The sequence below is a fragment of the Mustela putorius genome, unplaced genomic scaffold (genome assembly GCF_011764305.1).
Source record: "Mustela putorius furo isolate JIRA1106 unplaced genomic scaffold, ASM1176430v1.1 tig00003909_pilon_pilon_pilon, whole genome shotgun sequence".
Classification (NCBI taxonomy): domain Eukaryota; kingdom Metazoa; phylum Chordata; class Mammalia; order Carnivora; family Mustelidae; genus Mustela; species Mustela putorius.
The window spans coordinates 17,606,514-17,657,981 of record NW_025422057.1 but is presented as its reverse complement, the minus strand read 5'-3'; the positions used below and the strand labels follow the sequence as shown (position 1 = coordinate 17,657,981).

General features: G+C 43.8%; 2 protein-coding genes across 7 annotated transcripts in view; one reads left to right on the top strand and one right to left on the bottom strand.

The window, feature by feature from the left end:
- The first annotated feature begins 3,438 nt into the window (after positions 1 to 3,438).
- On the top strand, positions 3,439 to 48,666 carry ACSL5 (acyl-CoA synthetase long chain family member 5). Of its 4 annotated transcripts, none has more exons than XM_004763846.3 (22): positions 3,439 to 3,559; positions 21,745 to 21,929; positions 24,666 to 24,774; positions 28,998 to 29,062; positions 29,174 to 29,275; positions 31,131 to 31,230; positions 32,207 to 32,385; positions 33,169 to 33,201; positions 33,294 to 33,345; positions 34,133 to 34,206; positions 34,832 to 34,909; positions 36,218 to 36,352; positions 39,482 to 39,616; positions 40,051 to 40,146; positions 42,034 to 42,106; positions 43,551 to 43,639; positions 43,934 to 44,050; positions 45,083 to 45,226; positions 46,072 to 46,173; positions 46,677 to 46,748; positions 47,138 to 47,284; positions 48,403 to 48,666. In XM_004763846.3, the coding sequence occupies exons 2-21, from the start codon at positions 21,774 to 21,776 to the stop codon at positions 47,276 to 47,278; spliced, it is 2,052 nt and encodes a 683-aa protein (XP_004763903.1). In that variant the 5' UTR covers positions 3,439 to 3,559; positions 21,745 to 21,773; the 3' UTR covers positions 47,279 to 47,284; positions 48,403 to 48,666. The 4 variants fall into 4 exon arrangements, with proteins under 4 accessions (XP_004763903.1, XP_004763905.1, XP_004763902.1 ...); XM_004763845.3 differs by lacking the exon at positions 3,439 to 3,559 and adding an exon at positions 5,492 to 5,951; XM_004763844.2 differs by lacking the exon at positions 3,439 to 3,559 and adding an exon at positions 19,952 to 20,037.
- Positions 48,667 to 49,889: 1,223 nt separating this feature from the next.
- Positions 49,890 to 51,468, bottom strand: part of ZDHHC6 (zinc finger DHHC-type palmitoyltransferase 6) — a 16,521-nt gene continuing 14,942 nt past the window's right edge. For all 3 annotated transcript variants that reach the window (XM_004763837.3, XM_004763839.3, XM_045068907.1), the window contains one exon: positions 49,890 to 50,504. In XM_004763837.3, the coding sequence (XP_004763894.1) occupies positions 50,401 to 50,504 (104 nt within the window). In that variant the 3' untranslated portion in view covers positions 49,890 to 50,400. The remainder of the gene's footprint in view (positions 50,505 to 51,468) is intronic.

Genomic DNA, 51,468 nt, shown 5'->3' with positions numbered 1-51,468 from the left:
ACTAGGCAGTTGCTGTGTGTGTATGGGAGCGGGGGCACGAGGAAGCTGGCATATCAGGAGAGAAGGAAAACTTCGTATTGCAAATCTGTACAAACACTTTTATGGTTCCCCAAGTGCTCGTACTTGAGTAACACTTCCTTCCCACAAAGAATGACCAAGTGGCCTCAAGAGCCTGGGTGCCCCAAGCCGTGACTGTCCACGACCCAAGCTAAGGAAAAGTGAGCTGCTCTAGCCCGGAGCTGGGGGCCAGCTTCCTGCAGGCGTGTGGTGACGTCCTGTGGGGCAGGATGGACAGCGGGGCCCAGCATGGAGCCGTGGGCACTCGCAGCACAGCACACCACCGAGCAGACCCCCTGAGGGTCACACAGCTGGATCTAGGGTGCGGTGGCCCCTTCTAGATGAGTGAAGTGAGGCTCCGTGTGGGAAATGATCTCAGCGGCAGGAAGGATATCGAGGCAAATGGAAAGCCCTTCTGAGGAGGAAAAGTAGCTGTCATTCCACCCTTGGCATCAGACGCTTATGGCTGGCATTGGGTCCTGCTTCCTCTAAGACAACAATTCTTCATTTTCTTTGAGAGGCCAGTGAAAGATCCCAAGATAAATGCATATATACATGAATGTATATGTATGTGTGTGTATATATATGTATGTATACATGCGTATATGTATATATACATATATATACATACATATGCACGTATACATACACACGTATACATACATATATACGTATACATACATATATACATGTACATATACATATATGTATGTATACGTATATATGTATATATATGCATGCTGGCAAGGGGTTCGTAGAATGGATTGTACTCCCAGGTACACACGTAAGCACTGGGCTCAAAGGTCCTTCAACTCAAAATCTGACTCTGAGACTCCACCAGCTATAAGCCCCATGCCTTGGGCAAGTTAATTGGCCTCTCTTAGACTTTCTTCTGCGGAATAATAACTTCCACGTGGTGAGATTAAATGAGATACTGCAGACGAAGCTCTCAGAACAGCGCCGTCATGTGGGACATGCTCAGTAATGTTCCTGACCCCCTTGAAGGCCTTCAGAAAGGAGCTGCCATGAGAACCATAGCTTGCTACCTGAAAAGGTGTACTTTGAGTGCCATAAGGCTTTTGAAATGTCAGATAACCAAGGGAAGGGTGGGTTTGGAATCCTGATAATTGGAATGGCCAATTAAGGCACGCTTGTTAAGAGTTTAAGGAACTTTGCCCTTTCCTTTTCATATTTCAGTAGAAGGGTAAACTTCAAAGTCAGCTCTGCCATGTGGGAAGCTAAAGGTCAGTCCCCTGCAGACTTATTTGTGTCCACGTGCCATCACAATGTCTGTCCTGCCATACAGCCCTTCTAGGGTGGGGCGTCTCGCACCCATCCTCTCCGAGCCACCGTGAATATGTTAACCTGAGTAGGCTCCGCCTGTAGTCCTGTTAACCTGAGTAGACTCCGCCTATAGCCCCAGGGCTCTGCTCTTTCTCCTTCCGTCACATTGCCCTACTTCTAAAGACTTGAATTAGCAGTCAAAACTGGCTAAAATCCTGCCTAAGGAAGTGTTCCCCATACCACAAATCATAACCATCTGGCAGGTCTACTTCGAGGGCCAAAAGATGTTCTTGTCTCAGGCCCCAACAGATACCCAAGGTTTGGGTGCTGAAGGTGCTGTCCCCACATATACCTCACAGGTTTGTTAGATAATAGTGGAAACGTCTTCTAAACTGGGAGAAGCTGTAGAAATGCACTGTGGGGCTACCCACAGTCCCTTGTGGCGTTCCAATAGTGGGGCTCGTGAGAGGCCAGGGGTGGCTTGGTACAGCGTTGCTCCTAGTGGGTTTCCCAGACCAGCAGCGTGTCTGTCACCTGGAATTGTTAGAAATTCATATTCTCAGGCCCTCACCCAGGCCTAGGGAATCCTAAGCTCGGGCACCAGCCCATAAGTTGGTATTGTAATAAGCTCTCCAGGGGCCCGTGTTGTTCGCTAAAGTCTACAAACTCCTGGTTTGGAGCGTCTTCCTCTACCAGGTCTGGCATTAGTAGGTTGCTAATGAACACAGCTGGGCAGGGGTCCAGCCAGATGAGTCCAGCTGGCGTCCCCGGTTCTCATGGAACATGTTCTTCGGTTACCACTCACAAAGCCCTCTTTCTTCAGGTGCTGAGGCTGGACTAGGGCTGTGTGCCATGAAATGACTTTAAAGGGTTAATGCACCTCAGACCCGGATGAGAATCTGGCCGACTGACAACCCCTCCTTCACACAGGAGTCTGCAAGATGAGATATTGGCTTCTGACTTTGATGTCATTGGTTGACTGACTGAATACAGTTGAAGAAACCCAGTGCAGTATGACCACCTATTTCTGGCAGCCCAGGATCCAGAAAGCGGTCGAGTGTCTGAAGTCTGCTGGTGGTTAAATGAACACGGGTCAATGAAGCAGAATCCTAGCCAGGCAAAGGCACTGGGGTGACTGTGTGGGGCCAAGATCAGGTGTCGCTTTCATAACGAACTAGTTGTATAATTCTGGGTGATTTCCTTCACCTGAAGGGCCTTGGCCCTCACCTATAACACAGAAACTCAAAACTTTCTTTTGAGTAGTGGTGCCCTGCAGTCTTGAAGATTTTAGAACCAGAAATGTGACTAGTGACCTCAGCATGCAAAGAGTGAGGGACACCTGGATGGCTCAGTTGGCTAAGCGTCTCTCAGTTTTTGCTCAGGTCGTGATCTCGGGGTCATGAGCTGGAACCCCGCGTTCAGATCTGCGCTCAGCATGGAATCAGTTGGAGATTCTTTCCCCCTTCCTCAGCTCCTCCTCCCACTCACTTTCTCTCTCTAAAATAAAAATAATAATAATAATACCTTTTTAAAAAAATGGAAAGCGAGAGCAGAGGTGGAACCCTGATATACTAGCAATGTGCTTCTTCAAGCGCCTTGCTAAACTGTGGGAGGTGAATTCTTCCCGAGATTCTGCATTCTAAATACAGCCCAGGTAGGCTTGTCCCTCAGTCTAGATGTTAGAATGATTCACCTTATTTCGTTGTCTTGGAAATGTTCTAATTATGCAGGGGCCACTGGCCCCTTCTAGCCGGAGTCTGGTCTTGAAATGCAGACCTCTGCTTATCCAATTCTTAAAGTTATAGTTTGAATCAATCAAAGTGCCTTCCCATGTCCTTCTCAACCTCAACTCATGGGCTTTATAAAGGTTTTGCTTGTTAAACATCAGCTTTCGGGGCAGAGGACTGTCTTTCTTCTTCTTCCTCCTCAACCCTTGCATAACGATCTCGGTTTTAACCTTTTACCAAATTCTGTGCTTGTCGCTGTTGGAGGTTACTCCAATGTGTTTGAACAGGTAACTTCTACCTTTGAACTTCTATCGCAATAGGTTCAAAGGTTCCAGGGAAGCTTGTGGGTCACTCTTGGGACAGGACGCATTGGCTTCAGATGTGGCCTTGTTGCAGGAGCTGTGGAAGGGGCAGAGGTGTCTGAATGAACCGGTACAACCAGCCGTGAGGGGGCATTATCTGGACGCGGCAAGTGAGTGTATTCTTACAAGGTAAGCTGCAGTAATGCTCCCTACTCTAAAGTTTATACATTTATGGGACAGCTAAGGATGGGGAGTGGGAAGGTGAGACGCAGGTCTCTTCTCCGTCTAAGGGCTCTTTTCCAACGAGAGATTACCCTTGGTTAAGTAGTAACCTCCGCTGACCTGCGTGGAGGCAAAGGAGAAACCAGTTGTAAAGTGGTTGGAAATGTGAAAGCTGGCAGGGGGTAGGTCTGGGAGAGAAAGTTGTTAATTTCACTAAATGGAAACTAACACAGAGTTAAAAGCCTTAACTAAGGGTTAGAGACCGAACCAAGCTGCCTGTCTACATCTTTCATTCAAAACTTTATCTGTCAGAATGGTTACAAAGGCTATCTGCCAGCTGCTGATGGCAGCAAATCGCATTTGGAAGGGACTAGGGGAAGAGAACCCTTAGTGGACACTGTCTTGAGTGCTGGAGTCTATATTAGGTGTGTGACTGTGTGATCTGCGTTTCCTCATCTACCTGCCACCTTCTGTGAGGCAGGTGGTATTGTTCCCTTATCACAGGTGAATAAGGGGCTTTGGGGCTGTTCACAGCACGCCCAGGGCTACCTACCTAGGAGGCGATATGGCTGAGATTAGAGTCCCATCAGTCTGTCCCTCTAGGCTGCTGCCGCCTGATGCGGAATTCTCGTCTGTTTCCAAAATCTTCCATTATCTCCTGAAATCTTGGGAGTGTCACTTATGTGCACCTAGGATAGAAAAGGAATGCGACTCCAGCTGGACTTTTTAAATGACCGAGGTACTTCTGAACTTGGGCATCCAGTCCTGAAGGAAGACAGGAAAAAAAAAACAAACAAACAAACAGAAAAGTTCCTCTCACTCCAAGCTCTTCATTTAGCTGGTAAAAGAAGCCAGCACTCTGGGTGTTAGAATAGCTGAAACTTGACACCTAGTCCGCTCTGGCTGGAGGGAGCTGCTTCTTAAAGGAATGAGCTCCTGAAACTAAACAAAGCCAAGGTTCCTCCAGCTGTGAGATGACCCAGGAGATATAGATTGGCAAGGTGGGCTAACCACCTCTTCCCACACTTGGTCTCTCTTCCATGTCTAAAGTGGGCTCCTGTGAGGCCAAGGGATCAGCTGCCATCTCTGAGATTGCAACATAGCTCACCCTGGCTTTTTTTTTCCCCTCTAGTTTGGAGGTGTTTAGGACTTCCTACCTGTAGAGAGTACGAGTCCTAACCTAGCTCTGCTAAAGGGCCAGGACTTAACATAAGCCTTTTTGAAGTGACTAAGGCTGGAGAAAGTTGCTTCATTCTGGGGTGTTGGTTGTGGGGGCAGGTGGGAGCAAGAGAACTCATGATTTCGGCCTCCAAATTTAGGAAGCTCTCGTGCCCTTCTGTGGTCCCAGCCTTAGGCAAGTCCAGTGAGACTCCTGCAGGTCCTGATCTCCTGCAGACGAATCTCCAGGACACTTCCAGGGGGTCTACACATTCAGAACAATTTTCACAATAACACTAAGAAGCGATTTGCCTTTTTCTGTTACCGGCTCACGTGGGTACAGTGGGTTTTCCAGAAGCTGCAAGACACGGGACCAATCAGACAGGGCATGGTGTACATGCTTGTCGCCTTCCTTTCAGAAGGTCCCAGTTTTTAATTTGGGGAGGTGAGAGAGGCAGCAGACTAGATTTGTGGTTTATGTTTTAAGGTATGAGAGGGATGAGCTTATAGGTCAGAGGAAAAGAACACAGCCTCTGGGTCTGTGTCTGGTGTTTCCTGACTTGCTTGTTTTGTTGACTTTATTGGAAGTGCCTGGGGACAGAGGCAGGTGGGGGTGGGGAGGCACAGGGGTTGGAGGAGGGTGACCCCGTGCCAGGTGCCCCAGCATCGGGAGGGATGCGAGGGCTGAACTCCCTGCCCTGGGAGTCGAGAGGGGGGGTGGTGTCCCCTTCCTGGCACAGGCCCTCTGCTTGGGGCTCCTGCAGTTTGTTTGCTTGCTCTGTCTTGGTTTCACGGTAGTCAGACCCTGGAGGCAAAAGGTGATTGTGGGCTCCCGGCAGGCTCTTGTTTCAGCCCTAGGGCTAGGGGTTAAGGCTTTGAAAAGGAGCCAGGGCAGCCTGGGCGGCTGTTCTCCTCCTGGCCAGAACAGCTTCCACTTTCAGTTGTGAGAGAAAAACCAGGAAGTGAGGTCCCTGAGCACGTTAGAAAGCCCGGCCATGGCCTGACTCGGGACAGCTCAGGCAGGGCACTGTGGGGGACACTCGGAGCCGTGACCACCTGCCTGCCGGGATGCTCTGAAGCCAGCCGGTCCCTGGAGGAACCGGGGCTGAGGGAAGAGGGCCAGAGATTCTGTGCCAGGAAGAACCCGGAGCCAGGAAACTCCGTTCGGAGGAAGCTCTGAGAAATGCACCCTTCTCACAGGGTAAGGGGAATGTCGGGGGCGGGGGGTACTTAGCAAGGGGTCTGGTGAGCATGGGGCAGAGGCTGAAGGGGCACCCTCACCCCCAGCTTCAGCCCATCTAGAGCCTGCCGGGTCCCTGGCACGTGTCAGTGCTCCCTCTCTCTCTCTGTGTCTCTCTCCCTCTCTTTCTCTCAGATCTCTAAGGGACACCTTTAAACCTTCTTTACCAGAAGGCACAAAGGGAAGGAAGAAGTGTGTGGGGGGGGGTGGATTGGATTTTTTTCCTTCTCCTGCCTCTCTTGGGGGAGGAGGACTACACGAGAGACCTCTTCAATTTTCATTGTGAACATTGGCTCCTTCTATGGAGAGAGGTAATGAATGAGTGGAGGATAGACAGTTTCTGGATGAACTTAGCTCTGTTTCATGGGTAGAGCCACAAGTTGAATCTCAGACGGACTTCAAGGACCCTCAAAGAGTGAGCTGGAGGAAGGACCTCCCTGGTTGGGGCTTATTACCTTGGGTGGGTATTAATCTGCTGCGTGGTTTGAAAAGGCAGATTGAATCTGGAGCTCTAACATGTAGGTGACTCGTCCTTTCCATCAGCCACAGAGTCTTAAAAGTAGTGACATTTAATTTTGAAAAAGATTGATTTAGTAAAAAAAAAAAATTAATGGAATAATTGATTTCACTTGACCCCTCCCTTTCTATTCCAGCATGAGAGTAACTCTGTCGAGGTCCCCTCCAATGGATAAGTATTTGAGATGAACACAGAATAGTCTTGGAAGAGGCAGGGTAAAAATTCTTGTAGGCATCATTTGTGTGCTTGGCACCATGAAGAGAACAGAAAACAAAGGCCACAAATGCTTATAAAACAGGCAGATTAAAGAGTTAAATAGATGATATGCAATAAGGTGCAAGGTGGGGGTTCTAGCAAAATGCAAGGTAGGTGTACCCCCAGGTAAACACATTCCAAGTTAATTTAAACACACACACACACACACACACACACACACACACACACACACTCCAGTCCAAACAGAATGTTTCCGCCAGGTATTTCTCTAGGTCCTGACCTAAAGTAGTCTTCTCCCCCAGGCTATATTCTAACTCCTCGAGGGCAAAAGCACTGACTAGAGCATCAGAGTATCATCGAATGCTTAAGTGCTAAACACACAGTGGGGGCCACAGATTCTATAGGGGGGCTCGGGGTCCGAGAAGGAAAGAAAAGATGGAAGATGGAGCCATGGTCAGCACCAGCTCCTAAGAGCTGCTCTTAACATTTCCTTAAGACAAGCTTATGACGTGGATGGTTTCACCATGTTAACAGCTGAGGAGGCTCAGAGAAGCGAAGGACCTTTCCAAGGTCAGACAGAGATCCAAGGTGTAGTCCATGTGCTACTGGAAACCAGGCTGCATCCACTCCTGTGAGGAGTTAGTCTTTCTTCAGATTTCCTAGAAAATCGTATTTGGACAAAGATTTTCCTACGTGGGGACCTGGGAAGATACTGAGTTCACTTTCGTATTAGTACTTACAGATGGGGACATTTTTCTAGAGCTGCAAATATGACCCCTTACATTCATTCACTATTTTCTGTGGGGCAGTGCTAGGACTTTTTTGGAGGTGGGGGTTGGGGGGTTGAGTTTATCTTTGAATCTTCTAAACAGTCCTGCAAAGCGGGTTTGTTGTTTCACAGATGGGGAAACTGAGTCTTAGCCGTAAAGAAACTGGACATGCTCTGAAAAGGTTGAAACTGGGATTTGAACTTTGGCTTCTGTGGTGACGGAGGCAAATTTGTCTCCATTCCAGATGAGTCTAGAGATGCCTGGGTGGCTCGGTCACCTGAGGGTCCCGCTCTTGTTTCAGCTCAGGTCATGATCTCAAGGTTGTGGGCTGGAGCCCTGCGTCCAGTCTGCTCCCCCCCTTCCCCTCCCCCAGCTTGTGCTCTCTCTCTCTCACTGACACACATACAAATAAATAAATAAATCCTAAAAAAAGAAAAAAATATCCAGGTGAGTCTAGTTTCGTGCCTTGACGAAAGAACTAGAAACCGGAAGAAACCTCTTTTTTAAGAACCCTCCCATTTCAAATCCTTAGAGAAAGCAAGCAGACGGGTGGTGCCAGGGTCGGGAGAGGAATGCAGAGTGAGTGCTTAATGGGCACAGGCTTTCCTTTGGGGGTGAATGAAGTGTTTGGGGACTAGACAGAAGTGGTGGTTGCACAACAGTGTGAATATACTAAATGCCACAGAATTGTTCACTTTAAATGATGTTATATGAATCGCACCTGCGGGGGCAAAATCTTCCTACCTCCAGGCAGGTGATCTTGGGCCAGGACCCGGCAGCCAGTGAGAAACCAGGAATGAGGGTTGTGCTCCCGCCGGTCTCCTATTGTTGGCCAGCAGGTGCACTGACCCTCACTGGGTGTGCAACCCGAGGTGATTTTCAGGCATGATGACCTGTCCCCAGCAGCCCCGAGTCAGCCAGCATTGTTCTTGTCCCACTCTGCTGTAAATGCATGAAGGGCTTTCTCTCCCCAGGGCAACCAGGCATCTGAGTCAAAAGAGGACTCTCTCACTCACTCTTCCCCTGGAAACCTAGGGCCTGACATGTCTTAAGCTCTTAATTCATGTCTTTTGAATAAATCCATGAGTCTTGGAGTTTGGAAAGTCAAGCAGCCTTGTACAGCTGAGACCAGGTCATGGTTTTGTCCCTCTTCGAGGGAGCTGGTAGCTGATCTTGGGGTCTCCGTGGGTCAGTCTGCCCTATGAGGTGCAAGTTTGTGAGTCCCTGCAGGACAGGATACAGGGGTGGGCTAGGGTTGGAGGAGAGAGCTGGGTCAGAATTAAGGGCTACGCGGTGCCCTCTCCAACAAGACATCCTCTGTTTAAATAGAAATGAGAAGTTGTTAAGACCTTTGCTTGTAAGCTGGAGGGCAGTTACAGAATGAAGGTCATGATCATCACTTCTCTTTCAGGAAGCCTCAGGATGAAACATCTGATACTTAACAAGGAGTCAGATACTGGGGAAAGTGGGGGCGGAGGGAACCAGTCTTCCCGAGGACATCCCATGTACCCAGCAGTGCACTCGAGGGGAGAGTGTACAGCATTCCTTTTAAGTAGGAACTGTCACCTGTCTCTTCTTGTGTACAGTTGAGGGAAATGGGCGCTCAGTGATATTATGTAACTATTCCCTGCGCCACATGAATGGTGGAACATTGTTCCAGCGCCAGAACAGGCAATGGCCTTGAAAGTTGGCTGCTGGAAATGAGACCGTTGGCAATAAAGCTAATTGTTTGCACTTTGACTCCAGTGACCCCTGACCACTGGCAGACCAGGTGGCAGGAGGGCTGACTCTGCAGTAGCCGAAGCAGGAAGGCTTCTCTCACAACATTGCACATCAGGGCTTTTAGCCTGCGTGGGTGACAGGGGCCTAGCACTTTGTCCACACTATCTCTTTACAAGCTCTCTTATCAAGTCCAGTGGACTTCTGGGACTGATTCTCCTGACCCCACTTGTCCCATCATCTACTCCCTCAGCAACAAGCTTGGGAAACCTTTGGGGTGCTTCCTGAGTCAAAGTTTTCCTTAGAGTAGGGCTGCTGGGCTGTGGTTTTCTGGAAGCCCCATGGTAGATCCAGGGGGACTGTGTCGATCTGAGATCTGGTGGGATTTGTCACTGCCAGCCACCAGGCTATGGGTGGCTCAGCTGCCCTATGCTATCTTCACAAACTGAGTTAAGAGGCTTTCCATATTTGATGTAATAAGGGTTTTTTCTTAAATACCACTTAGCTCAACTGCAAGGCCTGGCACCACAAGCCTTGCTGGTTTTGGTGAGCTGAAATGACTTCCATCAAAGAGTGTCTCCACCAGCCCTGGGTACTGTCTCCCCCAGCCTTCTTGGAGGCTTTTCCTCCCCCACACCCTTTCAACCAGAGATGGATTCTCAACCTCCATCAGAAACAGCCTTTCACTGTTTCCCTTTCCCAAATAGGATGATTGTCTCATGTTAGTGACTCAAGCCACACTCTACCTCTCCCCCCATATCTCGTGGTTGCCCTCCCCCCCACCTTCCACTTAAGTTTATCTGGCCTACTGTGGTAACTTGTCTCTCCATTAAAAAAAAAAAAAAAGGATGGAGAGTTGCAGGCAACAGTTGAAAAAGAAGGTTTGGTGACAGAGACTCTGGTTAGAATCAGAGTTGGAGACTTAACAGCTATTGGTTTAATTGGTGGGGTCACCCTCAACTGACCTTGGAAATGAAACTGTTGGCAATAAAGTCAGGATCAAAACCCACACATCCTTGAGAGTCTAGTGTTCCATACAGCCCCCTTCATCTACTCCAGTCGACTCTAGGCTCTCCCTCCTTCAGATATATTAGCTAGCCCCACTTGCTGAATCCTTCTAGAATTGTTCTCAGTGTTCAACAGACCCATAAGTCCCCAGAGAACAAGAGGAATATCTTCTAAGTGTTTGTCCCTCTGTACATGGCAGAATGCTGGGCACACAGATGGTCTAAGACCTTTGTTTGCCTTATTAAAATATGTAAAATTATAAATAAAGTACAGAGAGTCAATATATCTCTTGTCACACATACTTCTCCGGTCCACCAGATGCTCCCAAGTCTGGGGTATATGACATGGTGCATTTGTTTACTAGCTGGGGAATTGGCTTTAGCTCTTTAGTAGACTATGAAGTCTGAGTGTGGTATATGAGCCTGGTACGTAGTATATTGCTAATGCTTGCAGAATCGGTGGCCCTTGAGCTCATTCAGGTCGAGCTATATAGTGTTGCCCATGCCAGGGCACGAAGCTTCTGGCAGTGGCATTTCTGTGGAGGGGTCAGCCACCTATGCCCCCCCTGTGGATAGGAGCACATCATGTCACCACTAGACTGAATTCCGCAGCCTGTTTCCTTCAACAGATACCTCTCTCCACTTCCCTTCTCTGAGCTTGTGCCACTGGTGAATGAACAGGGAAAGTGACTCACTGGCACCCAATGGATTTCCCACTGTACCTCAGGCACCATGTTGGGTGCAGTAGAATTTGAAGGCTAAGAGGCAGCCTCTGCCTGGGAACCCCCATGGCCAAGGTGTCCATGGAGTCACAGGAAGCTTCCCAAACCCAAGGATAGAACTGATCCTGCTCTGATTTATACAGCCCTCCTGAACTCCGGTTCCTGGAGATTTCCCCATGGGGTTCAGCAACAAAGATCTTACTGATGCGTATGCACCAAAGACCTCATGTTTTATGGTATGCTTGCCTGCGGGCCAGGAATCCTGTTTCAAGCCTAGCCCTTTCCCGTTTCCCTGCCAGCTGCCTTACAAATTGGAGTTTTGGGGTATGGCCTAGCAGTTGGGCTGGGAGAGCAAGATGTGTGATCTTGAGAATGCTTTCTTGTTTTATTAAGCACTCATGGAACCCTCTGGGTTTTAAGAGATCTCCTTCGGTAATGCCATCTTCCTGCCCTGTCCTGCATGATCCTGTGGAGATAAAGGGGTCCTTTCTGATCTGCCTGGGGACATTGCCTAGTGTGTATACCACAGAGTGTCCTGGGTGCCAGTCCCCAGATGGACAGAGATGGTGCTGTGCCCAGTAGCTTAACACTGCTTTGCTGGAGAAGGCTATTATAGGCAGTGGCCTGTCTGAGCACCTAGGGTGCCCTCTTATGACAGCCTCTCTTCTCGGTTCCTTGCAGTAAGTGTCGAAAGATGACCTTTGAGGCCCTGTTTGCACCGGTGAGCCAACATTTACCTTTGCTCTAGCTCTTTAACTGCTGAAGAAATGAATGAAAACCTACCGCCAGAGCTGCTGTCCAAACCAGCTTGCTCTGTGGCTGAAAGCATTGCACACAATGTGAGCACTTGAAAAGGCCACATGTGTTGAGTGTGGCTTTGGTGGTGGGAAGGCTGCACTTGCAGAAATGGAGCTGAGGCTGTGTTCTTGGGTGCATTCACACGAAATGCTGCCAACCAAGGTGACGAAACTTTCTAAGTCAGCTGCCTCGGTCAGAGGTAGGGTGATTTGGAGTTGGTTTTTATGTTCATTTTTTTTTGAAGCATGCATATTTCAGATTAAACCGTGTATACTCTTAAGTTATCTTCTCAATGAGACCTACTTGAAACCTTATCCCCCTGCTAGCCACAATCCTCTTTCCTGATTCTATTTTTTTAAACTTCCGTATACTATATAAGCTCATAATTGTTCAGACTTGTTATCAAACTCGCCAATAAAATACAAACACCCAAGGGGAGGTGGGTTTCATTGGGAGATCCCCAGCACCTGGAATGATGCCAATATACAGTCAAGCCCTTAAATATCTTTGGGTGAATTATTGAATATTCAAAACTTTCTAGAAAATCCATTAATGATTTCTCCTCTTCCATCTGTCTTTTCCTATGAAGAATATACTTCCAGAAATACAAAAACATACACATTTGTCCAAGTGGTTTTTTTGTTTTCTTTCTATTTGGCGATTTATCATAGAGCTCTTTCCACATCGGTACACACTGATAAGAATAAAGCAGGTCTGCTTTATTCTTACTGCCTGCCAAGAGTGCTACCATGTAGACATGCTATAATTTATGGCTAGTCTACCAAGGGAGGCTTTCCTGGTCTCCGGCATTATAAGCAATCCTATAGAGGTAATGACGATGAACGTAAGACCAATTGTCTGGGCCTATACACCAGGCACTCTTCTAAGTACTTTACAGGCACATTAGCTCATTTAGTCCTGAGGAAGATATTATTATTGTTAGTCTGCAAACAAGAAACCACATAGAGGTTATCTAACCCAGGTCACAAAGAAGCTGATCACACAGGGTATGAACCCAAGTACTCTGACTCAGAGCCCCACCCTGAACCAATATCTTACACAGCCATTTGGGATGTATTTTACTGAATACTAAAATATTCACTGATTTTTTTGTTTGTTTGTTTTGATTTTTGTTTTTTAAGATGTATTTATTTATTTTTTTATTTGACAGAGAGAGAGCACAAATAGGCAGGGCAGCAGGCAGAGGGAGAGAGAGACTCAGGCTCTCTCCACTGAGCAGGGAGCCCGATGCAGGGCTCGATCCCAGGACCCTGGGACCATGACCTAAGGTGAAGGCAGCTGCTTAACTGACTGAGCCACCCAGGCACCCCTGAACTGATGTTTTTCTACAGGAAAAGTTACTCAAAGGTCATTAGGCCAAAGGGCACACATTTTAAATTGTGGTAGAAGTCAACAGGCGCATGTCTAAGGGGCTGCACCAAATTTACGTTTCCCTGATTAAGAGTGCATTTTACACGATTTTCTCATTGCCAATCTCATGGGTGGGGAGAAGACCTTTTCTTTAAATTTGCAACTTTTAAAACTACTCGCAAAGATGAGAGAATGGGACTTTGACACAGGCTGAAATCCTGCTGTGGGGCTCCAAGGGCCACCTCCATATGCCAGAGCAGCCCTTGAAAGGCACTCAAGAAAGAAATGGGGGGAGGAGTGTAGCTTCCCTCTGCCTCCTCTTGTCCTTCCGGTCACCACCGAGAGCGTCTCCAGCCACAATCTGTTTTCGCTGTGAATGCTCTAGTCATGACCTTTGGTTTTTTTTTTTATTGTGTTGTGTTTTGGTTTTCATTGACTTCGGAGTTTTCCCTATTGAGGAAATGAGCTCTTTAGACAGGCAAAGGATTTGATACTTGCCCCAGTTTATCTTTGGTATTTTTCCTGCAGGGCAAATATTTTTTTAAAAATTTTATGGCTCAAACTTGCCAGGGTTTCCATTTATTGCTCCTAGGTTTTGTGCCTGTCTTGAATCTTCCTCACGTCAGGATTATAAAAAAAATTTCCCCAAATACTCTTAGGGTTGTCCTTGTTTTATATTTAAGTCTTTGATCCATCCCGAACTTATTTTTATTGTAGGAATAAGATGGTAGTAATCGGCTTTATGTCTTCTCTCTGAATGGCTAGCCAGTTGTCTTGACACTTTTATTTAAGTGAAAAAAAAAATCTGTCCTTATTGGAAATGCAATCTAGTATATGATAATATATCCACTGGGAGTTTCAGGTTTATTTTGTTACATAGTTTTGTCTATCACAACCAATGGAAAACTTCTCTAGCTCTATGGAAGCAAATTTGGTAATGTTTAACTCTGTCCTCCAATTCCTATTATTTTTCAAAAATTTTCTGACTCTTTATAATGAGCTTTGTTTTTCTGGGTGAACCTTAGAATTAACTTTTTAAATCCTAAATCATTCCCTTTGGTCTTATTAAAGTTGTATTAAATGTTTGGGTATATTTAGGAATATGGGGTCCCCTTGACTATTTGGAGCATGATTTGCAATTTTCAAAGCTTATTATGTCCCTTAGATCTGAACTTTTTAAAACAACTCTACACATTTATTAATATGCTACTGTGAATGGCATTTCCCCCATTATTTTTGAATTCGTTATTTGCATGAAATCAAGGAAAGCTATTGACTTTGTGGCTACTGATTTGTTAACTGGTCACCTTACTGGTTATTTCATGGCTTCTAATTGCCTCTTCTTTCCTTAGAGGGTTTTTAGAATTTCCCTCTCAGCTGTTTTTTTTAAATTGGAAATATGACAACATATTTTATTTTGGATAGAACTAACTGCTGACCCTTTTGAACTTTGGATAATTTTATTTTATTTTATTTTATTTATTTTTTATTAACACATAATGTATTTTTGCTTCAAGGGTACAAGTTTATGAATCATCAGTCTTACACAATTTACAGCACTCACCATAGCACATACTCTCCCCAGTGTCTATCACCCAACCACCCTATCCCTCCCCCTTGAACCCCACCAAACCTCAGTTTATTTCCTGAGATTAAGAGTCTCTTATGGTTTGTCTTCCTCCCCAGTCCCATCTTGTTTCATTTTTTCCTTCCCTTCCCCCCACCCCTGCCCCGCCTCTCAAATTCCTCATATCAGAGAGATCATCTTTCTCTGATTGGCTTATTTCACTCAGCATAATACCCTCTAGTTCCAACCACAGTCACTGCAAATAACAAGATTTTGGTTTTTTGATGGCTGCATAGTATTCCATTGCATATGTATACCACACCTTCCTTGTCCATGTTGATGGACATCTAGGTACTTTCCATAGTTTGGCTACTGTAGACATTGCTGCTATGAACATTTGGGTACACATGCCCCTTCAGATAACTACATTTGTATCTTTAGGGTAAATACCCAGTAGTTCAATTCCTGGGTCATAGGGTTGCTCTATCTTCAACTTTTTAAGAAACTTCTATACTGTTTTCCAGAGTGGCTGCATCATTTTAAATGGCACGAGGAGTTAAGACTTGCCTTTTTTTTTTTTTTTTTTTTTTTAGGAGTCAATGCTTTTCCATATCCAGGTTTTCTCTGTTAAAGCTTTGTGAAATGGATAATCATTTCAAATTATGTTATCTTTTATTTCTTAATAGAAGGAAACTATATTTGATGCAGAAGAGTAAACTGGTGCAAGAAAAAGTCAAAAGTCCTTAGTCCCAGGGTCTGAGGAAATTGGGTGAAGGGTCTTACAATGGAAGGTCTGTTTCATGTTTGTTGCACTCATTAAGGAAAAGGCTATTTTCATAAGGCTGCCAGTTTGTAATGTTCTTTGGATCTTTTCCCATTACTTTGGAATTTTTCTAGAGATATTGGTGATGTGGTTAAGATCTGAAATGGAGGCTTCCTAAGTTGAGGGCAGCAGGAATTTAGGGGGCTGGGTTGGTGACTTAGGACCCAATTAAGAAGGCCAGACTTTCATATACAGCCTTCTAAATCACACACAGGCCCCTTTGGAGTCATTATGAGTTATGAAGCCTTGAAAGCTAGTCTCTAAGAGAAAGCACATCATTCGGTACAGAAGAACGTGTTAGCCAGCTGAGTATAAGAACCTGGGGACTCTGATCTCTCTTTTAATGAGCTCTCTATCACCACAGACTGAGCCCATACATGCAAGGGAACAAAGAAACCAATTAAATCCAAATTAGGATAACTAGAAGGTAGATTTTTTTCCCTCCGAAAGCTCATAAACGAAATTTATATCTCATTTTTGCACAGAAAACAATGAATTCTTCAGGCCTAAAAATGAAGATAATTTGCCTTATGGTTCTTTGAATTCCAGAAGCCTAGGGTAACCATAATTATTTATTTCTAGGCTGGATTTCCCGCTCACTATTGTAAATGGCTTCATTCGATAAGATTGATCCTGTATTTTCTTTCAAGCTCAGAGGATTATCCTCCTCCTGAGTAGTCCTTGATCTGTGTTAGAAATACATCCTTTTCACCCTCTTCCTTCCCTAACCCAGTGCTGTGGTAAATATCGATTTGGGAGTGCCCATTTAAGACAGACAATTCTGAATCAGAAAACTGGTAATTTTTTTTCAACAATTGCTGATTGAAAGCAAACTATGTGCCTGGCATGGTGTAGGCATTGGAGACACAGGTGAACAAAACAAAATCCCTGTTCTGATTAGAACATCGGTTCAGTAGAGGCAACAGATGATAAGGGAGCTGGTGTATTTCAGAGAGCGAACAGTGTTGTGGACAAGAGAAAAGAAGATTCTGTGATAGTGATTGGAGTGGAAAGGGCCATATCAAATAAGGTGATCTGAGAGAGTCTCTGAAGAAGTGACATTTCAGTTGAGACCCAACCTGTAACACACAACCATTTCAGATCTGGGAACAGAGTTTCAGACAAAGGGAAGAGCAAACACAGAGGCTCAAAGGGAATTGACTTATGGTTAGAGAGCTGAATACATGTAGGAGAAATAAAATCTTTCTAAGGAAAGTGACTACAAGACAAGCATTATTTGCAGGCTAAAGGGATAGCCTGAAAGCTTCAGAGCAATAAACATAGTTGACCAAAAACTAGAGTAGTAGAAGGGTCCATGTAAGGACTTCATTCAAAGAAAATGAGACTTAATGAAGAAATGGTGGCCCAGATCCTCAGAGCTGAATATGGAGTGATCCAAACCTAGACACTGAGGCTGGTCCTGGGAGCCGGCAAGCAGGGGTTAAGGCAGAAGGTATCCTTCAGCCAGCTTGGGAATTAAATGTGTTGGGGCCTAGGAGATGACTGACTGCATCCTTCCACGGGAAGGACTGGGACAAAGGGACATCCTGGTGTATAGGGGCTATGGCATGTCTCTATCATCATATTCAAAAGCAGAGGAGGTTTTCCACCTGGGGCCATCGTAATGTGCAGTGTGGCCTGTACAGCCATCCTTAGATGACCTGGAACAGGAGCTCCCATGTACAGTGTAACACAGCTTTACCACCATTGCACTTTCCCCTACCCCATTCTTTCCCAAATAACAACATGGCGGGAGGAGGAAAAGCCACCACATCAATTGTTTGCTGGAGGCTCTGTGAAATGCCCAAACCAGAACTGTAGCTGAGGTTCATAAGACACGTGACAAAAGAGATGGTGGCTTTTCTTCTCATTTACTTGAGTGCATCCAGAAGTGTTAATAGAGTCTAGAGTTTAGAATGCTAACCAGAGCTTCCTAAATCCAGTCATGGTTGAGCCCAAAGGTTGTACCAAATCTTGGGCCCTCAACTTCTCCCAACTGAGCAGTGAGAGAGTGACCTGATGCCTGGTTGCAAACCCTTTCTGACTCTTGCATCAAAAGGTTCAAAATATATGTATGTGTTAAAAAGCCTATCAAGATAGTAAAAAAATCACTATAGAATGGGAGAAAATATTTGCAGATTATGTATCTGATAAGGGACTAGTATTCAGAATATATAAAGAGACCAAAAGACAAACCTCCCAACTTAAACATGAGCAAAGGGCTGTAACAGACCTTTCTTCACAGAAGAAATACAAATGATCAACAAGCCCATGAAAAGTTGCTTGACATCATTAGTCATTAGGGAAATACAAATCAAAACCACAGCAAGATGCCATTTCATACTTACTAGGATAGCTATTGCTAGTAATAATAGTAGCAAAACCCCAGAAAATAGCAGGTTTTGATGTGGGGTACTAAGAAACCAGAATCCTCTGTGTTTTTCTTGGGAATGTAAAAAGGTACAAAAGCTGTGGAAAACAGTTTGGTGGTTCTTCAAAAGGTTGAATGTAAAATTACCATGTGACCCAGTAATTCCATACCTATATATTTACCTTAAGGAACTGATAATAGGTATTCAGAACAAAATCTGCACACAAATGTTCATTGCACTGGTCACCATAGCCAAAAGGGGAAAACACCCCCAATATCTATCAGTCAATGAACAAATCAGTAAAATGTCTTTCCACACAGCGGAATGTTCACTCAGCCCTAAGAAATGAAGCACTGACATATGCTATAACATGGATAAACCTTGAAAATGTTATGCTTAGTGAGAAAAGTCAGACCCAGAAAGTCACATATTGCATGATTCCATGTATATGAAATATTAAGAATTTGTCAGAAATTATTCAGATAGAAACAAAGCTCATGGTTGCCAGAGGCTGTAGGGAGGAGAGAGCAATTACTTAATTGGTCCTTGGTTTCCTTTTGGGGATGAAACTGTTTGGGACCTAACTAGAGGCAATGGTTGTACAACATCATGAATGTACTAAATGCTACGGAATTGTACATTTTAAAAATGGTTAATTCTACCTCTGTGGATTTCACCTCAATTAAAAAAAAATATGGGGAAGCAGAAAGGAACCATCTGAAATTCTGTACATGATCGTATTTGAACTGACTACTTAATTTGCCCTTGCAAATTGCTATTTTAGTTGTCAAGTAGACACATCCTTCAGAGTCTTCTGCTAATAAAATCCCCTTGCCAGTGTAAGCAAGGTATTTCATTCTCCTGAAACTGCCCACCTGACATTTGTAAGTATCTCCCTTGTCTGTTACAGAGTAGGCCCTCTCATCACTCTTGTGGGTAGTGTACTGTAACAGGTCTAAAAGGGAGGGCACAAGAACTGACAGACCATGGTCCAGTGTAAGCCGGATGTCTTTCTGTCTGTCTCATACCAGACTTACTAACTGAGCCAATAGTTAAAACTGAGGTTTCACAAAAATTCAGTGTTCTAGATTTTCCAGGAAGAAAAAAATCTGATGGTCTGGTGATCCTGGGCTCCCATTACCGAGCGGTAACAGTCAGTGGGGGTGATAGCAGGTGCTGCCTTTAGACTGGTCATGGGTTCTCTCCCCGGCTTCCCTTCCCTTCCTGCTCCCTGCTGGGCTCCTCAACCCCTCTCCTCCTTACGGCCCCCCTCAAACACCAGTTTCACCTTGAGACCTTCTTTGGAAGACATTGTTTGCAAAGTCCCTTATTTTTTATTATTATTTATTTATTTGAAAGATATTTCATTTATTTATTTATTTTATTTATTTATTGACAGATTTATTTATCTGACAGACAGACAGAGAAGCAGGCAGAGAGGCAGGCAGAGAGAGAGGAAGGGAAGCAGGCTTCCTGCTGAGCAGAGAGCATGATGTGAGGCTTGATCGCAGGACCCTGAGATCATGACCTGAGCCAAAGGCAGAGGCTTAACCCATTGAGCCACCCAGGCACCCACAAAGTCCTTTATTAAAATGTAAATCTGCAAGAAGACAGCAAAAGTCCTTAGTGTGACAATTTGTTCCCACAGACCAGAAGGGTAGTGAAGGTAAGAATCTCTTAATTTGAAGGTGTGATTAGGACAGAGGAGAGACTCCCAGATCAGAAGATACTGCCAGGCGGAGGGAAAGGGCTGGGTGTGTAGGGTGGGCAGTGCCAAGCAGCTTTCTCCTCCTTTGAGCGCCTGCTACCCACTCTCAATTTCACAATTTCCCCTGGGGCCGCCCTGTTCCCCACCTGGCGAACAACAAAGTCCTACACGGCTGGCTCTTGAACACATTCTGTCTCCTGGACGTGCCACTTCACCACACTAATCCAGGTGAGGCTGGATTCCAAAATTCCCAGTTCAGAATCCTGGCAGGTGGTCACAGTAGCTCCTATTATTAGGTAACCTAGCCCTTATGGGGCCTCGCTTTTGTTTTTGTTGTGTCTTCTTTTTCTTCTCCTAAACACAATGTGGAAGAAACCAAGGAGTGGGGGACAGTCATCCCAGTCTGTGGAAGTTCAGCTTTCCTCCATAAAATGGAAAGGGACGGCTCCAAGTTCAGGTAATAACCTGTCACGGAGCGGAAGAATGCTAAGATGACTGACAGACCCGTTCCAGTTCCCACACACATTTCCCAGGTCCCCCCACTAGCCTTTGTTAGGGTAGAGGGAAGTAGGTGTCTTCATGGAGAAAGTTCGAGATGCCGGCTAATGGCAGTTGCCCCAAAGTTCTCAGGCAGCTATGATCTTGTTCTTATCAAGCTCTTTATCAGGCATGCTTTGCTCTCTAGGTTTTAAGTAGGAATGTTTGGCCTCCTCTCTGAGATATTTTTCTATAGGGCACTGTGATGAACTTTGAAAAACACAACTTCTGAATTTCCTTTGCTGTTATCTATAAGGTTCCAGACAGGTTCAGTCTCCTTGAACTCTGTAGCTAGCCTCGTGAGGAAAGAGGAGCTGTGATTTTTGTAGCTTTCAGTGGGGGAAGCAACAGTGGGAAAACGGACAAGTTGCATTACCCCTGGGAGCTTCAATTTTTCTCATCTCTAAAATTCTACTTCGTGACATTGGTTGGATTTAAATTCCATGATCCATGCACACAGCCCACTCTGAAAGCAGTTTGGAGCAAGAGTTGGAAGAGATGGCCTCCGCCAGAGGAAGTTCCTAGGACCTGCCCGGATACTAGTTCCTGCTACTAGAGCAGTTTGAAGCTGAACTTTGCTGGAAACTACAAGAAAATCTGGGTTGGGGAAAACCTTTGTGGTGTCAGTTCCTTGACCTCTCTTCCTGGCCTATACCTTCAATGTTCACTTGCTACCATGGGTCAGGTCCATTCTCCAATACTCTTCCTGTGAACCTGGCCAACGTTGCCTCCAGTAAAAATGGTTTCTCTGGAGGAGATGACATTGGACAAACAAAGCAAGCTGACAGGATGTTCCTCACTGAGACTCTCCCAGTGCTTCAAAAAAGAAAGCAATGAGCAAGGCACATCTGAGCAGCAGGAAATGTCCTTCATGCAGAACGCTTGATTTTTAAACTCTGTTGAGTCACCTCTACAGATGTTCCCTTTTCTGCTTTATACTAGAGAAATCCAGGCGGAACAGTCCTTCCTGATGCTCAGTTGGCCTGGGCAGGGGAGGGTCTCTAGAGTGCCTAGCTTAGCCTAGATCTGACTACCAGCTTAGCCTGGATCCAGAAGGGTTTCTTCTAGGCCCCATGGGCCAAAAATAAAAGGGCAGTAATTTCTTCTCTCTCTCTCTTTTTGTAAGATTTTGTTTATTTGACAGAGAAAGAGAGACAGAGAGAGAACACGAGTAAGGTGAGTGGGAGAGGGAGAAGCAGGCTTCCCCCTGAGAAAAGAGTCTGACCTAGGACATGATCCCAGGACCTTGGGATCATGACCTGAGCCAAAGGTAGACGCTTGATGACGGAACCACCCACGTGCCCCAGAAGGGCAGTCATTTCATAAAATTGTTGAGCAAACGATTAACTTGTTTCCTTTGATCCTTCCTTTGTCCTTGTGGGAGGTCAGTCAAGTCACAGGAGTAGAGAATGCATTCTATGATTTCCAACATTGCTAAAGCAAACAGTAATAGAAATTCTTTTGCTAGAGAAGGCCAGCCCTGTTTTCTTGGAGAGTTAGAGGTCTGTGTATGTGTCTGTGTGTGTGTGTGGGGGGGGGGTCCCCTTTATAAACACAGCTATCGAGTAAAAATTTCAGCCATTTCCTCTAACTTTCTTTCCTCTTTTTTTTTTTTCTTTTTTTTAAGGCTTGAACTTCCTGCTGCTATCCACAAAGATGCTTTTTATCTTTAACTTCTTGTTTTCCCCACTTCCAACCCCGGCACTGGTCTGCATTCTCACCTTCGGAGTTGCCATCTTCCTGTGGCTGGTCAGTAGACCTCAGCCAGTCTTGCCTCTTGTGGATTTGAACAACCAGTCAGTGGGAATTGAGGTAACTTGCCAATCTTCTTTTGAGTTTGCTCAAGCACGAAGTGTAATTCAAGACCTTGGGATAACTTGGGAAGAGGAAGGGATCTAGGGTGAGAAAGTAAGCCATTTAGGTTAGCAATCACCAGAAGATCTACGAATTTGGACTTCAGTTACTGGCGTACTTTGCTTTGTAATAAAAATGAAAGCACAGGTAGGTTTTATGAAGCCAATAATCAAGATCAAGGTTGGTAAACTATAGCCCATGGGCAAAATCCACCTTTTTATGAGCAACTAGCCAGCGAAGAATGGTTTTCACATTTTTATAAAGATACATTAAAAAAAAAAAAAAACAAAAACAAAAAAGAAAAGCAGTTTATGTGTGTTCCACAGAGCCCGAAGTTTTTCCTGTCTAGCCCTTTACAGAGAAATTTTGCTGACCCATGATCTAGATGATAGAGCCAGTGCTTTGGGGGTAGGAGAACGTTTTCATTAAAATACCCAATATCTGAGGAGGATAAAGAAGTTATTTCCTTGAGTTAAATTCTGGCTTTGAGTTAATATCCAGTCTTAAAACTGGTGGAAGTTGAAGTGGTATTTTCCCCCTCAATTCCCTGACTTTCAGGAAATCAGCTTCCTACAACTTCAAGCAAAGGGAAAGCTTCCAGAACGTTCTTTTATCATCTTTCATGTCCAGTCCTTTGCAGAGAAGAGAGCATTTCTGTTCCTTTATAAGGCTCACCTCTTCTGATCTTTTCAGGAAGTTCCTTCCTCTACCCCGGAATCTTACTCCAAGTTGTATCCACTCTCCACCACCAACACTTTTTTGGGAGGTGGTTTTCATGGTTTTGGTTGGCCTCTTCCTTTGCGTTGATCCTGCTCCTTCAGTACCACCTCCTTTCAATCGTCCTTTTTTCTTTAAGAGTAACCTGTTGATTTCCTTTCCTGAACTTCAGCCCACTGAGATCTGACCTTTACTCTGACCATCCCCCCAAACTCCTCTGGGTCACTCATGACCTAACTTTGAATTTCAATGATTTCTCCTTCAGCCTTCTTACTTGACTTGAGAATTCTTCTCTTAAAACTCCTTTCAAACTATCTTTCAATGAGGTTTCTTCCTAATTCCAAAGTGGTCTTTGTCACTCAGCTTCTTTTCTCCCCTCATCTAGAGTTTCATTCTCACTTTCTCAATTCCCTGAGGCAGGGTTTGGCAAACCTGTGCTGACCAGACAGTGAATTATTCAGGTTTTGCAGACCATGTGGACTCTCTTGCAACTACTCAACTCTATTGTTGTAACATGAAGACAGTATGTTCCATGCTGTTGAAAGCAGCAGACAATACATAAATGAATGAGCACACTGTGTTCTGATAAATCTTTATTTGTAAAAGCAGGTGACAAGGAAGCTCTGGCCCTAGATGATAGTCTGCCAATCCCTGTGAACTCCTCCGAGCTGAAAAAAATCCCTCCTCTCTCATGGCTTAGAATTGTACCTAAAATGTTACAGCACCTAAATCTGAATTTCTAGTTCTGATCTCTCTCCAGTACCAGACTATCTCAGTGGCACTCAAGCTCAACAAGTCTCTTTATTGGATGTCTTACACACACACACACACACACACCCCTTTCCTATTTCCCCTCCTGCTCTATCTCAGTTAAATGCATCTCTTCTCATTGAGTCTGAATCATCTTTCCTTCTTTCTTCCTCAGCCCATCTACGTAAACAAACAGTAAGACGCTATCTTCCTTTACTAGATAGGGAACTCCATTGTTGACACCTTGACTTAATGTGACATCTAGAAATCTTCCCTGATGCGCTAGACGAAGCTCTCACTGTGTTATGTTACCCTGTCCTTCTTTAGATAAGGATCTCAGTAGTAAGTTACATTTTTGAATATTTATTTCACGGATGCCTAGTTCTCTCTAGACTAACTTGCACGAGGGTTAGACCATGTTGTAGCTCATCTTGCTTCCCCAGGATCCTCATCAGGGCCCGATCCTGTAGTTCCAGCTGATTTATCTAGGCACATCTGTAACTACTGCCTCTTCCTCTGATACCCTGCTCTCTACAGGACTGTCAGAGGCCACCCACCAGACTCTGCAATGTGTCTTTTCGTCTCTGTGTCTTTATTCAGGTTGCTCCTTCATTCTGAATTGTTCTTCTTTCCCTCCCCTCTACCAAACCATAACTTTCCGGTAAATGCTTAGTTATCTTCTAAGTCCCCATGAAGTATTATTTCTTTGCCACCTTTGTACTTAATACAGAATGGGTAGCATGACCAGCTCCCAGAATGTACGCCTTCATTACAGCATGTACATCACAATATTTTAGTTGTGTGTTTGTCCTTTTCACCCCACCTCCATTCCAAAGTCTCTCACTCATGAGATGTTGATGGACAAAGATTTGGTCATAACTCACTTTGTGTCTATAGTATTTGTTGCACTGTGTTGGCACATAGTATGTGCTTGGTAGATGTTTAAACTGGGTATGATCTTTACAACGTAAAACCATACTATTATCTCTCCTCTCTCCACATGTGTATGTATGTTTGCCTCTAGGGGTTGGGGGAGATTGCCAAAAACATAACTGTGACAGTCACTGGGTTTCTACAATGTAAGGATACTACAATTTGGGGATTTAAAAATTAATTGAATAATAAAGAGCTCAATGTTCAGGATTTATGATCTCTTCAATTCAATATAAGGGTTTGGAAAGGGTGGAAGAGAGTCAGGCTTGGCCTCAACTTGGTCTTGTATCCTAGGGTGGGGCACGGAAGGCCGCTAGCCAGAAGAGCAATGAACCACTATCTTACTACTACTCAGATGTCAAGACAATGTATGAAGTTTTCCAAAGAGGACTTGCTGTGTCTGGTAAGCCTGGCAGTCTAACCTCGACTGCAAGAAGACGGAGGTGGGGATCTCATAGCTTACACTTCTCTCCTGTCTCACTTCTTAAACCCCAGTGGTAGTCTGAAGGCTGATGTATGAAAGGTAGGGGATGTAGCAGAGTATCAGCACGGGTGTCGGAAACAGTGTAGAACAGACTTGCATTAGAAACCCAGCTCTTCCATTTCCAGGTGTGTGACCTGGTGCAAAATCACTTTGCCCCTCTGGATCTGTCCCTTAATACAAGGAAGACTTCCCTGTCACATTGGTAAAGATCTGATAATAATGTGGAGGAAGGTGTTTTGATTAACTCACTGGTACCTTATATTTGTTCAGAAACAGGGCTTAATATAAATGCAGTTCCTTACATTTATAGATGTAGAATCCAAGCCAGAATTAGCACTCAGGGCTCCTGACTTCTTACCTTGTCCTTGACACTAATGCTGGTCCATGCCCATACTCTTTAGGACCGCAGAAAGCAATGATGTTTTGGACTTCCTTAGAAAGGTGACTATGTGGACTTTGGAAAGTTCATTTGGAACTTATCAAGGCTCAATACTTATATCTGTATTACTGAACACAACGTGAGGTGCGCTAGTTTCCTTTCAAAATCAACCAGCTTATACTTCTCCCTGTACCTTCTTTATATATCTATATGTATGTATGTATGTGTGTGTGTGTGTGTGTGTGTATACACACATATATATTCTGTCCAAACATAGGTTTGCCTGTGTGACTTTTTAAAAAAGATTTTATTTACTTATTTGAGAGTAAGTGAGAGAGAGCATGAGCCAGGGGGGAGGGGCAGAGGGAGAGGGAGAAGCAGGCTCCCTGCAGAGCAAGGAACCTGATGTAGGACTCCATCCTAGGACCCTGGGATCATGACCTGAGCTGAGGGCAGATGCTTAACAAACTCAGCCACCCAGGTGCTTTTGCCTGTGTGATTTCTCCCTTGTTGCCTTCTGCTTTTCACTCTGACGATATTTACCGGCCAACTCCTGTCAAGTACCAATGCATCAAGCACTACACACATCCCAGCTGCTTAGCCTCCCCTAAACCTTAAGGATTAGCTGTTATTGCCTCTACTTTTAAAAAATGAGGAAACAGACACTCAGAGGTTCAGGAACATTCCAAAGGCAACAGAACTAGAAAATGTTGTAGTTGATATTGAAATCTATCTAACTAGATTGTTCTATTTTCAGTCAGCTCTGAAGTGTTTTATAAAAGTATTTGTTCCTCCAGACAAAGAAAGGTTTATTGTAAAGAAAACTTCTATATGAAGGCTCCAAGTGGGACCATACTTGGTATTTCTGACTCTAAATCAGTGCTTATTTAGACTTCCATACAAATTACAAGCAATACCCAAACCATCCATTAGTTTCTTTCCTGTTCGGCAACCTAAGACACTATATGGCTAATATAACAAACTTGCCTTTGGAATTTTCTATTTTTCAAAATTTCCTTCATTGAGTTTTCTTTCTTGTGTCGTTACTATAACTAGAAACAATCCATTTAGAAACAATCCACATGTTATGTGGCATATAAGATCCTTTATTTAGAATATCTTCTTCAATACTGAATCAAAACGTAACAGATAAAGTTAAAATGGCTTCTCCTTTAAGCAGTTATGAGAAATAGAAACATGATGTCTGGTCCCAAGTGGAGATGAATACATCAGCTTTAACATACACTCTTTCTTTCTGTCTGTCTTTTTTTCTCTCTTTCAGAGAGGGTGACAGAGGCGGTGGGGCAGAGGGAGAGGGAGACAGAGACTCTCCAGAATTCAGGCTGAGTGTGGAGCCTGATGTAGGGCTTGATCTCAAGATGCTGAGATCATGACCTGAGCCAAAATCAAGAGTCAGATGCTTAACCAACTGAGCCACCCAGTCGCCCCTGCCCTGACCTACACTTCTAATTCCTATCCAGTAGATGGTCTATATTGAGAATCTGCTCAAATACAGCTCCCCTAGCACCACCTTGTTGCAGAGGACCAGATTTCCACACAGGAAGACCTAAGAATCTGAATCTTGAACAAAGCTTCTCAGGGGTTCTGCATGCCACAGTTTCAACTCTGCCCAGCTGAGGGCGGCAACTTGGCCAAGAAGTTAACTGGTGGGGTCTTTGTAGATGACCCTACCATTAGAACAGATGGATGTCTGGGTTGAATATGTGAATCAAAGGCTAAGCTGTTGCCTGGTCGGGACTTTAGCTAAATAGGCTGAAGTTGATTGGGGCCAGAGTTTAATGAGACTTCAGTTGGTGCCCTAAGGGCCAATTATTTGACGTACTCCTTGGCCATGGGTCTCTGCTAGAATTTTCATCATTAGGGAAGTGACGTATGGTTTTCCCACATTTGCTGCCATTTCTTACTGGGTGAGCTTGAAGACACTGCCCCAGTCCTCCATGATGCTTCATACTTTAGGGATAACAATAGTTAGGTAATGTGCACAGAGAACATGGAATATGGGATATGGAATATTAAGACAGTAGACTGTCTGAGGCACATTCTCTGGGATGTGGTGGCTGTGAACACCTCAGGACTGGGACTTGCCTTGCCTCTGGGAAAGCAATAGCATGAGCCCTTACATCTTGAGCTGTCGTGCAGCTCTTCTAGTGGAGAGAAAAAGTCCTCATGTTTCCTGTGGACAGGCTCCTTGTTCGTTCCTTAAATATCTCTTTCATCAGAACGGTTCTGTCTTTCCAGGTTTCTTTCCCTTTCCTTCTGTCACTTAGATTGCAGGGTCACTGCTTTGTCTCTGAATTCTTAGTCACTCTGTCTCTGACCACTTCCTTTTGGCAAGAACTGAGTGCCTCTCAGCAATCTGACTAGAACCTCTAGGTAAAATTTCCCACCTTCTACTTTTCTCTCAGTAACTCTCTCTCCCTCTGGCTTAGATGTCAGGACGTCTTGGTTAGTTAGCGTGGCTTTCTCACCCAACAGCACTGTGCCATGGCTCGCATGGCTGACAGGACTGGTTATTCTAGTAAGCAGAGTTCTTGAGCTCTTCAGACGTTTCATTCTTCTATGGTCAAGTGTACGACACAATTGTAAAGATATTGAAGGCAGATGTACGTGTGTACGGACAAGTGTGTACCTGTGTGCGTGCAGGTGTGTATGTGTTCCTGTAGTTCCTATGAGCCTTGGTATCTCAGGAGACGTTCTCATAGAAATGGGAAAAGTACATTAACAGATGATTTGAGAGAGTAAATGAAACAAAGCACAAGGTCGCACTTTAAGAGCTGTTAAAGTGCTAACTTTTTAAACCTAGCAAACCAGAAGGATATGGAAGAGATACTATTGGGGGTCTACAACTTGGTGTGTCACTGGTGGGAGAAAAATCCTTTCCTACAACTTCTCTGCTAAGCAGTGTGGTTCAGGGGATCAAAAACATGAGCTGTTTGTCCACCACAACCCCCGAGATCTCCCCCAACACACACACACCAACCACGTTGTTTCATTTCAGAGACTCTATTCTACGAAATGTTCTGAATTTGACATTAGCAATTTGGAAATATTTATCAGAGCATTATTTCAGGTGTCAAACTTGGAAATGACCCAAACACCCCCCCCCATGAGAAAAAGTCACTGCCACAGAGCCCTTCCTCAGTTGGCCATAAAAGTCCACTGAAATCTCTGCAAAGAAGAAATAATAACAGGAATTTTCACATCAGATGGGGGATGGAAGTAGGATCCAAAACATATCTGTGGATTGAAAATAACCCTGTAAACCTATACAAAGGAACTTTGAAAATCAGTATCAGTGTTATAGGTGGTGAAATCATTGACAGTTCATATTTTGGGTTTTTTTTCTATATTTTTGTGAGCATTTCTTTTATGATAAGGAAGCTCAATCCAAGACTGTCTGATAGAGGCGGGCTGTTTGTGTTTACTTATGGGCTTTTACTTGTTCACATCATGTGAACATTTTCTCCAAATGCCTGTTACCACAGAGGTCACATATTGCAACACCAAACCATGCTGAATGTTTCAATACATTTCCTAAATGTTTCAGATGTAGTTTGTAAGACTGTCTCTGCCTTTGAGAACTTTGAGTACTTATTGCCTTTGACTTTCCTTGACACAGAAGTTCATGTCCTTACTGGATTTCTCCTCCTTTGTGTCTTATCTCTCCCTAATCCTCTTTTACCTTCTATGATCCAAAGGATTTGCAGGTGGTGCTGATTTTCTTTAAATGTCATGTTTTTAGACAATGGGCCTTGCTTGGGATATAGAAAACCAAACCAGCCCTACAGATGGCTATCCTACAAGCAGGTAAGTCTTGCCCATTGTTTTGGGGTAGACTCTTTTGTTAATGTGGCATTCTAGCTAATTTTCTCTCTTTGGGGTCTTGTCCCCTCCCTCTGCTCCCCATCTCTCTTGTAGGTGTCTGATCGTGCAGAGTACCTGGGTTCCTGTCTCTTGCATAAAGGACATAAGCCATCACAAGACCAATTTATTGGCATCTTTGCTCAAAATAGGCCAGAGGTAACCATGCTCAAGTTAACTTCAGAAACTAAAGACTTAAAACCTGGCCCCAAACCAGCACTCTGACACTTGCTGATGATTTACCAAAATTTTTTAAAGCTCTCTTATTCTATAAAACTTGTTCCCCCCCAGTAAAGAGTTACAGTTCAGTGCTCCCTTAATTCCTGGTTGAATGCCTAGGGATCTAAATTAGTACCTGGATTTCTCTTACTTAGTAGCTCATGATGATTCACTTTAAGTCCATCTCTTTGTTGTATGAAGAATATAAGGAAGCTATGTGGGGCTGGCAAGTAAGAGCTTGGGGACATTGTAGAAAGGGGGAGGTATTTTATTAGAATTGGAACTTGCATGTTATACTTGAACTTGTCAAATAAGGTACCCAGTGCTACCGAGAGAGACTGTACCCATATTTCCTCAGTGATTGAAAGCAGATGGTAGATGTTAAGATGATTGGAATTAAGCTTTAGTTAAGTCTTAGACCAATATCCTCAGAGAAAGCCTTTTTCTGCTGCAGAATGGTTGGATGTCCTATGCTCCCTAGAGCCGGCTGCTTAACCAAAACCCTGGGAGGGCACTGGCTGCACGTTGAGGTGATTCTACATAATCCACCTTGGTGACACTCTCAATCAGCCTCAATAAGAAGAGATGTCCTTGAGTCTTTATTTAGGAACTTAGTGCCCAGCCACGTATATTCGATGGCTTGGGCTGTCATAACAAAATACCGCAGACAGGGGGAGCTTAGACAATAGAAATTTCCTTTCTCATGGCTCTGGAGCCTGGAAGTCCAAGATCAAGGTGTCAGCAGGTTTGGTTTCTACTGAGGGCTCTGTTCTTGGCTTGCAGGTGGCCGCCTTCAAAGTCAGTCCTCACACGGTCCTCCCTCTGTCATCCCCAGTACCTTTTCCTCTTCTTACAAGGACACCAGTCATATGGGCTCAGGACCCTACCCTTATGACCTTATTTAGCCTTAATTACCTCTTTAAAGCCTCTATCTCCAAACGCAGTCCCAATGGGGGTTAGGGTTTCAACATGAATTTAGGGTGGGGGGGGGGGACACAATTCAGTACATAGCACCTAGACTGGTGTTCAAGGCCCACCATTAGCAGATTCTGACCCACCTTTCTAATTCATTTCGTATTGTTCTTCATGCTGTTTGATGTACACACAGAGATATTGTGCTATCTTATCTTTGCACATCCACTTCCTTCTTCCCTGAATGCCTGCCCTGATTCCAGCTCCATAACTAAATCTTACCAGTTTTTCAAAACCCTGCCCAATTTCCATCACTTTCCCCAAAGCAGTTCCAGATGGCCTTTACCCCAACCCTAAAGTGATTTCTCCCTCCTTAAAGCTCCTTAAAACTGGGGCACCTGGGAGGCTTGGTCAACTGAGCATCCAACTCTTGGTTTCAGCTCAGTCCATGATCTCAGGGTCTTGAGATCAAGTCCCACATCAGACTCCACGCTCAGTGGGAAGTCTGCTTGGAATTACCTCTCCCTGGGCTACCCCCTCCTACCTCCCACCTAAAAAAATATATATATCCCTTAAAACCAGTGGTTTCTGTACCCTTTATCAATGGAGCTTACCATACTCTACCTCTGTATTTTGGTCCTCTTGTATTGTAGTTGTCTGTGCTAGCTTATCTCTTCTTAAACTTTATAGCATTAGCATTGGAAGTCTGTAGGGCCCCCGGGTGATTTATTTTAACACAAAGGCATCAAATAAGCATTGATTGGCTGAATGACTGAAGTAATACTCTTCCTTTTCTTTTTTTTAAATTTATTTTTTTATTTATTTTCATACTCTTCCTCTTCAAAGTGTTCTCTAGTTCTTACTTCAGCTTTTTTCCATATAGTGGATCATCTCTGAGTTGGCTTGTTACACGTACTCCATGGTAGCCGTTCCTCTGTATGATACCTTGGGAGCAGAAGCCATCGTATACATTGTCAACAGGGGTAAGAGTTTGCTATTAAATTATAACTTGATCCTATCTTAATGCTGAGTAATTCCTCAATATCTGCTTTTGTTAGCCAACTTGGAATGCTATGGCCAGAATTTGGGGAAGCTTTTCCTGTTCTGTAATACGGAGGATATAATTTACAAGGAAATTACAAAGAGCCCAAGCAGGTGTTGGCTTCTACATAGAAGGTTCAAGGAAATGTTCCAGGTGGCAGAGTGTAACAATAGAGTTTAGAGATAAGACTACTTACGTTGGCCCTTCTGGATAAAAGGTCATAGAGTGAGTCACTAAGTCACTTAATTGACTAAATCACTATGAAACCACTGATTTCATTTCCTATCGTTGTAAATCCAAGTCAGTACAGTTAGTCAGCATGTACCAATGGTACATCCATTTGTAGAAAAAATTATCATTATTCGAGAAGTAAGTACAATTTCAGTGGCTCACTAACAACCCATTCACATATCTAAGTTCTAACTTTCTGTCCCAGAACTAGGTAGTTAAGTGACTAGACCCGTTTGGACTATAGACACAGTTGCACGTTGTGTATGCAACTAACATGTAATGCTAACATGTAGAATCATAAACTGTTTATCTGCTAAAATGCCATTTGTCCCTTCTTTTCCCTTCTATTCCCTACTCCCCTCCCCAAAATAAAACACACTGACAGAACCACACCTGAGGGATCCATGTTTGTTGTCTGTATTCTTAAGCAGAAGGAGTTTTGTGACTCTAGAAACTGTAAACTGTCTGGGCAACTTGCATGAAAATTATGTGCTTCTGTTTCCATTACGCTCATTTATTATTGATGGAATGCTTCAGGTTTTATGCACTCTGAATCTGATTTGCAGATGTAATCTCATCCGGGTACCCACTAGCTTTGAAATTTTCAGAAACGTCTTCCTCCTTGCAAAGCAATCAGGTACCGGGCAGAGCAGGAAGGTGACCTCCGGCTCTATTTCTGCTTTCAGCTGATATCACTACAGTGATCTGTGATACGCCCCAAAAGGCATCGATGCTGATAGAGAATGTGGAGAAGGGCCTCACCCCGGGTCTGAAAGTGATCATTCTCATGGATCCCTTTGAGGATGACATGAAGCAAAGAGCAGAGAAAAGTGGAATTGAGCTCTTATCCCTGTTTGATGCTGAGGTATGTGCCTTAAATTGAACTAATAGCTCGAAGCCTGCTCTGCCACCAGGCACGATGAGGAGGATATCGACAGGCGAGCACAGGCTGCTGTCAGCCAGCAGTGGAAGGGGAGGAGTCCATGAGACTCCTGCTGTGAGGCTTTGGGGAGAATTTCCCTTGAACAACTCAGGGACTGTGTCAGAGGAGAATGGTCTGTGGCCAGTAGGCACAGACTTCTAAGTAGAGGACTTATCAATACGGAGTTCAGTGGTAGCTAAATATAGGGGTCCTGGAGTCCGATGGCAGGATTCACGTTCCAGCGCCACATCCATGAGTTGGGTGATCTTAGTAAGATTCTTCGCATCTCCCTTGTCCCCTCTGTAAGATGAGGCTGACATAGTTCCCACCTCACAGAGCGATTGTAAAGAGTTGCCTGAGTTAATCTATAGAAAGTGTTCGGAACAGTGCCTGCGATGTAGTAAGCCCTGAATGTCAAGGATTCCTGTTACTCAAAAAGGTTTAGTAATGGTCCTAGATGACTGGACCTCAAGAGTAGAATGGGAAATTTGGACATCTGGAATCTGCCCTCTGGAGGCTGGAGTCCTAGAGAAACGCTATGCTCTATCCCTGGGCCTTTCACTGTGCCTGAATGTTGGCTTCTGGGCCTGATTTGGGTTACAATTTTGGTTCTACTCTCACAGAAAAGGGGCGTGTTTGCATGGAAAAGAGAAAGAGAGGGTTGTATTTGTCATTAGTCCCATCTTAACTAACTAGACTTCCTTTCTTGGCTTTCTGTTCATGTAGAATCTAGGCAAAGAGAACTTCAGAAAACCTGTGGTAAGTTTTCTTCTGTTCAAATTTGAGTCTTGCCCAAAAGTTCAATTCCCCAAAGTTCTTGGTAGGTTAATCTCTTGTGCTTCCCCCTCTAGCCGCCTAAACCAGAAGACCTGAGTATCATCTGCTTCACTAGTGGGACCACAGGTCAGTGTGCATGAAGCTATCCCAGAGGCCCCTGGTTGGCCAAAAACATGGCTTGAGTCACTGAGCATGGGTGGGCTGGTAAATATTCCCTATAATGAGGACTATCCTTAGGGTCTTATACCCCGAAGCTTTTGAATATGTATGCCCCAGTGGAAAAACAGGTATAAGCAAATACATTTCATTGAACACACTGGGAAGGGTTTCCATGCTATGGATTTCAGGAGCCTTTCAGATGGCATCACAAAGTCAACTTTCTTCCCCAACCACCACTCTCTCAACTTGACATCGTCAGAATAGTTTTGCTCAATCAAGGTGACCCAGAGAGAGTTCCACGCAGATCAGCATGTGTCTTCCCCCACCCCTACAGTGACTTATCCTATTAGAATTCCTAATAGCTTTTGATATGGCCCATGATGACCTATAGTCATATTCTCCTGTCCACTGAGCCAGTTTGTAATGTGTTAAGTAATAAAGTTAGGTCTGAAGTCCTAAATATAAAAACAGCACAAGGTGGGGTTACTTGGATTTTTGCTTTTGACTGTTACAATCTGAAATTGTGACTGTACCCTCTGTGGTAGTAGAAGGCTAACAGTATTGTCAGTGGTGGTGTCTCTGGGTGCATTAATTGTTCATAGATGGTGTCCCATACCGTTCATAAGAGGACACAGTGACAGGAGAAGCTCTTGGCTCTCTGGAACAGAACCAAGTGAATGCAACTTCTTTCATAGCCAAAGGCTGCCTATTAGTTATTTAAAGGTTTTTTCTCTCCATGTCCTGTTTCCTATAGGTGACCCTAAAGGAGCCATGTTGACCCATCAAAATATTGTTTCAAATGTTTCTTCTTTCCTCAAGTGTATGGAGGTCAGTGGTCCATTGAAAAAGAGATCCTCATTAAAATGTAAATCTGTCTTAAGATTTTAATCTTGATGGCAGAGGAGGCAGAGACAAACAAAACAAACCAGAAACAAACAAAAATCATGTTACAGGCCTGAATGTGGACAAATAATGGTGCATTTTGGTCCAGAGGTCTGTGCATTTTCAAGCCTTGGTCTTTTAGGACTGCACATCTCTACACTCAGTGAAATTAAGGGACAACCTCTCAGACTTATACAGTGTACTACCTGTACAACTGTGTGTGACAGTCCTAGGAAGGAGTGTTCTTTAAAATCAAAGAAAAAAATTTTATTGAGATATAATTGATATAACATTGTGTTAATTCCAGATGTACAACATAATGATTCATGTGTGTGTGTGTATGTATATACGTATATATGTTACAAAATGGTCCCCACAATAAATCTAACATCCATCACCACACGCAGTTAGTTTTTTTTCTTGAGAACTATTAAGATCTAGTTAACAATTTTCAGATATACAATACAGTATTATAAATTATTAACTATAACTAATAATAGCTTGTTTTAAATCTCCTTTGGAAGAGAAAGCTGGCATTAACCTAATGTCTCCTTCTTGTTCTGAACGATAGCATGTTTTCAAGCCCAGCCCTGATGATGTGACCATATCCTACCTCCCCTTGGCTCATATGTTTGAGAGGGTTGTACAGGTGAGTGTCCTGTATTCCCAGCAGATATGTGAAAAGACAGTCCTGACTTGCTAGTTCTGTGTTTTTTCCAAAGGCAGCTACACAGCGTTTCCAGTCCTTTCTCTGATGGGAACGTACAGGGAGGGAGCAGGTGCAGCTGAGCCCTGAGCCCGGCCTTACTCCTCACTTGCTGCGAAGCCTTTCTAGCAGGGTCTGGGTCTGTCCAGTGGGGCTGATGGTCGCTTCTGCCTTCACACAGTGTGCCTGTGAGTCCTGAAGTCCAAGCCAGGAGCTGACTATCTGCTCTTGACTCTGAGCTGGGAGAGGAAACATTAGTTGCTCTTTTACATTTTGTGTTGGTTAGAATTTTTTTTTTTTTTTTAATCTTGGGTTAGACCAGGGCGCCTGCGTGGCTCTGTTGTTAAGCGCCTGCCTTCGGCTTAGGTCATGATCCCAGAGTCCTGGGATGGAGCCCTGCATCAGGCTCCCTGCTCAGCAAGGAGTCTGCTTCTCCCTCTCACATTCCCCCTACTAGTGTTCCCCCTCTCGCTGTCTCTCCCTGTCAAATAAATAAATCTTAAAAAAAAAAAAAAAAAATCTCAGGTTAGCAAGAGGAAAGTTAGCTCCTGGAAGGGCAGAGAAAGAGCATTTGATCCAGTGAGATGTTCAGCGTGTGTGTGTGCCAGAGAGCTGCCTTTCTGTGAGCGGACTGCAGGCTTTTCAGGCAATTCTGGGGTGGATTTGAGAACTGAAAGCAGTGCTGGCTTCCCAAAACCCGTTTGGTTGGACAGAAAATCCCCTCTCTGCTTCCTGCATAAATCCCTCTTCAGCCAGCTTATCTGTTGATGGGTGAAGTGCCAAAATGAACAGTTCATCTCCTTGGGCTGAGGTATTGACATCTGATTAATACAATATCAATTTTAATAAGGATACTTTTTCACGTTTTAATGTCTCTGAAACTGAGAATGTCTTGCAGCTATAGGCATGTTCTGGCCTAAGTGGCAGTGTTTTCCTTAGTGCTATGGAGTGAACGAACGGTCTCTGACAAAGGACAGTGTCTCAGACTGTCCCTCAGAGCTCTGGGTGGAACAGGGTGGGCCCTCAGTCTCACGGTCTGTCTCACCTCTGCTGCCACCTCAGCAGCAAAGAGTTTCCAACCTGTCCTGGGGGCAGGCTCGCAGAATTCTGGGTATCTGAAACGTGTGGGGAGGGGGCTATACAGTGGACAGTGTCCATGGCTGTCACCTTGGTTCCCCGATTCTGTCTAAGACAGTCCCTACCCAAAGGGGGCCTTTGGCTCTGAGCCCCGATCTCTGGTTTTGCTTTTAGGCTGTTGTGTACTCCTGTGGTGCCAGAGTTGGTTTCTTCCAAGGAGATATCCGGTTGCTGCCTGATGACATGAAAACTCTGAAGCCCACAGTGTTTCCCGTCGTGCCTCGACTACTCAACAGGATCTATGATAAGGTACTAACCTCGCTTCTGCTGGGCTGGCCCTGAGGTGAAGGACATGTCTGTGGCTGAGGTCTGACTGAGCTGTCAGGGACTCTGTGTTGCTAAGACATTTTTTTCCACGTTCACTTTCTCCTGCCTACAAGCACCCGCCTATGGCCACATAGGCGACTGTGAAACACCCTAATAAATGAAACCCCTTCATCTGGATAGGATAACGTAGACCAGATCTGGAGAAAGAGCTCAATTCAGAGACTTGGGGAGCCCCTCAAATTTAAGCTGACTTACTAAGGAGTTGTCACTCTCATTTGTTAACACCTGTTGCTACGGAGCTTCCTGCTGAGGCACGGGTCCCGCAGTCAACATTTCAAATGCATTCCATTATCCAAACCTCATAAAATCACAGGAAATCACATCTAGACTTACCATTTCCAAATTACAGCTGAGGAGACTGAGCCTCAGAGGTTAAACAAACAAACAAACAAAAAGCTTAACCAGAGTCTATCCAATGAGGGGTTGGGCCACAATCCTATTGTCACAAAGTCGTTCCTTGCCATTGATCCCTGCTCTGTTTTTCTTTAAAGAGTTTACAACGTAGTGATTTTTCTAATTCGATTAATTCAGTTGCTTCCCTTGTGTTCCTTAGCTGAGATTTTTCCATAACGACATCAAATATTCTTTCCCTTTACTTATCAGTCTTCAGAATAATGAACTGGTGCCTCAGTGGTCTTCGGAAATGACCCAGATTTTTTGCTTTATAATATTATGAACTCGTGATTTGCATAGTTGTACACTTAATGCACTTCGTTCTTCCTGATGTCCAAATTGGCCCACCGTGGAAGCTGGGAGCCCCATCAAGCTGTTCACATGTCCTTTTGACCTAACCCCAGTAGTTTCTTACAGCTTCCCTGCTTTGTGATATAACATGTCCCCAGGTTATCTTTTTTTCTTTTTTTAAGATTTTATTTATTTATTTGACAGACAGAGACTACAAGTAGGCAGAGAGGCAGGCAGAGAGAGAGGAAGGGAAGCAGGCTCCCTGCCGCGCAGAGAGCCCCATGAGGGGCTCGATCCCAGGACCCTGGGATCATGACCTGAGTAGAAGGCAGAGGCTTTAACCCACTGAGCCACCTAGGTGCCCCCCCCGCCCCCCCCCCCGTTATCTTTAATGTCTCTCACCTAAGTCTTGGATTGTTTAATCTTCCCAAGGAGTCCTTGGAACTGGGCTATGAGCCCAGGCAAGATAGTAATAGACTCCAGGCTCTGAACCAGATGCTTGATCACTTCATAATTGCACAGGCCTGGGAGCCCCGAGCAAATAATGGCCACATGGCACTCTTCACAGGCTTTGGACTCCAACGCAGAGACTCTAGCTCTCCCCTTCACACTGGTGATTCTTAGATACTATCCTGGGGCTCCAGGGATGGGGCAGGCAGCCTTCTAGAACACAGATGACCCCAGGACATTAAAAGTGCTGTTTTTAGAAGAATTGTTAACAATCCTAACGGCTCTCAGCATGCTATGGAATTATTTGCTGATTATTATGGTTTATGTTCATGTTGTTAGATATTTTTACTTCAAAAAAAAAAAAAGATTTATTTATTTATTTGTGAGAGAGAGAGCACATTAGCAGGAGCAGAGGAGGAGAGAATCTTAAGCAGACTCCAGGCCAAGTGTGGAGCCCAATGCAGCGCTTGATCTCATGACCCTGAAGTCATGACCTGAGCCAAAACCAAGAGTCAGACACTTAACTGACCTAACCACTCTGGTGCCTCAGACACTTCTACTTTTTTTCTTTATAAATAAAGATCACTTAATTTCTTTTTTAAGATTTGATTTATTTATTTGAGAAAGCGAGCACAAGCAGGGAGAGGAGCAGAGGCAGAGGGAGAAGCAGACTCCCCACTGAGCAGGGAGCCTGATGCGAGTCTCAATCCCAGGACCCCAGGATCATGACCTGAGCTGAAATCAAACACTTAACCGACTGTGCCACCCATGCCACCCCCCACCCCTGCACGTTTTTACTTCCAATAGTTTTTTAATGATATGGTGATACTTAACACAGAGTTTACTTTTGTTACTTATTTTAAAAATGGAGGACTTTATTAGTGTGAGTCTCCAAATTCCAGCTTTTGTCAGTGACTTATTAGGAGGAGATTATCTTGTGAATAATGAAGATATATCTCTTAAGGTTGAAAGAGGTATCAGGGATGACAGGATTCTGGCACATTTGAGTGTAGATCTTAGAGCTGATGAGACATTAGTAAAACGATGGTATAGGCATGCATAGATGCCTAGAGCACTGTTGGCAGTTGAACAGCTCTATTGGCTACAGGCTCAGAAATGGAAGTATCGATAAGGAAGATGGCTGGAGAGTTCTCTTCCAATTTTGTGCAGGAAAAGAACCTTGGTTTCCTTGAATCTGACTTCCAGTAGGATGGAGTCCTGAAGGCCAGAATATAGGGTTCAGGATTTAATTTTGGAAGTAAGGGGGATTTCGAGTTGTACTTGAAGCTCTCCCTTGGCAGGTGTATGTTTGATAGATTAGAGTCAGTGAGGCAAGGGAGTCTAGAGAAATAATGTGAGCTTGTAAAATAGTGTCAGAACTAAGCCCAAAGTGAAGAAATAAATAGAAAAGTCCGTTGGGTTTCATATAGTGTGGCTAGAGGACCTTTAATCAGAGAGAAAACTGGTGTTTCTTCAAATTTAATGTATATAAGCTTCAGAGGTATGGGGATGTGGGGGGATGTCATGCTTGTTTAAAAAAAAAAAAATCAGATTCCTAGGTCTTTCTTTGATCTATTGAAAGCCCAAAAGGTATTGCCCATTGAGCTGTTTCTCATCTATCCAAATGATTTTCGTAGGCAGATATTGAGAACATTCTGAGGACATGCTCAAAGTTGTCAAGATTGTTTGCCAAGGACAAGAAATCTGCAGGAGCTAGAACTCTGTACATATATACTCAGTTTACTTATGTCTTAGTGTGGCCATAATTCCCTGGAATTATCATTATTTAGCAACCCAGTTCATGAATGAAAGTCACTTCATTATGAAGCAAGAAGGCACTATCTCTTGCTCACTGATGAATGGCTTTGGTGAGCATCTCCAATAGGTTTTGAACTAAGAGGAGCTATCATCTTGCAGGTACAAAATGAAGCCAAGACACCCTTGAAGAAGTTCTTATTGAACTTGGCTATTTCCTCTAAATTCAGTGAAGTGAAAAAGGGGATCATCAGGCGTGACAGTTTATGGGACAAGATCATCTTTGCAAAGATCCAGGTAGGTTGGCGGGGTCTTGGACAGAGCCAGGCAAATATCTGGGCTTTCTGCTAGCTTATCATACTTGGACAACTTTGTCATGAAAGGAAATTGGTCAAAAAGCAAAAAAAAAAAAAAATTGTTAAGTTCTAACATATACTCTTTTTCTCTTAGGTGATCTTTTGACATTATATGTAATGCAAAGGGCCTAAGAATATAAATTATCTGAGGAAATATTTAGAAACTGCAGGTTGAGTCTCAGCTATGGGTGATAGGGGTAAGGGCAGCGAACATGTTAAGTGCTCTTCCTCAAGGCCCGCCCTGTTCTAAGTGCTTTGTAAATTACCTAGTTTAATTCTGATACTGGGTCGATGCTCTACCCATTTAGCAATGGAGGAAATTGAAGCCAAGGAATAGGTTTCAGAGCCTTTTTTTTTTTTTTTTCTACTCAACAGGCCAACCTGGGCGGGAGGGTTAATTTCATGGTCACTGGAGCTGCCCCCATCTCTTCTCCAGTCTTGACGTTCCTCCGGGCGGCACTGGGATGTCCGGTAAGACAAACACCTCCTTTGAAGATAGCTTATTTCCCTTTTGCACAAATAGAGCTCACTCTTTAAAAAATGAAAACGTGACTGAAAAACACCATGGAGAAAGTTACCCCCCAAAAATCTCAAAATCAGCAAAAATAATCCTCCTCTTTATGCATCTCTGTATAGAAACTTTTATATAAACTGGCATCAGTTCTAAAATACTTATTAAACTATGTCCCATCCACATTGGTCCGGGTCAAATAAAGATCTACATCATTTTAGTTGTTTTGAGGTAGTTTATTGGATATACCTGAGTGACTCATCTCCTACTGATGGACACTTAAGCCACTATTTTTTTCACTATTATAATCAGTGAGATGATAAGGATACTGTCTTCCAAAATAGTCACAATATATGGGTTTGCTTTGTATGTTAATGTAGATTATCACACTTCGCTCCAGAAAGGTCTTGTTTTATACATTCCTGCAAATAATGCACGAGACCTTATTTCCCTACATTCTTGCCAGTGTCAGGCTTTCTCAGTTATTTAAATCTGAACCAACTAGATGCATGAAAAATCTCAGTGCATTTTTGTTTCTTTTATTAACACCGAACACCTTTTTATCACTTATTGGCACTTGTATTTCTTCCATGAGTTACTCTATTACTTTCTTACAGCAAAATTGCTATATACCAGTTTCAAATGTTTATGTCATCAAACTGATTGAACTTTTTTACTTGTGGTTTTGAATTACTTAGACAGGACTCTCTGACTCCAGTATTCCACAAGACTGCTGTCCTTCATATTTTCGGATACTCAAATGGTTTTACTCTTTTCTAATTCTCTATTTCATCTCGAATTGCGTACAAGTGCTTGGGCGTGGACATTCTCTTTTCCCCCCCAAATAGCTAACTAGTTCATCCATTCGACCAACATGCACAGCATAAGAAAAACAGGTCCTTGTCCACACCATATCCCCTTGGGTAGGACCCCCATCAAAAAAAGATTCTGAATTGATGCCAAGGCCAGAGCTCTTCTATGCTTTCAAATTACCATCCTCTTGGCCGTTTTTAATACTTTCATTTCCCTCGGCCCCTAAAACCCATGGATCGGTAGGTCTGGTTGCCATCAGAAATACCCCTTCTCCATCACTACAGAGTCTGCCTAGCATGGCCCCACCCACACTGCAGTAACTGGGGCCCTGGTTTGCCCCACCAGCCTCTCTCTGGTCAAGGTTATCCTCTATACCAGGGTTTGGCAAACTGCAGCACAGGCCAAATCTGACCCGTTGCCTCTTTTCAGAAGCGAAATTTTGGTGGAATGGAGCCTTGCCCTTTCATTTACATGATGTCTACAGCTGCTTTTGTTCTCCATTGGCAAAGTAGTCCAGACAGAGCCCAGAGGCTCACAGCACTGAAAATATTTACTCCCTGGTCCTGTAGAGAAAAAGCTTGCCAGTCACTGTTCTGTATCACAGCTGGAGCTATTTCTTTCAAAAAGCAACAACATAACACACCAATAAACAAAACCCCAAACAACTGAAACACTGCTGTCTGTTTTCAATTCCTTCAGAAGGGCTCCACTGCTCAGGCTCAAGAACCATTGTCCCCGGGTGTCACTTCACTTCGTAACTCACATTTTCCTGTCAACTTGAAATGCTACCTCTCCTGAAATACAGTAGAAGTATTAATATCTTGGTCTATTTCTGGAGCCTTTTGGTTTTTGGGTGCATCCCCACTAACAATTTCGGAGCTGAGGCGTGGTATTAGGTATTAATACCTGAGGGTATTAGGACACCAAGCATCTTCCAATCCTGAGAGAACTTGCTTTTCTCCTGTCTTGCTGTAGGGCATTGCCATTTCATGCTTTGTCTTAAGTAAGTCTCAGACCCTTCTTTTGTTTCCCAGGTGTTCGAAGCATATGGTCAAACAGAATGCACAGCTGGCTGTACATTTACATCACCAGGTGACTGGACATCAGGTAGGTTCTCTGCCTACTGGGTGGGAGATGCGGTGGTTGGGAGAAAGGTTCCACCTGAACTAGGGCTTAGGTTAGAGAACCTGTGCTCTGGCCAAATGTGGCACTCGGCAAACTCAAGTTTCAGTCCAGAGGTTTCTATCTTGGCTATCCAGCATGGGCACCAGGTAACTTTTTTTTTTTTTAATAAATTAATTAATTTTCAGAAAAACAATATTCATTATTTTTTCACCACACCCAGTGCTCCATGCAATCCGTGCCCTCCATAATATCCATCACCCAATGCCCCAACCCCACCCCCCGCCACTTCAAACCCCTCAGATTGTTTTTCGGAGTCCATAGTGTTTCATGGTTCACCTCCCCTTCCAATTTCCCCCAACTCCCTTCTCCTCTCTAACACCCCTTGTCCTCCATGCTGTTTGTTATGCTCCACAAATAAGTGAGACCATATAATAATTGACTCTCTCTGCTTGACTTATTTCACTCAGCATAATCTCTTCCAGTCCCATCCATGTTGCTACAAAAGTTGGGTATTCGTCCTTTCTGATGGAGGCATAATACTCCATAGTGTATATGGACCACATCTTCCTTATCCATTCGTCCGTTGAAGGGCATCTTGGTTCTTTCCATAGTTTGGCGACCGTGGCCATTGCTGCTATGAACATTGGGGTACAGATGGTCCTTCTTTTCACAACATCTGTATCTTTGGGGTAAATACCCAGGAGTGCAATTGCAGGGTCATAGGGAAGTTCTATTTTTAATTTCTTGAGGAATCTCCACATTGTTCTCCAAAGAGGCTGCACCAACTTGCATTCCCACCAAGAGTATAAGAGGGTTCCCCTTTCTCCACATCCTCTCCAACACATGTTGTTTCCTGTTTTGTTAATTTTTGCCATTCTAACTGGTGTAAGGTGTTATCTCAATGTGGTTTTAATTTGAATCTCTCTGAGGGCTAGTGATGATGAAAATTTTTTTATGTGTCTGATAGCCATTTGTATGTCTTGATTGGAGAAGTGTCTGTTCATATCTTCTGCCCATTTTTTGATATGTTTGCCTGTTTCGTGTGTGTTGAGTTTGAGGAGTTCATTATAGATCCTGGATATCAACCTTTTGTCTGTACTATCATTTGCAAATATCTTCTCCCATTCCGTGGGTTGCCTCTTTGTTTTCTTGACTGTTTCCTTTACTGTGCAGAAGCTTTTGATTTTGATGAAGTCCCAAAAGTTTGTTTTTGCTTTTGTTTCCTTTGCCTTTGGAGACATATCTTGAAAGAAGTTGCTGTGGCTGATATCGAAGAGATTACTGCCTATGTAATCTCTTCGATATCAGACACCAGGTAACTTTTCAGCCTTTCTCTTTTAGAGTCAATCCATAAATATCTCAGAAATGTGCCCAGAACTATCACCGGTTCATGGCTTCCCAGCTGAATTAATGTGGTATGTTCTAGGGCATGTTGGAGTCCCCCTGCCTTGCAATCACGTGAAGCTGCAAGATGTACCTGACATGAACTACTTTTCAGTGAACAACGAAGGAGAGGTGGGTAGGTTGTGTTCTGCAGTCACGCCCAGACAATCAGAGTAGAGACGTTTATGTCAGAAAGAGCACACAACTGTGAGCAGATATGGGTTTGACTTGAGATCTTTAACAAGGAACTGAACATCTGTGCGCCTCACTTTGCTAGCGCCTACAACAGGGACTAAAATCGGGTGGTGTTCCCACTGTAGTGGGAATCATCCAATGGCTTAAGGTGGGAGCAGGTGTTTGGTCAGTGCCTCTGCTGGGAGTCCCAACTTTTGCCACTGGTTCCACCCTGTGCTGTCTTCTGGGCAGATCTGCATCAAGGGCAGCAATGTGTTCAAAGGATACCTGAAGGATCCTGAGAAAACCAAGGAAGCCCTGGATGAGGACGGCTGGCTTCACACAGGAGACATTGGCCGTTGGCTACCGGTGGGTGCTTCTTCAGAATTTCTGGAAGCCTCTGTTGTCGGGGAATGAAGAAAACTATCTGTTTATAATATGCAGAGATGCGAGTAGATTTGTCAGCAGAGGCAGCTGGAAGGATTAGGTCTGTGTCCTGCCTGACTTGTGGCATCCTCAGACTATAAAGCGGAGAACAATACCACTGAAGAACCTGGGTGGGGGATCTGTGTTCTAGTCCCAGCTATTCCATGGACCAAGAATGTAATTTCAAGTACGCCCCAACACTAGAGTGACAGAGCCCCGTGCCTTATCAGCCATTTCCAGATAATGTCCATTAGGCTGAACTGAAAGCTAATTCCTGAAGTCAGCCTTCTTTATGGTTCAATGGTTGGTTCAGTCTGTTGTCCTACTTAGGGTGTGATCACGTGGATTGTATTTGCTACTTGTCCCAATTCTACAGTACAAATTCCTAAGAACCTAAGCTCCTCAGACCAATTGGCTCAGAAAAATGAAGCTGCAAATGACCTCTGGTGGCTGGTCAGAGCCTTCCCCGGCCCTCCTTCAGCCCTACCGAGCACAGTCATTGATGTGCTTCGTTAGCATTAGGACAGTGAAGCTCTTTCAGCCTGCTCAGGGTCTAACAGGAGCCATACACGAAAGGGAGTCAAGGACCGGGAGATCCAACTAATCCAGAAATCTTAGTAAATAGAACTCTCTCCCTATTCCCGAGAGTTCTAGAAATGGAATAATTGGAAATTAAGTTATTGGAAATTCAGAGCTGCGAAGTTTCTTCATTAGATGAGACAACCACTTACACAGCTTCAGCAGGTCCTGGAGATGCTTTCTGAAGCTCTCCACAGAGGACAAAACAGTATAGACAAGTTCTTGCTGGAAGCCTCTCCCTTCCCTTTCCCCAAAGCCAACAAAGAAAAATGAAAAGTTTGCTCAAAAGTCTCTAGAGAGATCACGTTTACAGAAAGAAAATACTGTGACTTTGCCGCTCTATCCACTGACATCCCCCAGAGGGCTCAAACACTGATGCTGTTCTCTTTCCTATAGAATGGAACTCTGAAGATCATTGACCGTAAAAAGAACATCTTCAAGCTGGCCCAAGGAGAATACATTGCTCCTGAGAAGATAGAAAATATCTACATCAGGAGTAGACCAGTGTTGCAAATTTTTGTGCATGGGGATAGCTTACGGGTAATACGCTGTTTTAACGATAGCCATTTTCAGATACGGGCCGTACTGGCTCCAATAGCTACAGGAAATCTGGATAGTTGGGTTTCAGATGAGAATATTTGTTCTTGTAATACCAAATAAGTGAAGTCATACTCCAACCCTCAAGGCAATATATATGTAAAAAAAAAAATCATTTAAGTGTGAGGGAGTCTGTGAACAAATCAATAGAATTGTTCTAATGGTTACTCTAAAGAGTAGTCATTCAGTAACAAAGGGCCCCATGTCACACTTAGTTCCCACTACAGTGGGAGTTCCTGTGGCACAAGGAACTATTTTATACATACTGTGCTTAACCTTAACTTTTGGGGAGTGGGTGGGGATTGGCAAAAGACAGGCCATAGATGCTTTAGGCTTGATGTTGAATACAATTTTTTTTTTTTTGCATAATCAAATTTGAATAAAACTTTTCTTTTAAAGATTTCATTTATTTCTTTGACAGACAGAGATCACAGGTAGGCAGAAAGGCAGGCAGAGCGAGGAGGAAGCAGGCTCCCTGCTGAGCAGAGAGCCCGATGTAGGGCTCGATCCCAGGACCCTGGGACCATGACCTGAGCTGAAGGCAGAGCCTTTAACCCACTGAGCCACCCAGGCGCCCCTGAATAAAACATTTTTGTAAAAAGATACTGAGTAGGAAAATGGGATCAGAATTCCATGAGGGTTTTGAAATACACGGTGAGAGGAGGGTGTAGTATAGTATGTTGAAATGAGATCTTGGGGAAGTACCTATTATCAAGCTAGAATCCTGTCTTCATCCAGTGCGGGAACCCCTATCCTACCTCTCACGTGGCCTTGTTTCCTTTCTACAGTCGTCCTTAGTGGGAGTGGTGATTCCTGACCCAGAAGTGCTGCCCTCTTTTGTGGCCAAACTTGGGGTTAAAGGCTCCCTTGAAGAACTGTGCCAAAACCAAGTAAGTCTCCCTTAGGAAAGCTCGATGCACCCCCTGGGGCCCATGGTGGCAGAGCACAGGCCGCTCCAACTCAGGCACCAATGATGCCTTCCTTTTTGGAAGAAGAGACTCTTCCTGTGCTTGGGATAGGTGGACGTAGCTGAAACAGATTGATGGGTTTTATTAGATTGGAGGATAGGATGGGATAAGAAGTTAAAAACAAACAAACAAAACCCCCCTTCTATTCTTTTTATAGTATGTTCATTATGGGGGGAAAATTGGAGAATAGAGAATCAAAAAATACCATCCAGAGGAAATCCCTGGTAACATTTAGATTTGCCTTTCCTTCTCATTAGCTTCTTGAGCAACAGTAAGCATGAAATGTGCTTGTACATACATAAACCTATATATATCCTTCTATTCTGATGAGCTTTTGTAGGTATTTTGAGTTGGTTCACATTTAGCCTTTCATTTGGTCTCTTTTTCAAACCAGCCATGCTTTAAGCTGTGTTTTATATTCTTAGGTTGTAAAGGAAGCCATTTTAGAAGACTTGCAGAAAATTGGGAGAGATGGTGGCCTTAAATCCTTTGAACAGGTATGTACTGCTGATATAATCCTGGTCTCTTATGTCATAGTAGAAAGTTCTAATGTTTAGATTTATAGAGGTTTCAATGTAACTTCCAAGGGATGGATTTGAAGTTTTGTACCATTAGCCCACTAAGAACGAATGGCAGTGACCTTTTATAGTTCCTTGTACAATCCTTATTTGCTGTTTATTATCCATTTCCCCTTCTCAGTTCTTTCCCAAATTATCAGTTTGTGGGAATGGGCCTGTGTTACTGTTCTCTTTACCCTCCCACTGCATCAACCCCTCTTTTCTCAAGTTCTTTACAAAGCACGCAGGGGGCTCTGCAGAAAAGTCTGAATCACTAATAAATGTGTGTGTGTGTGTGTGTGTGTGTGTGTGTGTGTCTTCTCTTCTAGGTCAAAACTGTCTTTCTACATCCAGAGCCATTTTCCATTGAAAATGGACTCTTAACACCAACACTGAAAGCAAAGCGGGCAGAGCTTTCCAAGTACTTTCGAAACCAAATCAACAGCCTGTATGAGAACATCCAGGAATAGATTAAGGTACTTAGAGCTGGAGGGGGCTTAGAGGTAGCCTGCCTTGTAGAATATGGATTAAAAACTAATCCTATGTTCATTTTCTGTCTTTCCTCTTGTCTGTTATTTTTGCCTATTAAATTAACAAAAACCATAGTTGACCGCTTTCTAAAAAATATTGAATTATAATGTAACAGCTTAGCCCTGAACTAAATACATTTTGTCTTTCCCCTCTTAAATATTGCTGACACTTGGGGTTTTGGTCTTTATTTATTTTTTTTTTTAAAGATTTTATTTATTTTATTTGACAGAGAGAGATATCACAAATAGGCAGAGAGGCAGGCAGAGACAGAGGGGGAAGCGGGCTCCCTGCCGAGCAGAGGGCCCGATGCGGGGCTCAATCGCAGGACACTGAGATCATGACCTGAGCCGAGGGCAGTGGCTTAATCCACTGAGCCACCCAGGCGCCCCGGGGTTTTGGTCTTTTATCAACATGCCTTTCTTCAGGGTCCACTTGTTATTCTGTCCCTTCTTTACAACCTCTAAGCTTTGTAAATGACCACCAGTTCAAGAGCCCAAGTGACTTCTTCCTTCTTGTTTTACAGTAAACCCACCTTGCTGACAGTCCCAGGACTTAGGCCTTCCAATGTTCAAATTAAGAGATCATTAAGTTTTAAGAACCTGTTTAGGGGTGCCTGGGTGGCTCAGTCATTAAGTGGCTGCCTTCGGCTCAGGTTGTGATTCTGGGCTTTTGGTATTGAGCCCGACATCGGGCTCACTGCTCAGCGGAAAGCCTGCTCCTTCCTCCCCCGCCGCTTGTGTTTCCTCTCTCGCCGTCTCTCTCTCGCAAATAAATAATTTCAAAAATAAAAAGCTGTTTAAAATTCATAATTTAAACTATTCCTCAAAACCACTGAAATTTGAAATATCACTAATATCAGTCACACTTTTGGGACTCATTTCTTCTATGTGCTTCTGTGTACGCTAATGTCTGTCTACAGAAGGAAAGTTTGATCATACTGAACATTTCCTAAACTCCCTAGTTTCTGACTTGGGAGAATTAAAAAAATGGGGCCTAGAACATGTCCAAAATTCACAAAATGTTATCTACAGTAGTAACTGATGACTAAATCTTTTCCTTACAGTTTGCTGCTGAACTGGAAGCTATGGGGGAAGGAGTTTAAACTCATGTCAAGTGCACTTTTCAAGTAAATGAACCGGGCACTTTGTTCCTGAACTAGGAACAAAGACCTATGGGCATGCATGGACCCTCCACAACAGGCTTATCTTCTGGGAAGAACCTGACTGATCTTTTCTCCACTGGACTCCAGTTCCTGTTATACCTTACCCTCAGACAACACATTGCTTCCACTTGTAAAGTCTTTAAAATAAACTACTGCAAACATGTATACTGTGGTGTGTGTTTCCTCACGGACCATGATAAGAATCACAATCAAGGACCACTTATCAAGCAAGCTAGGGGCTCTCAAACTGGGCTGTAAACTAGAATTACCTGAGGGGTTTAAAGAGATCCTAATAATGACTGAGTGTCACCCTAGGGATTCTGACTGAAATGATCTGGGCTATGGCCTGGGAATTGGGATTTTTAAAAGATCCCTAGGTGATTCTAATCTGCAACCTAGATCGGTGGCTACTAAAGGCAATACTGAGAGGACCAGGCCCTCTTCTCCCACAGCTATGAATAACAAACAAATACCAGCTGAGCCCAAACTCCAACCAAGCACACGACTCACTGTTTCCTCCTTTACCATCTGTGTTGTGCTGTCTTCGACAGTGTTCCTCTCTGACCTCTAACTGGAGGTAAGGAGAATGTTCATGGATGGTCTTTCTAGACCATGAGCCCAGAAAAGCTCAAGAGATGCCTATTCTTGAGTATCTGCAACAAAGGGAAGACAAGAATTAACCTACGGGGTCCCTTGGTGGTCTAGCTCCTATTACCTCCTTGACCTCTCCTGCTCTCTCCCTCCCTCATTCCAACTAAACCACACTGGCTTCCTTACTGTTCCTCAAACATGCCAGGCACATTCCAGCCTGTTGTTCTGGCTGTTTCCTCTGTTTAAGACACAGCTGGCTACTCTCAGAGGTAAACAACTTGTCCCTTCAACTGTCAAAGGTCACGTCCATCAGACCATCTTACCTGCTCTCTTCACAATGTGTATTTTGCTTGTCTGTCTACCCCCCACCTATCACTAGAACAGAGTCCTGTTTCATTCACTGCTAAATCTCCAAGTGTCCTTCCCTTAATGTTAACTGTTACAACCCCCAAAAGCTCAAGTTCCCTGCCTTAGGAAGAATTAGAATGGGAGCAGACGACTTCTGTAATTCTACTTGTGCCTAGACAAGCCCAACGTTAAGCATCCAATCCATCAGCTTAGATCCTACCATTCGCATGAACTTCAAGATTTGAGAGACTCAAGTGTATAGTTGAGGCAGTTGGAGCTCGCTGAAAGTTTCCCAGAATACTGGGATCTCATACCACTAGTTCATTTACTGAATATCTTAAGACTCGGGATTAAAGATGCCAATTTCTCACAAGGTAGTAGAGGAGTTTTTCCACAAAGAACTATGACAAAGCTTTTTAGTCAGCCAAAAGAAAGAGGATAGTAAAAAATTAGATTTATACAGAACAGCCATTGATCTTTATTTGATTTGACAAAATCTGCATTATTAAAAGACAGGTAATAAAATTTAAGCTTATATTGAATCTGATATATGTTTTCTACAGTATCTAGAATATTACATAAGAAATAACTGAGGGGGAAACAGAATAAAAGCATCACATGCAGATGCTCCTGGCAAAGGGGGAACTATATCTGCAGGTGAGGTCCATAGTGTGCAGCGCATAAAAAAAATCCTAGAGAAAATGCAATTGACTTACTTGGGTGAAGTGTTTTTCCTTTTGTGGAGAGAAAGAAGTGACAGAGGGGCAGGAATTCAAAGGCATATGCAGAATGGCTTCTTCATTTCAAAATGGTAATAAAAATATTTAAATTATGGCACTAGGGCACCTTTGAGGAAAAGAACACCTTAACCAGAGTAGGCTCATTGCATAATTCTTTAGTAATATGTACAATTTTCAAGTAATGGAGAGGACTTAAAGAGTAATTTTACTTCAGCAGTGGCTATCTATTTTTCTTCTCGCCCTCTGGGGCTTGATCTGTTTCAGCATCACAGGGACATTTCTCCACACAGTTTCTAGGGAACCAGCCTCTGATTCGTGAAACACCTGATGGAGAAAATGAAATTGATGTGAATAGATTTAGTGATATTGCTGAGCCAAATAAGTCCCACTACTTTAAATCAGTAAGCTTTTAGTTCTGTTTTACTTTTTTCCTCCTTTACCAGCTTTTATAAGCTTAATTTGAGAAAAAAAAATATGTATATGTTTAAAAGCTGTCTGTCAAGTCAGAAAACCAGTATTTCCCAAATGGTATTAGCTGGGAAAGGTGCAAATGTGGTTCAGGACAAGCCCTAAGTGGAGCATGGGGGGGGGGGGGGGGGAACATGGGCAGGATTCCTTGATATGGTGTTCACTTACATATGTGTGATCGTGGGTGTTCACTTACATATGTGTGATCGTGGTGTTCTGGGCACTCTCATACTTCACCTGTTCCAGGGAACCACCTCCCTGTAGCTTCTATGAATTTCCTTCTTAGGTTTCTTCCTAACATGTAAATTTCTGTGTCAAGGTTGCCTAAGCAGTCATATTGGGTGAATCTAAAGGCATCCAGAATTAACCTTTACTTTACAAAGGAACAGTTCTAAAACTTAAAGAAAAGAAAAAAAATTAAAGACACAGAAAATTTCAATCTGTTAATTTCTGTAATAAATTCATAGGAATATGCATTCACAGAGAGAGTGTAGGGCAAAAGGGTCTGGTGTATAGGCTGTAAAGCCGGACTGCTTGGGCTGGACACCTGGCTCTACCTGTTTTTAGTGCGGTCTTGGGCAAGGTGCTCAGTCTCTGCATTTTGGTTTCCTCACCAGTGAAATGTACATGAGGGCTGTGGGGGCTTCACCACAAGTGAAGCACTTCTACAAGTGCCTGTCACACAGATCATGATGACCTCCGATATTAGCTGCCCCTAAAAAGACCTGATAAATAGAAGTGCTATGGAGAAATAATCTAAGAAGCCTTTTTCTGTTGCTTGATGGTGTGTCTTATGTCTTATGCTTGATGGTTATGTCCT

Coding starts and splice junctions, on each gene's coding strand:
- ACSL5 (XM_004763846.3), top strand. CDS start 21,774: ATGCTTTTTATCTTTAACTTCTTGTTTTCCCCACTTCCAACCCCGGCA. Junction 31,231..32,206: donor CGTATACATTGTCAACAGGG/GTAAGAGTTTGC, acceptor TTCTGCTTTCAG/CTGATATCACTACAGTGATC. Junction 33,346..34,132: donor CTTCACTAGTGGGACCACAG/GTCAGTGTGCAT, acceptor TGTTTCCTATAG/GTGACCCTAAAGGAGCCATG.